This window comes from Ambystoma mexicanum, chromosome 8 (assembly GCF_040938575.1).
Source record: "Ambystoma mexicanum isolate Mex_15411 chromosome 8, UKY_AmexF1_1, whole genome shotgun sequence".
Classification (NCBI taxonomy): domain Eukaryota; kingdom Metazoa; phylum Chordata; class Amphibia; order Caudata; family Ambystomatidae; genus Ambystoma; species Ambystoma mexicanum.
In genome coordinates, this window is record NC_090929.1 from 668,967,513 (window position 1) to 669,039,601 (window position 72,089).

A 72,089-nucleotide genomic window follows, 5' to 3' on the forward strand; every position below is an offset into this window, starting at 1 on the left:
AGGCTATTTTATCCTGGCCTAGCCCCGCCTCAGTGAAACAGATACAATCCTTCCTGGGCTTGGCTAATTTTTATAGGAAATTCATACCTTCCTTTTCCGAGATTGTCCAACCAATAATTGCCTTACTGAAAAAAGATGTTCCCTTTCATTGGACCATGCCCCAAGAGAAAGCCTTCCAACAGTTACACAAGCTCCCATTCTTGCTTAGCCTGATGTTAATCGACCATTCATAGTGGAGACAGTTGCCTCCAATTACGCCATTTGAGCCGTTCTAAAACAGCAATTCGAGGATAGCTTGCAACATCCCATCGCCTACCCTTCTCGGACATTAACTCCTAGTGAAACCCATTACTCCGTCCTAGAGAAAGAGCTGCTAGCCATCCGTCAAGCCTTCACAGAGTGGCGTCATTTACTTCTAGGAGCCAAATTTCCAGTCCATGTCCACACGGATCATCGAAACCTACAAGTATTGCAAGCCCTGGAATGTAGGAATAGTCGCCAAGCTCGGTGGGCCTTCTTTTTTGCCCAATATCAGTTTCAGATTCACCATGTCCCTGGAACCCAAAATGTAATAGCTGATGCACTTTCTCGTCATCCAGACTATGAACCTCCGGAGGATCGGACGTATCCCAAGATGTTTCCTCATACCATATTTGTAGCTCAAGCAAACAACCTCCTGGGAGAGATTTGCGTGCAAACTCAGACTTCAGAACTTTGGAAAGGACTTTCAGAGAAGAATCAATGAGACTTAAGAATCAAGGACGGATACTTGTTCAAGGATACTAACCTTGTCATCCCCACACAGAAACTACAACAAAGGATAATAAATCTCTGCCTGTCATGATGCCTACCTCCAAGGAGCCAGGTTCGACCCAGCAACCCCAGAGGCAGGCATCATTTCCCCCAGGGAAGTGCCAGCGGGCCCAAGCTGGGGCCCTTTGGACACAGTCCTGGCGCCTTAGGCGCCAGGCTCATGTTGGACCCCTGTCCTGGCGCCTTAGGCGCCAGGCTCATAAAGCTAGACATGTGTTCAAGTGTTTTAAGGTGCACTTACCTGATGCAGACCATGCTGCTACATCCAGGCCCTCTTGAGGCCTGAATGGAACTACTTTACCTGTGGTACTACTTTCCTCTGGGTGTGGTCGGGGAAGGATACATACCTGATCGGTGGAAGGATACCTGGAACTTCTTCCAAAGCTATTTAAACCATGCCCGATCAGCAACTCACGCTTCGCGTTGTTCTGCTTCTCGCAGCTGGACGCTCACCGTGTCAGCTCCTGCATCTGGACTTCAGCCACGCCTGTCAGCATCCTGGGTCACCTGCTAAGAGAGAATTAGAGAGAAAGAAGACCTTACCTGCTAAAGCTGCATCACAGAGACTTCACACCGATGATCCTGAAAGGGAAGACATCATTTTAAAAGCATTTCGCTTCGATCGCTGCAGCGCTGCATTTCACTCACCTTTCCAGGGCATTTCCATCTTCAGCAGCGATCGTCCGGATCCGCAGCCACTTCCCAGAGCCTAGAGAGAAAAAGACAAGAACACAAGGTGAGAGAAGGAAGGGAATAGGAAAAGCTCAGTTTCCTTCTAAGACTTACATGTTGGGTCATTCCCATTACATTTTGGGTCCTGCCGCATCCTGGCATTCCGGACCCCGGCCCCTATGGGGAAAAAAGACAAAGACATTGAATGAGCGAATGCAAAGACATTACCCGAACGCTCATCCAGAACTTATTTGTCATTTACTGGAACTGCACGTTTCACTTCGGGTCGGCGCCATATCTCCGGCATTCCGAACCCCGGCCCCTAAGGGGAAAAAGACATAAGCGTTAGCGCTTGCTGCAATAAGACAAAGAACATTATTATTAAGCTTGAACTTTTGAACTTGCTACAGAACTCTTACAGCGCCTTACCTGAATAGTCAAGCTTATTTGAACTCCCATCAAACCTCAATCCAGTGAAGTAACTGGGTTTCAACGCGCCCCTGCATCAGAAGCAGGATGGAGAACTCATCCTTCCAGACCCTAACGTGAGACTTCACGGGGAATCAAGGAAGGGTATCGTGGAGGGTTGGAAGGGAGTGGGAGACTTGAGCATTGTTCCGTCAGTAGGTAATACTCCCTTTTCACGCACAGGGGAATATTCCTGCGAACCAGTGAGGCCATCTTCAGAGTCCTGCGCTTCATCAGCACTCAAAGCCAGACCAGCGCCTCCGTGGGAATCAGGTGAGCGTGACACTGCCATTATACTCTTCACTCTGGTCATCGTGGTATTTCCAACACCCTCCGTCTAATACAAAGACAATTTTGGTGGCCCAAGATGAAGACAGACGTACAACTGTACATTCAATCTTGTTCCGTCTGTAATCAGAACAAACATGATAACCAGAAGCCAGCAGGTCCCTTATTACAGCCAACTCCACCAACAAGATCTTGGGAAATCATAGCTACAGACTTCATTGTGGAATTGCCGCCTTCCAGAGGTTATACCACTATCATGGTCACCATTAACCTATTCACTCATATGGCTCACTTTACTCCTCTGTATAAATTATCATCCTCATCAGAACTTGCTGGTATTTTCCTGGAACACATCTTCCGACTGCATGGACTTCCTTCCAAGATCATATCGGACAGAGGACCACAGTATATCTCACAGTTTTGGAAACACCTCTGCAGGATATTAGGGATCCAACAAGCTCTTTCCTCGGGATATCATCCCCAAACCAATGGTATCACAGAACGAGTGAATCAAACCCTTGAACAATATCTTCGTCGCTTCTCTACCAAAGTCCAGGATGATTGGTCACTTTTAATACCAGTGGCCGAATTTGCCTACAATAAATCGGATCATTCGGCTGTTAAGACCAGCCCTTTTTTCTGCAGCCAAGGATTCCACCCTTCGGTCTTACCTTCTGTTCTTCCACACCCAACACCTGTTCCAACTCTCGATTCCTGGATCGAAACACTCATCAATGTACAGAAAGGCGCCAAGGAACATCTTGAGAGTGCGCGAATCCAAACCAAGCACTATGCAGATTCAAAGAGAAGACCAGGACCTTCTTACTCTATTGGGGATAAAGTATGGCCATCCTCGAAACTTCTGCCCCGACATCTCAGACCGAATAAGTTGGCTACCCGGTGTTATGGGCCCTTCTCTATAAAAGAAATCATCAATCCTGTGGCCTTTCGACTCCAACTTCCGGACTCCTGGAAGAAGATACATCCAGTTTTTCACAAATCTCTGTTGAAGCCATTCATCCAAACCACCCGGAATACTCTTAGACCTAGTCCTGTGATTGTCGATGACCAGCTGGAATATGAAGTTTCTCGTATTTGTGACTCCCGATATAGACGAGGCCGACTTCAATACCTGGTGGAATGGAAGGGCTATCCACCCAGTGAACATACCTGGGAACCAGTATCGAATTTAAACTCCACCAGGGAGAGGGCGCTAGAGAGCCACCCAAGATGGCCGCTTCCTGAGTGAGCTCTGTGCGGCTCTAATGAATCCTGCGACATCGCCGCTCCTGTGGTAGCCAGATAATCCCAATCCTCTGCTGTGTACATCCACCGTGTCCTGCTGATTAATTTGAGACAAATCTCATCTCTGACACTCGATCACAGCCCAAGATACAAACTTTTGAATCCGAGGCCTGCAGTCCGACAGACAACGTGTGAGAGGCCTCCTGGGGACTCGGGCCGTCAGACGAGGCGAGCACCTGGCAAAAACACAGTCATCCGGAGCGTGCACTGTGCCGCTCAAGAAGGCGGGTGGACGTGTGTGTTTTGGCACTCGAGAGACGCAGTGGTCTCCGTCCCCACAGCGGCCTGGTGCAGGACCAGCGGTGCGACAGCCCGGGGCACCGGGGCTCCGTAGCGGTCCAGGTAGGCGTGTACGGCCGGTGGCACGGCGGCTGGGTGGGCCCGCTCCGCTCCCCCCCGCCCCGGGCTAACCTCCTGCGGGCTCGGGTCCTGGCGCGGAGACGCCAAGGCATGGGAGCGGTCCCTCGCGAGGTCTCCAGACGAGACTTGCCCATCTCCCTCGAGCCCTTCCTGGCGGCATACAGTCGGCGAGGTCCCCCCGGGCAACAAAAGCACCTACGTCACTGCTACTGTACATTGGACTTCTCAAGACAACGATCGCCGTGGAGGTGGGGGGTTGAGGTAGCGGGCGCCGCGGCGTGTGCCGGGCAGGCAGCACGGCGGGAAGGCCCACGCTCCAGGCCACCTACCAACGGCTTGAGTCAGGACACGCAATTCTGCAAAATCACCCCCAGCGTCAATCGGACTCACCGCAACTCTAGCGAGACCCGACCGGGTCATCAAGCAACTGAAAAGTCGACTTACCCCAGCTACACGAAACCTGGGAACAATTGGGCAACAGACAACCTGAAATCGGCTTGCCTCGACCAGCAGCCTCACCTCATAGACGCACGGTTGGGAACTGAAAACATACTCAGGCACTCCATCCTTCGTCACACAAACTCAGCACCCACGCTTCTCCGATAACAGAAACGCGCACTGTTGCCCACTGGCGCTGCTGGAGAGGAGAAATACAACAAGTTCAGCCGGAGGCCCCCCCCCAGAGGCGCAGAAGCACAGAAGGTATTGCCTAATTCAAGTAAAGACACGAGGCTCCCCCTTATCCGCCAAGACCATAGGAAACCCAGGCTAGCCGCGGGACCTAAAAAGGCTGCGCCCTACCTGCTGTACACATCCTGCAACGTCCATTGAACGAACTGTATATGACCCTCGACAAAAGGAACTAAACGCCACCGTCGTCTGGGTCCAACCAGGTGCTGTCATTGATCAGAACAAACAGAACCTAGCTTTCTCCCACGAGCCTCTCCCAAAGCCATCATGGGGAAAACAGATAAGACTAAGAAGAAACTGAGTTTTGAAACTAGCTCCTTGAACAAACCCACGACCAACAGCAGACCTGAATCCCCTACGCCGGACGCAGCGCTAATGGAGGTACAGACCCCACAATCAGATATCAGAGAGATCCTGATGGACCTAAAAGCCAGCATTAGTGGCCTGGGAAGCAAGTTGGACACCTTGTCGACGAAGGTAGATCAACTCCAACACAGACTCGACAAGCAGGCAGATAGACTCGACACCGTCGAACAGCGCGTGTCCGACTTGGACGACGGGACGGCGGCACTGACCTCCTGAGTTTCCGCGCTCGAAACCCAGATGAAGGTAGTATGCGCTAAAAATGAAGATTTAGAGGGCCGCTCCCGAAGTAACAACATCAGGATCATCGGAGTAAGAGAGAAACAACTTCTGGGTAAAATGGAAGATCATGTCGAACAGATGTGCATAGCACTCTTCGGAAGAGAAATGCTGTCTCAACTTTTCGTGGTAGAAAGAGTGCACAGAATCCCGAACACTAGACCAGTGCCAGGCGCAAACCCTCGACCGATAATAGCCAAGCTATTAAACTACAAAGACCGGGATGCGATACTCAAGGCAGCCAGAGACAAAGGGAAGCTCCAGTACGACGGCGACCCCATTCAGCTCTTCCCAGACTTTTCCCAGGCAGTACAGTCGCAGAGGAGGTCGTACATAACAGTCAGGCGGCGCCTGCAGGATAACCATATCCTTTACTCTATGTTGTACCCAGCAAAACTCTGTATTCAACATGAAGGGAGGGCACATTTCTTCAATACCCCTGAGGAGGCCAGCGACTATTTGGACCGGGCCGGCTGCAGGCCCTGCGGGAACAATCCGAGACCTCGACGTGAGGATCGAGTGAGAAGAGACCCTCCGTAACCCAGGACTCTAACAATAGGTGGATGATGTCAGCACACCTCTGTTCTCATTCATGCTAATTACCACAGGAACAAAATCCTGTTGTCAAAGGGAGCCCGGTACCATCTTGGCGGGCTACTAGCGCCCCTAGCACAGCAATGTTTACAGTTCTGGTTCTAAAGGAGGGATTTTTGCGGGCCAGTTGGGGGTTGCCCACTCTAGGGAGGGAATCAGGTTCTACGCGTTCGCCTTACTCACCCCACTCTCATTTCACAGCAAGTATGATGCACTCCATTGATGCCCCAGAAGCCAAGCCCTTCAGTCACTTATGCAGTTCAAGATATCAGTCTCACCTTCACATCCTGACGAGTAAGAACCTACCTGGCCACCTGAATGGCAGTAACAACGTTTAAAATCGCCACCTGGAACATTCGGGGTGGTAATCAACCGGCGAAGAATAGGAGAATCTTCCAGTATCTCCGTAGACATAAGATCAACATCGCCATACTTCAAGAAACCCATCTCCTGCCAGCGTCGGAACTGCAGTGGGCCAAATCCTGGGGATGCCACAGGTACTTCTCTTGTATTCGTCCGTTGCCAGAGGGGTTGCAATCCTCATCGACAGGAAGTCAAACTTCAGTCTCGAGTCGCGGAAAGACACTGAGGGAAGGGCCCTGCTGGTAAGAGGGATAATCGCAGGGAAGGAAGTGGTGAATGTGAACTCCTACGCTCCAAACACTGATGGACCTGATAATTTCAACTGGGTGATGTCCCAACTTGGCAGGATCAACGCTGAAACCATCATATGGGCAGCTGACCTCAAAACGCCAGTCGACCCCAAACTCGACAAATCCCATAACACAACCGGGAAACTGTCTAGAGCCAGCATTCAAGTTCGAGAAATATGCCGAGCGTTTGATCTTTCCGACACCTGGCGACATCATAACCGCGATGCGAGAGACTTCACATTTTATTCTCCTGTTCACAACACTAGCTCCAGGATAGATTACATTATGGCATCCACCCACTGTCCGTTTTCATGGGGAACGAGTCAAATTCTACCTCGCACGTTCTCCGACCACTCAATGGTCACACTTGATGTCTCCCTGGCGCAACAGTTCCCGGACTAAACTGGAGATTCAAGCCTGGCTCGCTTTCAGACGCCGTCTTCGCAGATGAATTGCGTCAAGAAATAATAACCTTCATCGAGATAAATCAAGACTCTGTCGATTCAACTAGCACCGTCTGGGAAACACTGAAGTGCTTTGTATGTGGTATATGCCTTGGTAAAGAAAACAATATTTTAAAGCTGATCAGTAAAGAACTCTCCGACAGCGAACGTCGGTTGAAGGAACTAGAGACGAAAACCACCACAGCATCAAACCCTCAAATTCGGGCAGAGCTGAAAGAAGAGCTTCGGAAATTCAGGGAAACAGCCGAAAGGGAACTAAAATTCCTCGGCCGCGAGCATCAGATCCGACAATATGGAGAGGGACAGAAGCCAGGTGCACTGCTTGCCCGATTACTATCGATAGACCGCACCCCAACCCGCGTGGAATGCATTAAAGACGCACAAGGGCAGCTGGTACACTCGGAAGGAGACATCGCCAACGCATTCCGAGATTTCTATCAGAACCTGTACAGCTCCAGAGGTAACTCAGACCCTAACTCTTTACAAGAATATCTCAATGACACTGAGCTGTACTGGGTGGAGGCAGCCCTGCGAGAGCCATTGAACGCAGCAATAACACTGAGGAAATAATAAATGCAATAAAATCCCTCCCGAGCTCCAAGGCGCCGGGACCAGACGGTCTCACTGGAGAGTTTTACAAGGTCCACGCGGCCATCTTGGCTCCTCTCCTGCTACGAGTCTATGAAGAATCTATTGAGCGCGGTTGCCTTCCCTCCACACTACGTGAAGCCAACATAATAGTGTTACATAAAGCCGGCAAACCTGCTGATGAATGTGCGTCATACAGGCCGATTTCTTTGATCAACCTGGACAATAAAATCCTCCCAAAAATTCTTGCATCACGGCTTCTCCCCCTCATGCCAGCTCTAGCAATCGGAGATCAAGCAGGATTTATCCCTGGACGCAGCACCACCTATGGCATCAGACGGCTGTTCGGCGTCATAGAGGCCCTAGACCCGACACAGCAGGCAATAGCAGTGCTCCTCGACGCCGAGAAGGCATTTGACTCTGTGGAATGGCCTTTTATGATGGCAACGCTTAGACAAATGGGCTTTGGCAACTTCTTCATTAAGTTAGTGTCCCTGTTATATAACGACCCACGATCATATGTCGCACTTGGAAACACTAGGTCCTCGAGCATATCACTGGAACGCGGAACGAGACAGGGATGCCCACTTTCCGCTCTAATCTTCGCCCTTATTATGGAACCCTTGGCTTCGCGACTACGCGAATTCCAAATACATAGGGGTCTTAAACTAGGTCCACATAAATTAATTGTCTCCCTTTACGCTGATGACCTCATATTGTTTATCGGCAACCCCCAAGAGAACCTTAACCCAGTAATGCGCAAAGTAATAAGGTTCGGTCAAATGTCGGGTCTAAAAATTAACCACTCGAAATTTGTGGTTTTTCCCCTGACCCCTAACACAGTGGAATTTGTAGACGATCATGGTTTTAAATGGGAGAACTCGAGGGTGCGCTACCTGGGTATATATATGTCTCGCAATCACCACAAAATATATAAAGATAACTATGTCACTGCGCTCAATTCCATTCAAGACCGAATACATAGGTGGAAAACGCTCCCGCTAACGCTTTGGGGCAGGGCCTCTCTGACGAAGATGGTCATCCTTCCTAAGCTTCTGTATTTGTTCACAAATATTCCGCTACTCCTCCCCAAATCCTTTCTCCTGAAAGTTAAAACTGCAGTCTTGGAACTGCTATGGGCAGGCAAACCTGCGCGTGTAGCGTATAACACTCTAGTTCTACCAACGTCGAAGGGTGGTCTAGCGCTACCAGATATACAAAAATATTATTGGGCGGCCCAGGCGCTTTTTTTAAGCTACTGGTACATGTCCCACTTCGTTCGCCCACATGTGTAGGTGGAACAAGCTCTTGCCTCACCCGACTTGCTCAGTGCCGTTATCATAAGTCAAATCCCAGTCCCGTACAACACACTGGGCCTCATTACACGGATGGCGGAGAACCATGGCGCTTTTAGCGCCATGGTTCATGCCGGTAAAATACCGGCACCGCCTTGGCGGAAAGGGGAATTACCGCCCCATTCCAAGGTTGGCGGGGCGGTAATTCCCCCTTCCACCATTGCCCTTCCCCATTCCCATTTTTGCCCCATAGGGCTCTATGGGAATGGGGAAGGCGCTAATTACGGTACCGCAAATTGCGGTACCGTAATTAGCTCCCTGGGTCCCTTTGCGGGTTGGTTTTTAATGCCTGCAAAAAGCAGGCATTAAATCCCCCAACCCGCAAAAGGACCTCGTAGTAAGGCGGTAAGGATTTACCGGTACCGGTATTTTACCGGTACCGGTAAATCCTTACCGCCATCCGTGTAATGAGGCCCATTAAATACGGTCCTATCCACATACACAATCTGGAAAAAGATGGCTGTTAAATACGGCGTGACCGTAAGATATTTCCCTCTACTACCTATCAGATTCATTGCTGGCATCCCGCTCACGAATGAAAAAGTATTCTTAATATGGGCCGATAAGATCAATATCCACTCCTTCGGCGATCTATTCCCAGAGGGCACCTTCCTAACCCCACAAATGGTCAAGGACAGGGGCGGCAACACCTCCCTAGACACCTTCCTTTACTTTAGACTACGCCACAGCCTACATAGAATGTTTCCAACATTTCCTCAACAACCCCCTACATGCGATCTGTTACACAACACCATCCAGGCGCAGGGAGAAGGGAGGTTGGTTTCACTGCTCTACAAATCCCTTGTGGCGGACACCGCGTCAACTAATGCTAAAACACAGCAGAAATGGGAGTCAGCCATCCAGGAGTCAATAAACTCTGAAGACTGGTCCTGTATCCTACGCCAAACTCAAAGAGTTGCGGTGAATACACGATATAAACTAATACACTTCAACTTTGTGCACCAAACATACTATACCCCTGCAAAAACGCATCAGCATCACCCAGAAGCATCAGCCCAGTGTGAACGATGTGTGGTGGCACACGCAGATTTTTTTCACCTAGCCTGGGAATGTCCAGGAATTCGACGTTTCTGGGTTTCAGTTTTACAAATCACTGCTGACATTATAGAGGAACAGGTGACTCCGCTGCCATTGGCAGCCCTTCTTGGCCTCACAAAATACCTACAACCCACGTCCCGTAAACTAGCAGCCCTTCTTTTGGTGCTGGCCCGGAGACGAATCGCCATGGCATGGAGCAGAGGGCCCCTGCCCAAAATCGAAGACTGGAAAAAAGACATAACATATTGTCAAGATGTGGAGAGTGAATTTATAAGAACCCTACCATTACATGCTCGCCCCCCAGACATTATATTGCATATTTGCAAAACTGTACAGAATCATCTGATGCCGAGAGCACCTGATCTTGGCATAGAGCTTTGGAACTGAGGGCTATTACATACTCATGACTCCAATCTAATGGGCATTAAGCAAAGAATGTACTGATATTAGTTGCTGTGGATGATGGGGGGAGAGAGTGGCTATATAGACGAACCCGGGGGCGGGGAATGTTGTATGATTTTTTTTGTCCTGTCTCCTCCTTCTCCTTCCTCCTCCTCTCCCTTCCCTCCCCCTCCTTTCCTCCTCTTGTTGTCTTGACAATGCACCATGTTGGCGCAATTGTTTTTTGTTGGTATGAAAATCTCAAAAAGAAAGTTTAAAATTTTATTTTTTTTTAAATTAATTTAAACTCCCCCAGATTGCTCAGAAGGTTCCACTGAATACATCCAGGTAAACCCAGTGGAACTGGTTTTAGAACGGGGCATGCTGTCATGCTGTCATGATCCATCGATCATGCCACTTCTGGTCTTCCTGGTCCCTGGCACATCGGGGGTTACTCGCTGTAGTACACCCAAAATGGCCGTATACACGGAACGCGGTCTATCGACCTTTACGTCCTATGCAGCACGTTCTATAAATTAGCCACTCCCCTGCAGTTCTGCGCGTCTCTACGCTACCGATAGCTGTGGCCTGACGTGCTCCGTAGTGCGTTCTCCTGAACTGTGTTGCTTCCTGGTACCCGGACCTTCCTCCTTCTCCTTTCCTACTACCTTCCTTAATCCTGTCTCTTCCGCGTTCTGCGCAGACCGCCTCCGTGTGCTGCCTCCATTCCAAGCTTCCTGGAGTTTCCTAGATCCCGGACGAAGAAGCTGAACGAATCCTGGAATCCGAAGATGGCCGAGCAGGCTTGTACAAGACCCGAACTGCTCGAAAGAAAACCCCGACAAAGGACTCCGCAAAATAGAGAAAACAGGTGAGAAAAGGGGAAACTTGTGACATTCAGGCCATTGGACATAAACATCTCGAGTCTGCTTATTGACAGGAGAACGCTGTGCCTCAAATAGTAGTTGCTCCATGGTGAAATCTGTTTAGCAACCAACATCTTTGTTTTCATTTGTTGTCTGTGTGTTTATACTTCTTTTCCATCTGGGCCGTTAGGAGATGGGTTGTAAAAACATGTTCAATGTATACCACACATAGGGCCTCATTATGAGATGGGCAGAATGGGATTAACAGCACCGGTAATGGTGCTGGTGCCGTTAATCCCATTCCGCCCTATTACGAGGTTCCCTCCCGGGACCCACTCTGGGCGTCTGGTTTTACCAGACGTCCATACGGGTCCCGCGAGGGGACCAGGGAGCTAACGGCCCATTGTTAGCTCCCTCCCCATTCCCATTGAGCCCTATGGGGATTATTAATGGGCATGGCTGCCTCCAAAGTCGTAATGAGGCCCATACAGCAATTTTAATTCAAAAACATGTTATGAAGAAAACACCAGCCCAAAACACTTGTAGAAAACGAAAGTGTTTGTTAGATACCATTGTTGTCTTGATTTTCTGTGAAACCGTGGTCTTTTCTGTAACGACCACACCAGCAAGCTGATCCACCACCTCTGATCCATGTGCCTCCACTTCTAATTCCACACCCTGTGTACATTCCTTGAATAAAATATTGATTAAAAAAAAAAAAAGAAAAGTCAATTGTATTGGAAATTAAAATCTTTCATCGCACACATCGCTTACAAACATACCCTCGCAAACAGTGTACGTCATTTATTCAAAATATACATTTCAAATTTCACCCCGATTGATGGCAAGTGTACTTGATCAGAGATCACCTTGCAAATGATACTGATTGTAATGTTGCCCTCAAAGATTTTGCAATTTATTCTGCATTAGGGAGGAAGTGTAACGTTAGAACTGAAATCAGTAAAGTTTGAAACACTGCACGTTTATATGAATGCCACTGTCTATTATTATCCTATGTAGGATTTACTTTCTTTCATTCAAGGGAACTGTAAGTACACATACCTCATACTCTGGACCAGCTGCAAATGGCGATTTAATTGTAGTCGAAGTACCAGCATCCCCCTGTAACACAGTACCTGTTTTAGTACGGTTGAAAACAGTGAAACAGAACTGAGATAATGGGATGTAGACAACGGTACATATAAAGAGAAACCCATAAATGACACCTAGTGTAAACAACCGACTGGATAAATAAACGCTTTCATATTATTTGAAATTCCAAGCATAATACATTCTTGTGATTGAAAAGTGAAATAAAATTAGCTGATAGGCGCTTGAAGTTGTTGTTGACTCCTGAAAATAAATGGATGCAGAATCTTGCTCCTTCATTTTCAATGCATTGTCATGAAGTGGTTAAAGGGAAAATTAGATTTGCATTAGATATGTGGGAAAATCCAACTGTCGAGAATATAAACTTCTGCAAATCTGTAGGGCACACCATTGGTATACTGGACGAGTTGGTGGTTTTGTCACTTGCGAGGGTCTGTGCTTCCGTCATTATGCTTTCCTAAATAAATGTACATGTCAAGCAAATGATTACGAAAATATTATGCTTCTTGTGAAGGGCACTATGGCATTGTTTTCCATGGTCATAATTACTTCATTTGAGGCTGCCTTAAACCAGGGATAGATGTATAGTGAAATGTGGTATAGTTAAAATGTAATACAATCTGGTAAATATGCAAACTTTAGTAAGACACATTCACACCAAAATCACCAATGCGTTCATGGAGTTACCTGTTCAGTACCCCACCGGCTACAGCTAATCATCCGGGACTCACCTGAGGCAGCGTGTACATCAATAGAGTTGGAATTGCATTTGGAAGCAATTTACGAAACATTCTGGATCGACGCAGGCTGCAGATGTGGAATCGATTGGCCCTCAAGTCTCCCAAGACAGCCTGGGCTCTACTTTCAATCTCGTCCAGCGCAAAACCACAATATCGAACCCATCTTCCTATGAAATCAATATCCTTCGGGAATGTATGCAGGATTTTGCCCCGACTTTTGACATGGCTCCTAGAATGTCAACCCAAAACCATACAAGCAGGCATTCTTGAAAACTCTATAAGATCTGTATAAAAAAAAGTATAAATAATGACCAAAAAATTGTACTGCATGCACGATATTAATGGAATTATATCACAGTTTTCTATGCAATGTTTGTTTTGGTCAAAGATCCAGTTGCCTCTAAACATCCAGTTGATGGAGAGCAACTTTCTGCACCACCTCATGCTGAAATTAGCTTTAAAGAACACACCACGACAGAAATCTGTAATATCATGCGGGCCATGCACCCCACAAATTGCCCGGGCAAACTCCTACTGTCAAAGATCATACTTGAACATAAAGATATTTTTGCCCCTTTCCTCTGCTGGTTCGTAAATTCCTCTTTCTGTATGAGCCATATCCCCCCTTCTATAAAACATGTTGCTGTTACTCCATTGTTAAAAGAAGTTGGCTTGGATCTTAATGATGCCGCTAACCTCCGGCCGATTACCAATACTCTTTTCTTTCTAAAACTCGTGGATAAAGTAGCTACTCTACAACTACAGACATGTGTTGCAAAATTGTATTTTCCACAATAAACAGTCAGTGTTTCACAGTTTCAATGGCACTGAGAATGCCATATAGGATTTGCAGACATATATGCTATCGGTTCTGGAATCTAGCAAGTCGGGGCTGGTGATGTTATTAGACCTCTCTGCAGCTTTCGACTTGCAGGATCACGGGATCCTATTGCATCAGATGTCTACCGTGGGAGGTCTCTCAGAAGAGGCAACGACTTGGCTTAAGTCATTTCTTGAGGGATGCAGTTCCCGAGTGCATTGGGGCGACAGTGCCTCCGATGTCGAGATTACCATCTGTGGAGTTCCTCTGGGAGCTTGCCTTTCCCCTCTACTTTTTAATATTTACATTATTCCATTATGTAGCGATCTTGACAACTCAGATCTCTTTTTCTGCAACTATGCAGATGACTTTCAGCTGGTATTGGAGGTTAGTGGAGACCATAATAAAGACCAACAAACACTGGATCAGGCCTACCAAATGGTAAAAAGCTGGATGACAACCAACTGGCTCTGCCTTAATGCCACAAAGACAGAACTAATGCTGTACGACCCTAAACAGGTTAGAGAGAAACTGGATCCCCTGTACAGCAGTTTCCTGGTTGATGGCAATCAGATTCCAGTGGTACATAAGGTCAAAACTTTAGGCACTTATTTGGAGGCCAATGTAGAGAATAATGCTCATGTAGATGCAATCATAAAAAGTACTAATTATCACCTGAAAGTACTCCGCCAAGTGGCCTCTCTAGTTTCAGAGGAAAACCGTACTAAATTGGTCCGGGCTGTAATACTACCAAGAGTGGACTATTGCAATGCCCTCTTGGGAGGAGCCAAGACGGACGACCTTCAGAGACTTCAGAAGATTCAAAACTCTGCAGTACGCATTGTCTTCCAGATGAAGCGCCTTGAGCCCACATCAGCAGCCAGGAGGACTCTCCCCTGGTTGCCAGTCTCGGCCAGTATTCAATTAAAAGTTCTGACCATTTATCACAAATGTGTCTACGGTGACACACCTATATATCTTGAAAACAAGCTGAGATTATATATCCCTAGAAGATCACTTCGGTCAGCTAAAGATTGTCTCCTGCAAGTAGATCATTTTAAAAGAGCTGGCGAAAATGGTCACGCTTTTCATGTGCCGGCTGCACCTGCCTGGAATGTCCTGCCGGCTCCTCTACCTAACACAGCCAACCTCCTGGCTTTTCAAAAACAGCTGAAGACATTTCTGTTTATTTAGTCCTTGACCTGCCACCTGGCTTAGATAGGTGTGTTCTTTTCTTCTATGGCGCCTGGACGCCTTCGGGCTTTGTTGCCTTATAAATAAAATAACATAACATAACAAAGAAACAAAACCTGTCTAGCGTAGTCGAATATTCACTGAGCAAACTATCATACAGAATTGATTGATGTGACGCAAATCATAACGTTGTTACTCATCCGTTGAATGTACTTTCATGCATCAAAAGGAAACATGCCTATAGAATTGGTCAGAGAAAGATGCGATTCTGTTACAATTGACACTGATGAAATTTGCTATATGTAGAGATCAGAACACTTGAAACATTAGACAGTGGTAAAGTCATTGAGATGAATGAACATTACACTACTGGGTACATTAGGTCAAAATAGATAGAAATTTTGAGATCAGAAAGAGATGAATATAGTGAAGTTAATAGGTGACCTGCCTTTACCTTGACTAACAAACAATTAGATTCAGCAAGCAGGGGAGTTTGTAGCAGGAGAACAGGTAGCACAATCAAGAGTTGACTTCCAGTGCACACAGATGTTCACAGGTATCACGATCAAGAGTTGGCTTCCAGTGCTCCGAGATAATCTCCGGAAAAATATCAAGGGGTTTGTAAAGGATTAGAAAAAGTGGGTGTGTACGTGAATGTGTGACATGTTTCTGGCGGGGTCTGCTTCAGGGGAGCCTGGCGACACGGGGTCTGGGGAGGCCATGTGTACAATGGCCCCTGTGCGGAAGATACCTTTGAAGTGTGCATGGTGTTTGGCACCTTAGACGTTCCCACACTGCCAGCCCCCTTGGGAGCGCAGGGCCATAGGTGCGAACTGCCATTGATACTGGAGGGGGGATGGATGGGCATGAGGGTTGCAAATGAGGCCTGGAACACTGCGGAAGGGAGACACACTTATATGGATTGCACGGGCGGGGTCTGTGAGAAAGGGGAGCCTGGGGACACTGGGTCTGGGGAGGCCATGTGAACAATGGCCCCTTTGTGGAAGATACCTTTGAAGTGTACATGGTGTTTGGCACCTTGGCCGTTCCCAACCTGCCAGTGACCTTGGGTGGGCACGACCAAAGGTGCAACCTGCCATTGATAGTTGAGGGGGGATGGATGGGCATGATGCATGAAGAAAAGGCCCGGAACATTGCTGAAGGGAGACACACTTATGTGGATTGCATAGGTAGGGTCTGCGAGAGAGGGGACTGGAGACACTGGGTCTGGGGAGGCCATGTGAACAATGGCCCCTTTGTGGAAGATACCTTTGAAGTGTACATGGTGTTTGGCACCTTGGCCGTTCCCACCCTGCCAGCCCCCTTGGGAGGGCACGGCCAAAGCTGCAAACTGCCATTGATAGTGGAGGAGGGATGGATGGGCATTAGCCGTGCAGAAAAGGCCCGGAACACTGCTGAATGGAGACACACTTCTGTGGATTGCAGGGGCGGGGTCTGCAAGAGGGGAGCCTGGAGACACAGGGTCTGGGGAGGCCATATGTTCAATGGCCCCTGTGCAGAAGATACCTTTGAAGTGTACATGGTGTTTGGCACCTTGGCCGTTTATAATGGAGGGGGGATGGATTGTTGCAGAGGAGGTGAGCATAAAAGGGCACCAACCATTCTTTCACATCCCTCATAGACAAGTGAGCGTGTCCTTGATTCACTGAAAAATTGAAACAACTATTCATAAAAGCTCTTTTGTATTTTATTTTGTTGCTGATGTTGGTGGCACAAATATACTACACATTGTACACTTCGGGTGGGAAAATCCCCTGTACTGTCCGCTGTCACTGGGGAATGTGGCGCGAACGGCTTCAACTACACAGGAGGGTATTACTCGTCGAACTCGGTATCCAAGCCTCCCATGAAGCCATCATGTAAAGGAACGATAGGCCACCAGCCTGTACCACCTGTGGAAGAGAAACATACATACTGTATTTAAATTAACCTGATAAGAGTACAAACCTTACTTAAAAATGCATCCTGTATCCTATGGCATAGTTGCCCGCACAAATGTTATTTCATGGATCATTCAACTTGGGCTTTAAAGTGTAGACACATTGCAAAAGTGAACCCCCATGCAATCCATAACGTTTGGGGCACAGAGAAATATTGTTTCTTAGTTGAAATTGAAAGACACATAAAATGGTCACTATGATTTCCCCATAGGGCAAGAGATGTATTGAATTGCCAGACTACATTCATTTGGCAGTTATAGATCAAAGTTACGACAATATAGGAGACAAACAAGAAATGTCAGTGACCTTGGTGGTGAAAGTGACATCACATCTAGACAACACTTACTCGTTACTTGGATTGCGAGGGCGAACTGTTGCACGAAGTTCGTGCATAAGCACCATCATAATCCTCAAAACTGAAGTCATTCAGCTCAGTATCGTATAGCGAAGGTGTGTCTTCTTCCGATATATAGGCCTGGCGTCCAGAGTTTTCTCTGCAGCAGCAGTTCTCCTCCTCGGTTGGCATGACCTTGCATCGATTGCAGGTACACCAGGTGGAAACGTCTTCCATGTGACTAGGCTCTGGTTCAGGATCCAGTGATACGTCTTCCCAACTGTCATCCGATGCGCCATCATTTCCCCATCTTTCTCTATCAACTAATTCCGCCTCTGACTACTCGGCCCGTACTGGTAGGGCTGTATTGTTGCCATTATACAACAAAATTGGAATCAATAGTAATGCTAGTACAAGTATCTGTTCACGCGACCTCCGAGCAATGAAGATAGCTGAACAGAGCAGAAACGAGTTACAGGCTATACAAAAAAAACAGTGAAACGATTGAAAAAGCAACTCTGATGTTGTCTGATGAGAAGCGGTCTGTTTATACTTATAGAGGAAAGGGGCGTCCTGCCATTTCCATGGAGACACATCATTAGCTGGCGCACAGAGAACGTTGACATGAGACGTGCATTGCGTTGTGAAATGGGCCGTACGCGTCTAGTGGTGCTAGCTGCTGAAGCGGGTGATTTGATTTAGTGCCATGAGGGCAGTTGAACTTAGGGCGATGCGGCAACAGATAAGATTAGCACAAGATGGTTGCACCCCACTCGTTGATTTTGCATGTGTAATAGTGAGGAAAACTAAGGTAAGGTGCACAGGAAATGTCTTTACGATCGATCAGTTTGCTTAAAACCACATGCCCGAACGCTCGGGACAATAACATTTTTGAGCGCACTATCCCTTTCAGTTGTTTTTGAACGGCCAGTATGCAGATTGAGCCCTCAGATGGGGTGGAAGGGCATTCCAAAGTCTTGCTAACATGGTTGCGAAGCTAGAGCCTCCAGCTTTGGTGCGCATGAAGCGCGGGGTGATCATGCGATTACTGTAAGCTGCTCTGCATGGTGTGAGGAGTGAGTAATGCGAGGTGGACAACTGCTTGTAATTTTCTCACTACTTCACATTTTATTAATAAACAAAAATGCAAAGAAAACCTAACTTAGCCTACTCTACAAGTGAGTTCCCTACCTAGTGTAGGTTCTAAGGGAAAATCTCCTTGCATATACAAAACTGGCCCTCACACTAAATAACAAAACATTCAAAGTAAACCATAAATAACATAAATAATGACCATATAACCAATGACTTGGATGATTTCCACTCATCCTGGGTAGATCTCTCCCCCAGGAATGTCGAAAGTCAATCTCTTCAAAAGAAAAAGCCTTGAACCAGTTCTTGAAAGTTTCAAAGGAAAACAAAAGTTCACCCAAACAACAATCCACTGATAACAGTTCTTTCTCCGTTTGTTGAAAAGTTCCCTTTCCAAGTCCCACAAAGCCCACAATGGTAATCCTGGATAACCTCCTTCCAAGATAGACTCGGCCAAATTTCAATTGAAAATATTACTCCTGCTTCAACAATTGTCCATCTTTTTACAGCCTCTGTAGAGTATTTGATACAACTTGTTAGGAAGCTTCTTCTAAGGCGGTTGCTTTCCACCTGGCAACTCCCTTCTGCTGCCGGCACTGTGAAAGCAGGCTCCTTTGCTTCACAGTGTGCTACTACTTCAAGCACCATAAATATAATGTTCTCCGACAATGTTATTAACAACCACAGTTCAATTGGCTCTGCTTCGACTTGGTCCTTTAGGAAGTTATTAGGCAACTTAAATACAAGACTCTTCAACGTCCACAGGTAGGCAAGAAAAACTTCCTTCCCATGCCATAAGAAAGGGCCAGCCTCTTTGCCTGGAGAATTTCCCCTTTAAAGATTGTAAAGACGTGCGTTCCCTTTCACAAACACTGCGGTTGTGGGCAGCTTCCACTTCCAGATTATTTTCTTCCTGCTCATGCTACTTCAGGTACTCTTGGGCTCCTACACACCTCTGCAGCAAGGGTGTCTCTGATCTGGCCTCGACCACAGAGTCTCCTTCTCTCCTACTTTCCTCTGCTTGCTTCTGCATATGGGACTCAAATATCTGCACAACCTCTGCTCTGTAGTCACAGCTATTGGGTGCACCTAGGGAAACTGTAAACTTCTCCAAGTCTCTTCCAGTGCAGCCACAGTCTGGCAGGGTTTGTGAACACAGGTCCAACTCAGAACCTGCAGGTGATATCTGCTCTCCTCTCGTCCCGCCGTCCCTTAAGTGGTCACACTTCCTCGTGATCTGCAGGCCTTGTTCTTTTCTCCTTCTGCTACTTCTGCTGCCAGCCTTTCAGCTCCTGCTCCTTCCTAACGCTCCTTCCTGCTGCAGCCATTTATGCCTCTCAGGTGGGGCAATTAGCTTCAGGTGCAGGCCTTTAAGGTTAATTGCCTGACCCTGGCAAAGGCTGTTAGGCCTGCTTGCCTGAGCTCTACTGCGGCATGCCTCCTCTGCTCTTCTTCGTCACAGTCCCAAAGGGATTCTGAGACACGTAGTTTAGTTTAAAGAAAGTCGGTTTTTCCATTTCTTTAATACTTTTAAGGGGAGTTCTACTTATCATTTTAGAAGAGGGATTGTGAGTTTTTATTTTTACCAGCGACAGGTGATGCAAAGAAAGCAACCCTCTCACCATTTCCTGTAGTGTACCCTTGATATTGAGGGCGAGATTTATTTTCCGGGATACATAAGACCTGTTCTGTTGATATAATAGGTTGAAAAGTTACAACCTTGGAGCTTCCCATTTCAGTCTTACTAGGAGATTGGGATATATTAAAGTGGCAATAATCCAAAGCCTCCTCTGACCTAGTGGCAAAAGTATCCCTCTCAGAGGATAAATACTGTGCCTCATCCTACAGAATCTCCCCACTAACCTGGGCCTTGTCTCCACCCAGTTGATCCTCCCAAACACCACCCCCAGGATTGGGATAAGAAAGCATCTGCCCTCACCCTGTCACCTGGGAGGAGACTTTAGGCAGGGTGTTAGTGGGGGGTCCACATTGGTCTTGAGCAGGAATGTCTGGTGATTCTGCATGAGAGGTAAGGTGGGGCAGTATTTGTTAGGCAGCAGTGGGTAATGGAGAGGATTTTAAAGTTGATTCTCTTTGTAACCGGGAGCCACTGGGCAGCTTTTCTGTGAGCAGTTATAAGGTCTCTTTTAGTTGGGTTCAGAGCTGAACACATAGTGTTATTCTGTGTAGTCTGGAGTTTATTGGGGTTGCGCTCAGAGGTGCCTGCAAGGAGGGAGTTGCAATAGTCTAGTCACAAGCCGATAACAGCTCTTGCAATGGTTAGTCGGTCTTGTATGGTGAGGAATAATTTGGCTGTGTTGAAGAGCTTGGTGGTGTGAGCCACTGATCATGTGATGGCATTGACTTGGCAGGTCTTGCTGAGCTTGGATTCCAGGTAGACGCCTAGAGTTTTGACATGTGGGGGACTGGGATAGTGACTGTGACAATGGTGAAGGCTTGGAAGGCTGGGTCGAGATTGCCCAGTCGTGAAGAGGGGCCCACCAGGAGTAATTTTGGTTTTGTCTGTGTTGGGGCGTAGTTGATGGGAGGCAATCCAGGCCTGAATGATGTAGATTCTATTGATAGAGATAGTGTCATGTATACGGTCCCCTGTGATTGGGATGAATATCTGTGTGTCACTGGCATAGTTGGAGAAAGATATGCTGAGGGCGTCCAGGTGGTCGAAGAGGGGCTTGGTATAAATGTTACACAATGTGGGGGAGATGCAGGAACATTGTGGGACGCTAAATGGTACGATGCGTGTGGATGGTAGCTGCATTCCCTCCGTAGACTCGAGCAGTTCTATTTGCCAGAAATTAGGCGACCCAATAAGACTAAAGTGTTCAGAAAAAATGTGCATGTTGAGCATTGGTCATCTTTGTGGTGCAGTTGTATTGCCCTTTCTCTATTTATTTTAGGTCATTCCAAAAAATATGATGCACACTATGACAAGGTAGTCCCATTCTATGTATGTGGCGAATCTAGTGTGGTGGCCTAGTTGAACACTGACAGTTAATATTGAGTGCATGCTAGTTTGAGGAACCGGATTTGCATCTATGCTCCTAACTGAAATGGCTATTTAAATGTTCTGAAAAATGACTAAATTAAGCACTCAACCAACCGGATAGGCTAGTTTTCCTGAGCATAATTTTGAGCAGTGTATAAATGGGTTTTTCAGTGAAGAGTGGGTTGGTATCTGCTCTGGAATGTGTTTATCTGGGCCTGTGCTTGTATGCGTATTGGGAAGTATGAGAGCGTGTGTAAATATGTATGGGTGGGGTATTGTGTACATGGAGTGAATTGCTGCTCAATATAGGAATGGCAGTATATATGCCCAGGCAGTCCCATGTTAGGGCCAGGTATTCAGTGCTCTAGAATTCCATGTTAAATGCAGGATCGCTGATGTGGCCATCTGTGCACATTTGGGGCTCATTCTACTGACAACTTTTATCACTAGAAGCCAAAGGCACCTTAGGAAGGGGCATTTGGAAGGCGTGGTAAATGCATCTGTTTCCCAGAGTAGCTTGCCCCTGGCCTTAGAGAGGCGTAGCCTTCTGAAAGTCACTAGAATTCAAATAACGTAATCTGACATGACTGGCGGTTTGAAAGAAGAGCATTCGCAGAGGTTAGAACTCAGCTGGGCACATACAAACAGCAGTCATCCTCCTGTGAAGGTGTTCACAGGCATACCACCCAGAGAACAGGGCATATGTGGGCGCTCGATGGTTAAGGGAATGCTGCAGGAATACTCCTGCAGCTCCCATTAAACTTCACACCCATCACCACCCCTAAAGCAAATATAACCCCTTTGTCAAACTTACTACCATTACATTTTTTTAAATTATATAGTGGAGGGGAATTTCTTTGTGATGAGCATTCTGCACTGAAACATGTGTGCTAAGTATTCTGCAATGAAATCACTGGGCACCTCTCACACAGTGCACCAGAACCTGGCACATAGCGTCTGCTGTAGACTATTTGTAAAATTACTTGACAGCTTTGAAGCTGTTCTTAATGTTTTTTTACCCTATCATTATGAATTCAACGTTTTCTACGTTTCAAGCTAAGGTCTGTCAGAAACCTACTTAGGTGAAGCCATGCACTATTCAATGGCCAATAGCTCCGTAAGGCCATGCCAGTTGCAGTTTACGACTTTACAAATACCAAATAACGTAAGGCAAGTATTATCATAACATATCCCATGGCCAACTATCAGTATCATATGCTAGTTACTGCCATGATTTGCCCATGTACTCACTACATATAGACTACATTAACATTACATGACTCCTGGCACATAGCAGATAATACCATCATAATCGGGGGTACTCCTGTCACCTGCCTTTCTGTCATCAAATTCTCTGGTACTCCAGCTATATGCCACATGTAGCAATCACATGCCAAGGTACTCACACCAGGCAGTCTCATCATATATCAAAGTACTCCCTGCATCTCGTTTAATACTATGTTATTCCCATGTACTCCCAACATATGCATCTATTCACTCTCACGCAACCACCCATGTATTCACACACAGACACAAATAGTCACTCTCAGGTTTCCAGGTAGATTTAGAGAGTAGTTACAATTTCATTTGGCTTTTCACTTACATTACATACACTATCATTTTATGCCCTATAGTTGTTATTTACGTTTTCCAGTATTTGGGCCTTAACGTGGGCAAAACAGAGTGCTGGTGTTATCCCAAACCAAAATGGTGGAAAGGACCTGGACTCCTGATTGGGTGAAGGTGGATCAAAGTGTCAGGCAGAACATTCTAAATTGCCTTTCATTAAGAATTGTCTTTTGAGTAGGTCCTGTTTGTTTTGAGTCCTCGGTTTTAGGCCTGAAGTGTTATCTGAGAAGAATCTTACTTCTGTGAAAAGCTGAAAGAAGATAAAGACTGTGGGCCTCATCACGAGTTTGGCGGTAACCCTTTAATCCGGTGGTCGCGCTATTACCGCTGGATTTAAGGGTCTGCCAAATCAGGCTTCGGCGGATTTTTCCCCAGTTCTGAGCTGGCTGGAAATCCGCCCAGAATTCGTGCTATTACCGCCGGCGGGAAATCCAGGAAATCCACCAGCGGTAAGAGCATGAAAATTCCTCATTGAGCCCAATGGGGAATGTGGCATTCCCGAATGGGCTCAGTGGGGAATGGGCAATTCCATTACCGCCAAACCCGTGATCCGGTGCTAATAGCGCCGGGGGGTTTGGCGGTAGGGCTAATACTGCCAGCAGTAATACCGCCGGCATTACCGCCCAACTCGTGATGAGGCCCTGAATCTTGAAGCAGGAGGATCCAAGTTCATATATTTAATCCGAGATAAGCTACGAGGCTTTGTTTTCAAATATAACAGTTCATTTTAAAATTGTACTTAAATAGATTCTAATTAGGCAAATTAGTGTAATTACTTTGGTACTGAAAGTTTCTGAACAAATCTGTTTATACTTCATATTTACCTCCCTGCAGGCTTAGGTGTTCCGAGTAAGTACACTAGAGGGGCAGCCCATAATGGCGGAACCAGAGGCTGAGGTAAGCGGTGTGTCACATGAGGGGGAAGCCGCCTAACTAAATTGCACCATACTCTAACTTATGTATGTGGTGAACATTATGGAGAAAAATGGTGGTCTATGCAGAAGTAAACCTATGATTCATCCTAGTGATGTAATCTAACATCCCCTGGGGGTTGAAAACAAGACAATGTACTTTGTATTGTATAGGCAAGTTCTATTACAAACAACCAGTTATATACGGTGCGATTTATTTTTGATGCACTCAGTATGTTAAAAAAACAACAAAAACAGAAATGCAGTGTTCTGATATAAAAACCAAAGAATTTTTCAAGGTAATATTAGAGCATCAGTCTCAAACAAGAAAGAAAAATTACTTATAACATCATCGTTTGCATGGTAAGGTTCTTTTACTAGCAACAACAGGGTAACACTTGTTTTGGTTACAAATACAGTTTGACAAATTATTCAGCAAAATATTTTCCCGATTGGGAAACTCTGTAGCACCAAATTGAGCAGGACAGAGAGGTGAGTGTTAGTAAGGTTGTGTACATTTACATATAGGAGGGCAACAGTTTGCCTCACAGTATTAATGGTGAAACCTCTATAGTTGTACACTATTGTGCAGATCTATAAGTGACCAATCCTCAGTCGGTCTACGTCAGGAAATGAAAAAATTCCCAGAGATGTAGGTTGGGTCTACAGTGATGTTTCTGGACCCTTGGACGTTTCGGCTTCCAGTGTGGGTGCTTTCATCTGGGCCAAAAGAGGATTGTATCTCCCTGAAGCATGGATCCGGACAGGGAGTAAGTGAGAAGATGTGGACAGGGGGAGGGAAACGTGCAGCAGTCCCGTCTCGAAGGCCGTGGTGATTAAGCGGCTGCAAGGCGGTGGGGTCCGGAGATCCTAAGGAGGGTCCCCACCTGAAACTGTGTGGACTGGACACCTTCCAGTCTGGGCCAGGACAAATGGAGGCCCAAATGGAACCCTGGGCAGGCAGGGGGCTGTAAAGCTGGGGCCCAACACAGATAAGTTGGGGGGCCGCAGTTTCAGAGGGGAGCCCTTGTAGCAGTGGGCAGTCAGAATTTCTTATGCGTTCCGGACAGCAATCCGAGTTGCATGCACACTTGTAGTTCAATAGGGGAACTCCAACCTTTCTCTACGCTAGATGCGTAGGTTTCTGCTTTATCTTTCTAACGTGAACAGAGTTAGACTTCGTGAGGAGGGATCGTTTATTTTCGGCTCTCGTCGCATTCCGAGGTGAAGACGGGGGCTGCGCGTCATGTTTCTGTGAGGCTCGCAGCAGAGAGGCTTCCCGGAAGCAGTCCGGGTGAGGTATCATGGGGCCACTCGGCTTCAGTGGCACAGTGATCGAGGCAGCAGAGAGAGGCAGTTCAGTTTTGTTCCAAGGCTATTTTCAGATGGTAAGCTGCGCAGCGTCTGTAGTGTGGTGGTGGATGGCTGATGTGTAATGCTGCATCTGAGGCGCGCGGACTGGAACAGCGGTAAGTAAGGAAGTCAGTTTTCATTTTATGGCTAAGTTCTTGTGGTGAGCTGTGCAGCGTCTTTTGCGCTAAAACAGCACATTTAAAGTATTTACTTTTTTGTATACTGACTTTCATGGTGGACAGTTTTATAATATGTCATAGCATTTGCCAACCTACTGGGGAAAAGGTTATTAAAGATTCCTTCAGCAGAAGAAATTAAATAGGAATCAATGGGCCTTATTACGGGTCCGGCGGTAACCGTGCCGGTGATACCGACGGGATGCTGCTGGGCTGGACCTGTAAATATTTACCAGCGCCTGACTTCTCAGTAACACCGGGGGATTACAATCCCGGTGGCTGAGAAGTCAGGCGCTGGTAAAATGTGGTTCCCCGTTCCTGTAGAGTACCAAAGGACTCTATGGGAGTGGGGACCACGGAAGCACTGTGCTGGTGCTTCCGTGAAACTCTGTGGGCGGGTGCCGTCCCGCCCGGCAGGTTAAACCTGCCGGACCGGACGGCACCTGCCCGGCAGAATTGTAGTGTGCCGGTCCGGAAACAACAGTGCCTGTAAGCTTGTTTCCGGACCAGCACATTTATAATGAGGCCCAATATCTCATTTAAGTCGTGTGTAATTTAGATTTGAGGAGGATAGAAGAGCAAGTTAGTGTTACTCAGTAAGTTCTTAGTTTAGTACATAAAGGACTTCCAGTTCATAAAGACATAGGATTCATTTCCTCAGATAATCCTTTTGAAGAGCAACCAGGAAGCTAATTCACATTCTACAGAAAAGATTGAGAAGCATCTTGAAATAATTAACTAAGGTTTAGCTGAGTTTGAGAGTCTAGAAGCTACAGGACTCTCAAGAAAGACTTGATAAAGAATGAAGCAGAACAGATTTCCCCAATGTTCACTGCAAACCTAAAGAGTAACTCAAAGTTTAATTGTGGAATGTTCACATCTGTATAATTTCCTCTTGGCTTTCAGCAGAGGAATCTCAGGTACAGTGCTTTACTGAGGGTTGAGAGAGGGAGGAGATATAGTTAGATAGGCACACTCATCTTTTGTCTTTTCTCTCCCTTGCAGATATCTGTGTAAAGGAGGAAGATCCAGTATCTATTTTTTTATTTTGTCCCATTCCCCTTTCCCACTTGTGACCGCAATCAGTTGGAAGCAAGACACTTTTGTGGGGCTGCAGGGTTCAGCAGCTTCTGAGTAACTCTCAGGGCAGGACCTGACACACACAAGCACATACACATACTCACACATTTGCCAATGAAGAATAATTAAACCAAAGATTATCTAGTTGAAAGAGAAGATGGGAAATGGGCTATACGGCTCAGTTCGAAAGATCTGAAGGGATGGAGAAGCTTAGACAGAGAAGGGCAGATCATTCCAGACCTTAGACACAAGAAGAGAAAAAGAACAGAACTGAGAGGCTGCACAATGGGGTTTGGGAACAGTGAGAAGAAATTGGAACTGAGAGCGGACAGTGTGAGAAGAGAGTAGAATAAAAGTAAAGATGATAGTTAAGGAGGAGCAAGATCATGAAGGGATTTGAAACCAATACAGAGAAAGTGGAAGCATTACAGTGGGTCAAATGGCAGAGAAATAGAAGAGAAAGGAATATTGGGGATTGCACGGATAGTTGGAAGAGGAGACGAATAGCAGAATTAAAGATAGATCCCAGGTGAGTAAAATGAGAATGCAGGAGACCGACTAAGAGATAATAACAGTAGTCAAGTCGGGAGAAAATGAAGGAAACTACAAAGAGTTTAGTTGCATGGAATGAGAGAAATTGAGACGCACGACAGAGAATAAACAAATGAAAGAGACAGTTGCGTGCAGTATTCGAGATGAATAAGAAAAAGGAGAGAGATGAGTCAAAAATAACCCCAAGACTGCGAGTGGAAGGGGAGAAGGGAAGCGAGGTAGGGGGAAAGAGAAGGCTAGTGGGAGGAGAGAGGGGAGGGGCTGAAGAAGGAAAGAAGAGAATTTCAGCCTTAGAAGGATTAAGGTAGAGAAAGTGCAGAGACATCCAGGATGGTATGGTAGTAAGGCACGAAGAGCCAGAGCTGTGGAGAGAGCAAGGATTCGATGTAAAGGCAAGAAAGATCTGTACTTCGTCTGCATGAAAATGGTGAGAAATGTTGGAAGAGCCAACAACAGATGAAAGAGGGATAGTGTAGCGTGAGAAAAGTAAAGATGCAAGAACCGAACCATGGAACCCCATAAAGAAGTAGTTGGCAAGAAGAGGGGTGACCAGCCTAAAAACCAAGCAAGAGCGGCCAGAGAGACAGAAGCAGAACCATTGGAGTACCAGGCCAGAGAAGCCAAGAGATGCAAGAGAGGATAGAAGAGCAGGGTGATCCACAGTGTCAAATGCAGATGAGAGAGCTAAAAGTATGAGAATGGGAGACTGTTTATGACCAGTGGTGGAGCTAGGGTACGAGTAAGGGGGGCGGCCAACCCTTTTGGCACAATCCTCCATGTCCAGGTGCCGCCTCTCTGTCGCCTGTTTGGCCGAGCTACTGTCCAAGTAAAGCAATGCCCTATTATCCATTGCTAAGTCAGGAAAGTACACTGTTTAGGACTTTTTTTAAAATGTGCAAGTGACAAACAATGACACCTGATCAACTGTTACCGGTTCGTGTGATTTTCTACTTTCTCAACAATGTTCCTGTAGTTTTCAGTTAGTGCAATTTTCATTTTGTGAAGGTGGAGAGTGTTTATGTGAGCAGCGACAACAGGCACTGCTGTAATCGGCAGTGGGTTGTTGCTTGGCAACAAAGAGTTGCCCTGCCTAACCGTACGCCCATCTCGTGCTCCCCTCCCATTTGGTCACCTGTGGGTTGAAACAGTTTGTCAGTGATAAAACCTTTATTCGACAATTTTGTCTTTAGGTATATACAAACAAACAATATATCCAAAATTACTCATTAATATTTTAAAATGTAAAATGTAAAACAGTAGTTTTCCCGACAATAAAACTATTTCAGATTAAATTATTGGTCAGCCTATGGCTATACACACCTGGCACCTTTTTATACAAGCTAAATGGATTTATCTAGCGACTCTATAAACTACATCAAAATGATCGGACTCTTTACAGTACATCATTGCTTCATTGAAGGTACTTATACCAGTTCTTCGAAGGAGCGATTTCAAGTATTTGCCGCTCAGATGTTTAGTAAAGTCAGATAAAGACAGACGTCATCACGAGTTTAGCGGCAACCCTTAAATCCGGCGGTCGCGCTATTACCGCTGGATTTAAGGGTCCGCCAAATCAGGGCTTCAGCGGATTTCTCCCCAGCTCTGAGGTGGGGGGAAATCCGCAGAGAATTCGCGCTATTACCGCCGGCGGGAAATCTGCCGGCGGTAAGAGCGCGAAAATTCCCCATTGAGCCCAATGGGGAATGGGGCATTCCCGAATGGGCTCAGTGGGGAATGGGGAATTCCATTACCGCCAAACCCGTCATCCGGCACTAATAGCGCCGGGGTTTTGGTGGTAGGGCGTTACCGCCCAACTCGTGATGAGGCCCTAGTGGACCAGGGTTTTGGTAATAAGTCCGCAAACTGCACAATTGTCAATGCTAGTTTTTTTCCATTTACAGGTGAATTCTGCCACTTGTAGGAGGTTCAGCCTGAATTTGATGTACAAAGCTCGTGTGTATTGTGGAGCGATATAATCTAAGTAATCCTCCTAGCTAGAATCACTTTAGCTCACCATATATAGTGATCCTAAATGTCTGCTGCCATATTCCTTCTCCGGCCTCAATCTAAGCAGGGTTGATGCTGCTAATTTGACTTTAGATTTACTTTGGTTATCATTAAGATACAAATTTACCCAGAGAACATCAAATTCAAGCAGAGTCAACCATTTTTTAACATGGCCAAACCATGGGAGTGTTATTCCCACATCTAGTGCCAATAACTGTTTCATACTTTCTGTATAGTTGTACAAACTTGGGTTTCTCCCAATCTTATGCAGTGAAACACTGGTCTCAATCCCAGCTCATCTTCAATTCTTTTGCAATTTGCATTCAATGTGTAAAGGGAGCAATTTATTTAGAAAGCTATTTTCCACCCTGAGCGAGACTTCTGACATACTTAATCCCCCAGATTTCAGCTACATACATGCCAAAGTTTTTGCCTGTAGCTGGTACATTCTGAGGGAGGGGCTGAGGGCCCCACATCCATTGTTATAATAAAATGTAGCTATCGCCCCACAGTTCCTTTCAAGAGTCACGCAAGCCTTGTCAAGTTGAGCTGACCAAGATCTGCTATCTGTGAATCTGGTTTGCAAATAATCACAGAAGCTGACCTGTTCAAGCTTGCAGCCCTCCACAGACATTCAAGGTGCGATATCTTGAATGTGTGGGTTTGAAGAGTATGGGCCTCATTACATGGATGGCGGAGAACCATGGCGCTATTAGCGCCATGGTTCATGCCGGTAAAATACCGACACCGCCTTGGCGGAAAGGGGAATTACCGCCCCATTCCAAGGTTGGCGGGGCGGTAATTCCCCCTTCCACCATTGCCCTTCCCCATTCCCATTTTTGCCCCATAGGGCTCAATGGGAATGGGGAAGGCGCTAATTACGGTACCGCAAATTGCGGTACCGTAATTAGCTCCCTGGGTCCCTTTGCGGGTTGGTTTTTAACGCCTGCAAAAAGCAGGCGTTAAATCCCCCAACCCGCAAAGGGCCCTCGTAGTAAGGCGGTAAGGATTGACCGGTACCGGTATTTTAATACCGGAGTAATTAGCTCCTTCCCCATTCCCATTGAGCCCTATGGGGCAAAAATGGGAATGGGGAAGGGCCATGGAGAAAGGGGGAATTACCGCCCTGCCAACCTTGGAATGGGGTGGTAATTCCCCTTTTCTCCATGGTGGTACCGGTATGGTACCGGTGGCAACCATGGTGCTTATAGCACCATGGTTTACCGCATAACGTGTAATGAGGCCCTATCTCTTCCCCCTTTTTTCCTATATCACCACGATTTCTGCATTCTGCCATGGCCTTGGTACCATGCCAACATCGATTATTGCACGAAAAAGTCTCCATAGAATAGGGGCCCAAATTGTAGGCTCGTTCTTATACAAATCAACAAGAATTTTATCTGGCCCTAGGGCCTTCCCTTTTTCGGGATCTAATGGCCAATTCAACTTCTAGTAAAGTGAAACAGAAGCTGAACATCCCGGCAATTATCTCCATTACCGGCAAGTTTAATGTGGTGTTTCCATCTTTATTAGGCTGTGCAGCAGTTCCTTTCTGGAGCGCCTTTGCGGAGAAAACAACACGTTCATAGCTAGTCTAAAAGCTAGTTTTAAAGTGTATGTGCCTCATTACGAGGTCGGCGGTAACCCACCAGTGCCACCGGCGGGTTGCCGCCAGCCCCGAAACTCTGAATTGGCCACCTGACCTCCTGGTGCCACCAGGACATTACAAGTCCTGACAGAGGGGGAAGCCAGGCGGCACATTTGCTAACTCCCCATTCCTGTGGAGTCCCATAGGACTCCATGCTAGTAGGGAGTCGGTACTGGTGCTTCCGTGAAGACTCTGCCTACCGGAGCCGATGCGTCTGGCAGGGTCAGACCTGCCAGGCACTATGCCCCCTGCAGGCAGACTAGTAGTACCCTTGTATCCAGACTACAAAACTCGTAATGAGGCCCTATGTGTGCATGCAATGCATGCGTATTTTGAATGTATTTTGGATTTTGAATGGGGGCGCGCTTATAGTATTTATGTGCGTGTGTCTGTGTGTATACGTTTGGTGGGGAGGGTAGCACCATCCCCAAGAGCCAGAGATGCCACGTAGCAGACATGATTTTGCATGCAGATTTGCATCTATCCTAGTGCAACGCCCTAGACCTTCAACCCCATTATGAACACGCTTTTCAAAGTTTGCACTATCTTTCTTTAAACTCAATTCATGTAAAAGCTGCACCTATTTTCAAACAATCCCAATGCCGTTCTATACATTCTTACAGGGGGCATGGCAGTTGCATTACACTACATTTAGTGCCAACAAGGTTTTCATGGGGAAACCCTCTTCCACTGTATGCTGTGCTCTTGCTTATCCAGTAACATTTGAACAGGGAATCTTAAAGGGCATCTGCAGTTTATGTACGATTCAGTGCAAGTTATTTTGATTGCTAATGAGCAGTTTCTTATTTGTTAATATTTTTTGTTTGAAAATATTTTCTGTTATATGAAACGTGTTACTTGTCATCTGGTGCATATTACTATAGCTTAAATCTGTGATGCTTGAAGCTTCTAAAGTATCCTTCAGAATAACTTTCACAGGGTGCCAACTGACCTTATGAAGTAGAACTGGGATATCACACTTGTAATGGAGAGCGATTCTTCAGATGTATATGTGGCTCCTGGGCCTGGTTACTGGATTAGGAGAAAAAGTGACAGCATTGCTGTTTGGGCTACTCAGCCCAAGCCTGGTGTGAAGCACGTCATGCACACAGTACTGAAACGGCTATGCTGGATTTGCAGACTAAAATGTTGGGTATTATCGACAAAGGTAAGACAGGTATGCTAATCCTACTTGACCTTAGTGCAGCCTTTGACCTGCTAGACCATCAGTTACTGCAGCAGGCTCTGGAGAAAATTGCTAATTGGCTGGTTAACGTCCATCCTGGTGGATAGAATATTCGGAGTACGTTGGGGGGATACATTCTCACAAAAATCCAACATCTTCTGTGGTGTCCCCCACGGAGCTAGCCTTTCACCACTCCTTTTTAATCTTTACCTACGCCTCCTCTGTGAGGCATTGGACAATATTAATGCTTTTTTCACCAACTATGCTGACGACACTCAGCTAGTGGTGGAATTAAGCAGGAATATGTAAAAGACAACAAAACCATTAACGACCTCTATAACATCATTGAACTGTGGATGGATCAAAACTTGAGTTGATGGTCTTTGGCTCCAACCAAGCTAGGGTGAAATTACCACCTGAATATAATTCATTCCTGATAAAAGACTCCCTCATCAAAGTAGTGGGCAGGGTCAAAACCTTGGGCATGACCTTAGAAGCTTCCCTGAGCTCAGATGCTCAAGCCTCTTATGTCAGTAAAAACTGTTCATATTACTTGAGGCTATTGAAAGCTATTAGAGAAAAGTGAGATCAGATCACATCAGTGATGCCAGAAGGGAGCTACACTGGCTTAGGGTTGAAGACCGTATCATGTTTAAGTCCTTGACACTCACCCATAAGTGTCTGTACGGAAAGGCCCCAGCTTACCTTAAGTCTAAAATTGTTGGCTACACGCCTACCCGTACATTAAGATCTGAGGCTCAAGGGCTCATTGTAGTGAACCCATATAAACAAGCTAACGGTCTAGGCAGAGCCTTCCCCAACCGGGCTGCTGTCAGCTGGACTAAACTGCTGCTGAGTCTGAGATTAGAACCCAATCACCTCAAATTCAAAAAGACATTGAAAACGTTCCTGTTCTAATAAAAATAAGACTCTAGCGTAGTAACTGTCCATCTTTGTCTTGGCTTGCCAAGTGTCCCGTCCTTTACGTAAGTCAGCTAGTTCCTGATTTTCTTTCTGTCTCTTTGTGGCGCCCTGATGCCTGCGGGCTTCCGGCGCCTAATAAACAAATAAATAAATAAAATAATGGCGCATAGGCTATTACATGCCTGTAAGAGGAGGCGGAAATAAAAAAGCATGAGACCTGGAAACTGCGTCAGTGTGTGCTATCCAGTAAAGGCTCCCACACCACTTATTGCGCTGCAGCTGCGGTATAACCCCACCAGGGCCCGCATCACATTGCAGTACGCACACTCCGGCAGCGATACGCCGGACCCCTGCCCGAGCGGATCGCAACCACTGGCTGAATGAGGAACAATAGCACAGGTTAGCGCCCGCACCCGCCAAAACACCCAGACTCCACCGGCTGACGCACATGAGAAGTATTAACCTCACGAAGCAAATGAGTGTCCGTTTGAAGTGCCGTGTGGGCACTCAGACCCAAGCAATTGAGGCTCAGTAGAGAGGCCAGTGACTTGTCAGTGTAGCCCATGCTGGACAGACCAACACACAGGCGAGCTGGGAACTGTGCCCATAAAAGAATAAATATATATCAAGCACACAGAGAAACAAACATGGAGAGGGATAGAAAGGATATTGCTAAATGTCAAGGAATGGAAGACAGAAAACATGAGTTACAGACAGTGGGCCTCATTAGGAGGCTGCCGCCGGTATTCATTTTTTTCCAGCGGGCGCCGGAAAAAAATCTTCCCAATTCCCACTTGAGCCTCTTAGGGCCCAATGGGAATGGGGAAGCCAGATGCACAGGCACTGTTTATAATGGTGCCTGTGCTTCCGACATGCTGTGCTCGCGGGTGCCTTTCATTCCGCCAGGTCAGACCTGGTGGATTGAAAGGCACCCGCAAGCACAACTCTGGGTTTGCCTGTCTGGATACAACGGTACCAGAAAGCATACCGGTACCGTTATATATTGCTAAGGATATTGCTAAATATCAAGGAATGGAAGACAGAAAACATGAGTTACAGACAGTGGGCCTCATTAGGAGGCTGCTGCCGGTATTCATTTTTTTCCAGCGGGCGCCGGAAAAAAATCTTCCCCATTCCCACTTGAGCCTCAGAGGGCCCAATGGGAATGGGGAAGCCAGATGCACAGGCACCGTTTATAATGGTGCCTGTGCTTCCGACATGCTGTGCTCGCAGGTGCCTTTCATTCTGCCAGGTCAGACCTGGTGGATTGAAAGGCACCCGCGAGCACAACTCTGAGTTTGCCGGTCTGGATACAACGGTACCAGCAAGCATACCGGTACCGTTATATCCAGACCGGCAAGCTCGTAATGAGGCCCATTAAAATGGATTATGTCACCTGCAAAAGACAGAGCACATAGGCCAGCATGAGGACACCCAGAAGGGGAAGGGGCTAGCCCCAGCCACAGCCACATGGCTGGACCCATCCCAAGGCACGTTCATGTAGCCATTTGAACCCTCAGCGCCAGAAGTAGCCCTGAGATGGGAGCTGTGGCTTCAACAATTTGAACTACATCTGAAATGAAGGAAAATCATAGCAGACGAAAGCAAGAGAGTATTTCTCATGTGAAGCCATGGGACTCTAGCGCTGCAACTGTTTAACTCGCTACGAAACTATGGGCCAGATCCAGACTACGAAGCAGCAAAGGCAGCACTGAATAACAAATTCAAACCACAGCTCAACCCAAACTGTGAATGGTTCCAGATGAGCCTAGCCTGACCAAGAAAGAAAGAGAAGATCGATGGCTTCCATGCCAGACTCAGAGAATGGCAGTCGGGTGTGAGTTCCCGGATGAATAATTCTTAGTCAGACAGCAGGTAATACACGGTCTGTCCTCGGAAAAACTCTGACGAGCAGTACTCTCAGAGAGGAATCTAGCCCTAGACTGCTTCCTAGACATGGGCCGCCAAAGAGAATGAATGGACGTGTAGGTATCCGCAATGGAGGAAGCATTGAGTCGTCTTCCAGTGAATGCCAAAAAGCCCAAAGCTGTGGTTGCCGCTGTTGACACAAGGGGCCGAAGTAGAGGTCGGTGAAACCTGATGCCAAAACGACCAGCCATGTACAAGTGGTGTGGTGGGACCTGGCAGACAGGGGAAGCATGCCCAGCTCATGTGGTGATGTGCCGGAAATGCCACCGGCTTAACCACTTTGCCACGGTTTATCTGAGCTCCACACCACAGAAGAACCAAGACAGGCAGATGACAAAATGCCAGCTGAAAAGAAATAAAGGGACGGCTTGAGCAGTAGCAAAAGAACAAAGCAACAGTTAAAGTGAAGGCGATGAACAATTGGAAGTAGAATCCTCATCGGAACGGCCAACGAGGCACTTTCGCAAAAGGACAGAGAAGGTACACATGATCTCTGCCAAAATCCCAAAGAGAGGAAAGAAGAAGGCAAAACACGAGGCCCAGCCAACATGCATGATCTTAGCAGATGGAGCACCAACACGTATGGTAATAGACACAGGAGCGTTGGTCAAAGTCATGCTGGCATCCAAATTCGAGAAGCTCACTGCTTGCCCCCGACTACAACAGAAAACAGTATGACTGTTTGCAAATGGGAGCAAGAAACCTGTCAGTAAAGGGTTAATTCAAGTCTCACCTAAAAACATGTTGCACCATATATATGTGGTGGACGCTGGCACTGAGACCTTGCCTACCTGAAAAATGGCAGAACAACTGAAGATAATACAATTTGCATTCAGTATCCAGACTCTCAAAATTGAACAACTACTGTAAAAACACTCAAAGCTATTCCAGCGGATCGGTTGTTTCAAGATCAAAACAGTGACCCTACACATCGAGCCAACCGGATAACCAAAGGGGTGCAACACTGACAGGTAGCTTTCCATGCGAGGAGAACTGTTGAAGCCAAGTTGAATAAGCTCGAAGATCTCCACATCTTCGAAAAGACATCTGGCCCCACCCAGTGGGTATCTCCAATGGTGGTTACAACAAAGCCTAAACAACTTCAAGCAGCGAGGATCTGCTTTGACATGAGGATACCCAACGTGGCAATAGGATGGGAAAGGCACATCACCCCAACTGCCGAAGAGCTAATAGTGGATCTGATGGGAGCCAAGGTATTCAGCAATCTGGGCCTGCGTTCTGGGTCTCACCAAATAAAGCTGGCTAAGGAATTCTGCTACATAACGACATTCTCATCCCACTTGGGGCTACAGAGATACTGCTGATGGAATTTTGGTATCTCCCCGGCCGTAGAGGTATTCCAAAATGAAATCCGTAAAGTCTTTCAAGATTTGCCAGGAGCCACAAATGTCAGTGATGCCATACGTATACTATATGGCCAATCCTCACAAGTGCCTGAATGTGGTACTCCAGCACCACGAAGAGTCAGGTCTGATGCTCCATACAGAAAAATTTGAATTTGGAAAGGAAGAACTAGTATTCTTTGGGTACATCTTCAATGCCAACAGAGTGTCCCCAGATCCAGCGAAAATAGCAGATGTCAAGGGCGCTGAACCCCCACCTCCGCGTCTGAGATAAGAAGCTTCCTAGAAATGGTGACATACTGTGCCCGTTTCATCCTGGATCTCATGACAGTAGCAGCACCCCTGTGAAACCGGATGCATAACGGAGTACCCTGGGTATGGTGCCCAGAACAGAAAGCGGCTTTTCAGAAGATAAAGGACTCACTATTAACAGTGACCATCATGGCATTCTTCAACGTGTCCAAGAGAATGGAACTACAAGTAGACACCTGACCAGTATGACTGGGAGCTGTGCTAACGCAAAAAGATAACGAAGGTGCAACTCGCCCAATTGCATTTGCCAGCCGAGCACTTACGAAAACAGAACAGAACCCACATCTAGAAGGAGGTGCTGGCCATACTCTGGGGCTGTTGACACTTCCACGTCTCCCTTGTGGGGCATCCGCTAAAGGTATACACAGACCACAAGCCACTGGGGCTGATATTCAAAGGATCGCCCACATCCTGCCACTGTCACTCCTACGCAGACCTACTCCTCTTTTGAATGTCTTGTCTGCCGACTCTCTCTCTCTCCTAGCCATTCCCTTACCGTGGCTACTATCTATCGGCCACCTGGTCAAATTTCATCCTTCCTCTCTGAGTGGGCTGACCTCTCCTCCTCACTCCTGTCCTCAACCACCCAACTCCTCTTTCTCGGTGACTTCAACATCCACCTCGATGCCTCCTGTCCCCCCACTGGTCTCTTTCGCGAACTCTGCAACTCTCTCTCACTCTCTATCCTCCCGTCTGGGCCTACTCACTCTGCAGGGCACACTCTTGATGCTCTGATCTCTTCTGACCTTCCCCTCTCCCTCCCTCTCTCCACTCCTCTCTCCTGGAGTGATCACTTTCTCCTATCCTCCCACCTCTCCCTCCCTACCCCACAGGCAAAGCCACCCTCGTCATTGCCACCCACCTTCTCGGTCATCCGACCCATGAAGCGCGTGTCAGTTGAGGCTTTCGCTGCTACCTTCTCGCCCCCTCCTCCCCCCTCGGCTGACTCCCACCCTGACACAGCCCTCTCCATCCTCTATTCCTCTATATCTGATACTCTCGATATCCTTGCCCCCGTCATGAGAATCCGCCTGAAGCCCAAAGCCAAATGTAACTCCTGGTATGACTCGGATCTCGTCACCCTAAAACGCAAGTGCAGGGTGGCAGAGAGGAAATGGCGTGCTTCATGCTCATCCTCTGACAAACTGGCCTGCCGCCTGCTCCAAAGGCAATACCGGCTCTCCGTTCTCACCAAGAAGAGAGCCCTTATCCAAGCCCGCATCTCTGAGGCATCTAACAACTCGGCCGAACTCTTTAAAATCTGCAAGGAGCTGGCCAACCCTGCTGCAGTCTCTACCTCTCCTGTCCCCTCCCAGGCCCTCTGCACCGCACTGGCCTCGCACTTCATCTCAAAAACTCAGGACATCCTGTCCTCGCTCTCCTCCTCTCTCCTCCCTCCCTCTCTTCCCGGCTCTTCCTCTTGCTCTCTTGCAGCCTCCCCTCCGCCCTCCTTCTCTGCTTTTCCACCTTTTTCTGCTGATGAGGTTTCCAGACAAGTCCGATCTATGAAAGCCTCGTCTAAACAGGTTCACCCCTGTTCCTCCAAAACCATCAAGGACCACATCGACTCCCTGGCTCCTGCCTTGGCTGCCTTTTGCAACCACTCATTCGCCTCTGGAGTCTTCCCATCCCCCCTCAAGCACTCCCTTGTGCACCCCCTCCTCAAGAAACCCTCCTCCGACCCCTCCTGCCCGGCCAACTATCGCCCAATCTCCATCACTCCCTTCCTGGGCAAGCTCCTGGAGAAACTGGCCATCTCCCAGCTTAACCTCCATGCTGAATCTGTTGGTAATCTTCATGACCATCAATCCGGCTTCAGAGCGGCCCGAAGCACGGAAACTGCTCTCCTGAACATCCGTGAGGACCTGCTCCTGAACCTCGATTCCAACACTCCCTGTGTTCTCATTCTGCTCGATCTCTCCTCTGCCTTTGACACTGTCAACCATGCCATCCTGCTCAACCGTCTCCGTGATAACCTGGGTATCACTGGTCAGGCTCTGGCATGGCTGTCCTCTTTCCTTTCCGGTCGACCCTCCCAGGTCCAAATGGGCTCCTTCCTCTCTGACATCTTTTTCTCCACCTGTGGTGTCCCCCAGGGATCCAACCTCTCTCCCTGGCTTTTCAACCAGTATCTGGCACTCCTTGCCCACCGCATCGCCGCTCTCTGCCCCTACTTCCAGTGCTATGCGGACGATACCCAGCTCATTTTCAGGCTACCCTCGGCCTCCTCCTCTCCTTCCCTCATCTCCGACTGTCTGTCTGCTATCCAGGAATGGTGTGCCGCCAATGACCTCTGCCTTAACGCCAGTAAGACTGAGATTCTACTCATCGGCACACCCACTCCCTCCTTCCCTGCAGCTCTCTGGCCGGCCTCCCTTGGCCCCCTTCCTGCCCCTACCTGCAAGGCTAAAAACCTTGGGGTCATCTTCGACTCCACACTCTCCTTCTCTCCTCATATATCTGACGTCTCTAAGAAGTCACACTACCAGCTGCACCTCCTCAGAGGTATTCTTCCCTTCCTCTCCTTCCCCCAGAAGCTCACTGTCTCCCGAGCCCTGGTTCTCTCAAGGCTGGACTACTGTAACAGCCTCTATCTTAATCTGCCTGCCTCCACTCTCCGCCCTCTGCAACTTATCCAGAACAGAACTGCGAGACTTGTCCTTGGCCTCAAGCCCAGGGACCGTATCTCTCCAGGACTGAAATCTCTTCACTGGCTCCCAGTGGCTGCGAGGATTAAGTTCAAAACCCTCTGCATTGTCCACAAGGCCTTCTGGGGCCTGGGGCCTAAATACCTTCAACTCTCTCTTCCTAAATATCTTCCTTCACGAGCCCTTCGCTCATCCTTCTCCAACTCCCTCATGGTCAGCCGCTTCTCGAAGCAACGAGCTGGGGGTAGATCTCTCTCCGCAGCAGGGGCCTCCCTCTGGAACAGCCTTCCTGCCTCCCTGAAACTTGAGGAGAACCATCTCCGGTTCCGGAAGCACCTCAAAACCTTCCTCTTCGCTTCTGCCTTCTCTCTCCCTCTCCCCTGCTAAACCTGCTTAACTCCCCACTGAATTCTGCACTAAACCTGCGTCTGAGCCACTCTCAGCGACCTCGGTCCAGGTCCCAGCCACTCTCCACTTGCACTGCCTCCCTGGCTCCCCCTGCACTGTGGGACTGTCACTGCATCCCTACAGCCCCCTTCCCAGCACTTGCTCTGCACTTACCTCGCACTTGCCACCAGCTGGCCCTTTTATTTATTATTTATTATTTATTTATTTTTACGCTACTTACCTTGTACCGCACTTCCCCCCCACCTCCTCCCCCTGCACTTTCTCCTTTTCCCCTTACCTCTGCACTTGCGCGATCTGAATGACACCTGGCCTAGTAGGATCGTTTGTCTGTCTTCCCCTTGTTTCCCTCCCTCCCTGCCTCGTCGCGCCTTGAAACACTTGTGTATAGGCGCGTTACAAATATCATATCATATCATATCATATCCTCACATGCCCCAGCCAGGCTAGAATTCTGGATTTTGCAACTACACCATTCGACATAGAAGTATTGTTCGAAGCCGCAGTGGACAACCCAGCAGACTACCTGTCACGCTCTTGCACCCGACATTGGTTCAAGTGAAGGAGATGGAAGCATGTTGGTACAATGCTACATATCACCCCCAAGAAGGTGCTGAAAGTTCTATGCAACATGCTAGCCTTTGGTTCCCCTTCCGTGTCCTTCCTTTCTCTGCCTCGGTTTGATAACAGCAGAGGATATGAGTAACTTGGAAGAAGAACTCGGCGCGCCGCTACTACTTTAGCTAATGCTCTGTGAGTTTGCATTCTAGCATTGTAAACTCCACGCTCTATGCTCTTGCATTTTCTATAACCTTCTTTCTTTAATCTATCACATAAAACCAAACAGAATCCCTGCCTCCACTCTGTCTCGCGTACAGATGCTTACCTGCACACCAGGACCCTGTCTGCTCTGGTAGGTTAGAGCTTGGTTCTAACAGATACTCAATCTTCCCCGGTTTATGCTTTTTGACATTTGTTTTCTCCCAATTCAGCTGTGCATTCTCTCTCCTTCGCGTCAAGCAGACCACATTTCTGGAAACGCTGTTCTCGCCATAGTAGTAGGTGGGGTGCAATACGCAAACTTACCGTATCCTTCTGTATCGTTCTGTTTCCTTCTTTCATTATTGACTTCATTTTCTCATAACACACACGCCGCCCCTGGACTCACCGGTCCAGAGTTCCGGCACTCGCTTCTGAAGCTCCCGGTATGCTTTCATACCTCATTGTGCATTCCTTACACAGACCCAATCACACTTACTTACCTTTACTTCTGTCTTTCTTCATTAGCACAGAGGATCCTCCAACTCACTGTAGGACAGCGGTCCCCGCTGCCGCAGGCACTGTACACCTCAGCATCCTGAGCAGAAGCAATCTTCTCCACACAAACGGCTGAGGTTCGCATAGACTTGAAAAGGACCAAACAGTTTCCTGACCATCAGGGTTTTTCTTCCTCTAAGGGTTTTCCCTGGAAGCCTTACCCATCCCTGGTCTGTTTGCGTACGGGACCAAAGGGGAGGGAGCAGGGATCCTAGGGAAATTCTCCCATTCCTCGAGCTGTTGCGTCTGATACAGGTTAGTGCTGGCAACTGTTTATCTAGAAGTCGATTGTTCAAGCATAATTGTTTTACACTAACTCTCACAGCACCCCAGGCTAGTCACACTTTCAGAATGCAAAGCCGCCAAAGAAACAGATGAACATGTCTGCCAAGTCGTAGCCTGCACAAAGCCAAAAGCTGTGAGGAGGCTACAAGACACGGTTGACACAACAAACTAAGACACCTGTCTACAACTAGCCAAAAGTGCAATAATGTCGGGGGAATGGAAACACTTCCTAACTGCATTAACACATTGCACCACAGCGGCTCAGGCAATGCTCCAAGGGCTGTTCGGCATCATAAATGAACTGTCGATATCTCCAGAAGGCCTCATCTTAAAAGGGCACCAAACTTTCCATTGCGTGTTTTAAATGAATAATATTGTGATAAATAGATGCTAAATCATGAAAATGGATTATTTTTGTGTTTTAAATGTTGCATATAATTTGTGTTGATAAAAAAAAGTTGCGATATACAATTAAATTTAAAAAAAGGGGGGCACCAGCCAATCTTGAGCACAGAGCGCTTCCCTTGGCACATGAAGGACACCAAGGCATCATAAAGACGCAAGCATTCCTCAAGTTTCAGGAGTGGATGCCTAATATCCAAAAGAAGTAATGGATCTAGTAATGTTGTGCACCGACTGGCAGTCCACACAGCAGCAGAGTCCACCAGAACATTACGAACCCTGCTCGCAGTCAAAAGAGGTGGCAGCATTGACCTTTGCACCATCGCAAATGAGGCTTACCTCCTAGCGGTAGTAGATGAAAATAGCAGATATTAGGAAATGGACCAGTGAAGTCAACAGATGTACTGCCAGTAATCACAGACCTAGAAAGGATGTTGAGTACATGTTCTACTCTGACAAGTAAAAAGCGACAACGACCACCATTCATAGGGGATGAGATCCAAGGGTTTTTTGACAACCTGAATGGCTACACAACAGGATAACCCCATGTTGGACACACACCAACAAGAATGTCGAATAATTTATGGCATCCATCAATAAAGTAGTGAGAATTGCAAAGGATCAGCGAATCCCATGGTTGCCATAGATATACAGGTTTCTCCGATCATGTTGGTAAACTCTGCACTCTTCCATGCCATTCAGCCCAGCTGCTCTGATGTTCGGAGTGCCAGTACAAGTAGGCCTACCCCTCCATGAAAGCTGGGATGTCCCTGAAGTAGGCATTGAGCGGGTTGAGCCGCAGGGGCAAGCCCACAACGCGAAAGAGAGCACAGCAAGGAGAACCCAACACCATGACATGACCATCAGAGATTCAGTACTAGTCAAGACAAGGTCCTCACAAAAAATTAAATTACACTGTCATATGAGTGCCAGCTGTGAGACAGACAGGCATGATATCAAGAGATGACACAGACAAGTGAAACACAGTTTGAAAAACCTTATTCTCAATGGTCAGGATGCTAGAACACCTAACTTGCCCTAGCTCTAAGGTGGAAATTTCCCTATCGGAAACCAAAACCAAAAGAAAGTCTACGTCTGTCCGTCCAAAGAAATATACTGTCTGTGTCAAAACCTATCTTTGTCCTGAAGTCTATAAGAAGGGTGAATGTGGTTAGGCCTACTCAATAGTGTTCAAAACAAAGTTTATGTGACAATCGAAGTCTTCTGTATCTCCCTTCCCCAAGTTTAAAGCACTCAGGATCATACATTTCTAAGGGTTTCTCGATACTCACTTGGCAAAAAGTTAACTACCTTTTCTCCTTGTAAGTTCGCTAGGCTTCTCCGGGTTACCTTTCCTTGAAGCCAAAAGCCTTCTGGTTCACATTTCCTTGATGGGTTTTTCAGACTTCCCTCGCCCAGACTCAGACCCCTTCTAATTCTAATTTCACAGTGTCTTCTTTAAAAAAAAGTTCAACTCATAGAGCACAAACGTTTAGTTCTGCAAGACAGGTCAATTTAGCTTGTTTGCTTTCGGGGTTCCCTTCCCCAGCCAACCTGGATCACTCTTCCGCCTGGTGGCCACACCAATGCTTTTCATACACTCTTGGTGGGGTCTCTGTGGCCAACCTGGATCACTCTCCCACCTAGTGGCCATCCCAATGCTTTTCAGACACTCTTTTCCTTGATTAGTCTCTTTTCCATAGGCTTGGGTGACTTTGTTCCCACTTCATTTTTTGCTCGCAGCTCCCCTTCTTGAGGATCTCTATTTTGTTCACACTTCTGAAATTCTCACAGCTCCCCTGCTTTCAGGAGCTTCTTTCCTCCATACAGTCTTTCGACAATGTGCAATTATACATACAACAACTCTGCAACTATGTTTCACTGCATTGTTCTCTTCAGTGTTTGTCAGTTTTGCCCAACGCGTCTCCCGTCTTAGGTGTCCAGGCTGCTTTGTTGTATCTCATTCACTTTGTAAGAACACACTGGCCCTCTGCTGCGATCGACTCACCGGTTGTGCTTTTTCCAGATTTAGTATCAGTGTCTTTACCGTCTGAGGTCAGCATCTCACCACCTGCCCCTCAGTCGCTCTTTGGCTCCTGTCCTGCCCCAGGGGAATGAGCATTCACCATGACAAACTTCAAGGGAAATCAGAATTTCTCCCGGCTCATGGACCCTTTTAACCTCCAGGAGATTCAGTACTTTAGCCATGCCGGTTCAGAGTATTTCTTTATGCAGACCCTCAGTGTCTCAGCTTTCTGACATCTCCCAGCTAGTCCAGGGCAGCCAAGGCTCCTCAGCTCTCCTCCCAACTCGCTCTCCTCTCTGAAAGAGTATACCCTTTTTATATTCTCATGAGTGGTTAACAGGCTGCAGGTGAGGCTGCTTGCCTGACCTTGCCTGGCCTTGTTAACAGGACATGTCCATTGAGTATGAGGGTATGCTGGTGTTTGCATCTTCTTCGTCCCAGTACCATAGTGGTGTTTCACATAGGAAGTCTGAATTCTTCCTGACTCCTTCTTCTTCCTCACAGTACGGAAGTTATATTTGGGGGATGAAGATTGCATGTCTTAATATATCCTCTGAACACTGAGGAGGAGTTAGATAGGGTACTGTCAGAAAAAGGGGGATATCGTCTATCAGTTCTAGGGGTGTCCTTATGACAGAAAGATGGTATTACTGTTCGGTTTCCTTTCCCCTTCTCAAGGTTAGTGTTTGGGGGAAAATCCCGGGGTAGTGTAGAACCTGTATGGCAATATCCAATGACAGCAGAGGGGATATAGTTTAGATCTGATCTAGGAAAGGGGGATACCATTTCTCATCCTCAGGCATCCCACCCCGTTCTTCAAGGACCCTCCATCCCTGTAGTACCACTTCGCAGACTCACTCCCGGGGTCAGAATCTGGCAGTCTTCCCCTTCTCTTTGTTACATGGGGGGGTCTTAAGCGAGTTAAATGTGAGAATGCCCTCATTTTTCTCACATACCCTTCCCCTATGAATAGCGCTACCTGCAGAAGGGTTAGGGTATTGCTTTTCATATGATTCTTTCCTGGGTGAAATAGGGAGATCTTCCTTTTGACTTAGAGGACAAAACCTGGTGAGGTGACCAACCTTTCTACAAGGATAGCATGGATGGTTTAAAGTGGAAAGAATCTGCCCCTCTTAGGTTTTTTGGGGAGTTTTTACTTTCTTGGAGTGGTTGTGTGGGTGTACAAAATATCTGCATATGGTATTTCTGAGTCTGGTTGATTTTTCTGCCTTAATTGCTGTTCAAATGTTAAAACAGGGCCCTCCCGTTCATTGATTGGACTGTTTTTTAAGTTTTTTTAAAAGTTGGTTTTATTGGCATTTTCGAATTTAACAGACAAACAATCCCCCCAACTCCCCCCATTCTCCCTTCTCTCCCCCTCACTTTCCAGACCTGCTTCTAGAAACTAAGTGTAGCCTTCTCACTTGTCCATCAGTCCGCTGATCTTTTTTTACAGAATATCCAGTATTCTCAGGTATTTGGGGCACCATTGCATAAAATAGTCTGCCCACAGGTACTCTAGTATCATTCCCCACTCCTGGTGGAATTTGTCCTTGTCGCCTTGTATTCTGTAGGTGATCCATTCCATCCCGATTGTACCCCATACTTTACGAAGCCATTCTACAGTCGTGGGGGGCTCTTTCTGTTTCTATCTCCTCACTATGACTGTCCAAGCGTCTATAAGCAAGATCATGTATGCCTTGCGCTGAGGTTTTCACGGGATCTGGAATTCTGGGTCAAAGAAGCCGCACATCCATTCTTTTGGAGAGTAAACTGGGGGGCCCTGTACCATTTTCTGGATTTGGGTTTTGATGTCCTTCCAGAAACCTTGTAGTTTCGGGCAGTCCTACCATACGTGCCTCCAGTCGCCCCTCCCTGAGCAGCCCCTCCAGCATTCCTGGGACACTCCTGGGTACATAGCATGCAGTCTCTCTGGGGTGTAGTGCCATTGCACCATCATCTTGTACCATGCTTCCCTGGTCTGGAAGGATTTTGTTAGTTTTGGGATTTGTGCCCAGAGTGCTTCCCAGTGGTGCGTAGGTACCTCCTCCCCTACAGAGTTTTGCCACTTTACCATTTAAGGCCACGCCTTAGCGGGTTCTTCTCCCTGCAATAACCCATATAGTGATGATACCAAGCATTTGTCCCCCGAGTTTGTAATTATACAATTTTCGAATGGGGTCAGGGCCCTCAACCCTACCTGATAAACCTCTGGTTGCTTCAGCCAATGTCTCAGTTGATAGTATTCAAATCTATCAGTTTCACACAAGCCCAGTGCTCCTTTGCAATCTACAAATGATCTAAGTTCCCCCCTCTCGTACATGTCCCCCACCTTTATGCAGCCCACTGTCTTCCACTTTGTAATTGCCCCTTGAATCAGACACAGGGAGAACTGTGGATTTCCAAACATCAGACTGAAGGGGGATAGGGTCGTTGATAAGCGACCTTGCTTAAGTAGTCTGTCCCATATGTCACAGACCGTTGAGATAATGTGACTCAACCCTACGTTCTTAGGTCTATCTCTCCTATCCAGCCAAAGCATTTCCCCCAAGGGGAACCCTGCCAATGCCTGCTCCAGTCTAGCCATGGCTTAGACATGTCTTTGGTAAGCCACTCCCTTATGACTCTCAGCTGGGCTGCAGCGTAGTATCTCTCAAAGTTCAGGAGGTCAAAGCCCCCCCTCGTTTTAGGTGCCATAAAAGTCTCTACAGCTACCCAGCGTCTTTTCTTTTGCCAAATACATTGAATTAACAGTCTCTTCAGGGATTTGAAAAAGGATGGTGGGATTTTAATTGGGAGGGTCTGAAAGAGATATAAGACTCTGAGGAAAACTACCATGTTTATTGAGGCATTCCCCGATCCAGGAGATCTGTAGTTGGGGCCACCTGTTCAAGTCTGCTTTAAGTTTTGACAGTATCCCAGGAAAGATGACCTCATACATAGTCGATATCGAGTTGGTTAGGTTCACCCCCAGATCGGCTATTTTATCTGTTGTCAATTTGAATGGGGAGATTCTCTGTAGTGACAACAGATGGTCTTGTTTTAGGCCTAGGTTTAATATTTCAGATTTTGTGCCATTTATTTTCAACCCTAAGACTTTACCTACTGCTGAGAGCTCCTTTAGGAGCACTGCTAATGAGGAACTTGGTTGCGTCAAAGTCATCAGCATATCGTCAGCGAAGGCTGCGATTTTGTGTTCCTCGCCCCCAAAGCATATACCATGTATTACCTGATTATGCCTGATAGCCTGTATGAATGGTTCTAGGTATATTGCCTAAAGAAGCGGGGACAGCGGGCAACCTTGTCTCGTGTCCTGCTATATTTGTATTTGTGCAGATAAACACGATTTAATGGAGAGTCTCATAGTGGAACTTTTATAGACAACTTTTACCATTTGCAAAAACTGCGAACCCGCCCCCATTTGTTCTTGTACCTCAAACCAGAATGGCCATTCGACATGGTCGAATGCTTTCTCAGCGTCTGGTGCCCAATCAGGACCACCTGCACCTTGCTACACTCAGCTTTTTCTATTAGGTGGGACACCCGTCTTGTGTTGGCCCATGTGTGTCTACCTTGCATGAACTACGATTGATCAAAGCCTATCAGTTATGGTAGTAGGGGGGACAATCTGGCCGCCAGGACTCCCGTGTAGATCTTGGCATCATGTTTTAAGAGCGCAATGGGGCGGTAGGAGCAACAGAGCCTAGGGTCCTTGTCAGGCATGGGATGCACTATCACTTTGGCTTCTGTCATGGATGGGGTCAATGCACCTCTCTCTAAAAAGGAATTAAAAAGGTTAGCCAATTTTCAAGCTCATAGGTCTCAGACCTTTTGTAGAAGCATGCTGAGAACCCATCTGGACCTGGAGTTTTGTTTCTTGGGAGACCCTTAATCACCTCCTCCACCTCTTGACGTGTGAATGGCTCTTCCAATCTAGCCCCTTTGGCGGAGGAGATTTTGCGAGTGTTGACACGTCTGAAATACCGTTGCACTACAGTTCGAGTAGGATTGTCGGATTTGTATAAGGATCCATAAAAGGATTTGAAGGATTTTATAATCCTCTATGTCTCTGTTATTACTGTCCCATCTGGCTGCTTCAGTGATGTGATAGTGTGGGATGCCACTGCCCTCCCCAATTGTCTTGCCAGGAGTCTATGTGCCATGTTTGCCTGTATATAATAACGCTGTTTGGTACATAGTAACACTCTTTCTGCCATTTGAGATCTGATTAGTTCCAGTTGCGCTCTGAGCTCTGTTAGTTTCTTATAGTTGGTCCTGCACTTATTTTCCGTCAGTGTTTGTGTGGCCGACGCTATCTGAGCTTCCAAATCTCGGTCTATGGCCTTCCAGCGGTTCCCCTTCTAAGATTGTATTGTTATAATTTCGCCCCAAATCACCACTTTAAGTGCCTCCCAGATCCCTTCCTGTGACGTTTCCCCTATCTCATTCTGCTCAAAGACCTCTTCTATCCTCTCCCTCAGCTTTCCCACTATCCCCTCATCTGTCAAAATCTCTTTCGGGAATTACCATGCCCACAGACCCCTATGAGGTTCCCACCTGCGTATCACTAACATAATGGGTGCATGGTCAGACAGCGAGATTACACCTAGTTCCATGTCCACTATTTCCCCCAAGAGAGACGTTGAGACCCAGAAATAGTCGACCCTACAGAGTGCCTGGTGTACATGGGAGAAGCATGTGAATCCGCTCTCCTCCCACTTCACTTCTCGCCACACATCTTTGAGAGCTAAGTTATCAAAGGCTTCCTGTAGGTGTTTGGGTGGAGATGTACACCTCTGCATTCTCTTTGCGCTTCTATCCTTAGAGGGGTCCCATGGCAAGTTGAAATCACCTTTTAAGATGATCTCCCCCTTGCAAATTTTTCTAGTTTTAGAATTGTCTCCCTGAGAAATGTGGCCTGGTTGGCGTTGGGGGCATATATCGCCTCCAATGTCATTCATTTATTCCCTACCTGCACCCGCAAGAATAAGTATCTCTCTCCCTTATATTCCAATGTGGCTAAGACTTGCGCATTGAGGTGGTTTTTGAGGCCTATTAATACTCTTCCTGTTCTCCCCTGGGCATTCGCTTTGTGAATTAGTGTGAAGTGTCTAAATCTGAGCAGTGGTCTATCCGCTTTCTTTATATGGGTATTTTGGAGCATGATCATGTCTACCTGGCATCTGTTGAGCATCCTCTCTACCTTTTTGCACTTAACAAGTGAATTTAGCCCTTGCACATTTCATGAAGTGATTCTAAGCGACATTGTTCAATGAGTGGACCCTACCATTGCTCAGCATCCACACTGGGATGGCCCATTCAAGGAACGTGCTCTGCAGGTCTGGTGCCCCCCCACCCCATTCCCCACTATGTCCTTGAACTCCCCCCCATGTAATGCCTTAGCCCCCTCAAACTCCCTCATCTCTGAACCCCAAACTCCCCCCTCCCATCTTCCCCTCCGACCACCTCCCTCCCCCTTCCCAAGAACTGCCCCAGATACTACCCTGGGGTCTTGGACCTGATGCAACCCTGGGAAATTCCCCTGTAAGGGTGAACTACACCACTTGTCTGATTCCATGGTCACCTTCTACTCTTTCCCCGTCCGGGCAAGTTATGTCTTCTCCTCCCCGTGTCCTGTCTTTCCCCTCCTCTTAGTTTGGGCTGTCAGGGCATGTTCTGCCTCTGTGTTTCTTTCCCTTTGGCTTGCGGCCCTCTCAAAGTCACATCTCTGCCTCCTCTTCTGCCTCTGCTATCATACTATTCCCAAGGTCTGTTAGCTTTGTCGGAGGAAGTGGACTTAGGTTTCTGCAGGCGGTGTATCTCTTCATCTTCTAGATTCATTATTGCTAGGCCATCTTCGTACGTGGTGACTCTTTGTTGTCGGCCTTCCCATGGAAAGATTAGGCTGTAGGGGAATGTCCACTTGTATGCAATATTCTTTGCCATTAGAATTTTTGTTAGCGGTTGCATTGCCTTTCTCTTTTGCAGGGTTGTGAATACTAAATCCTGGTATAGATGAATCTGGGAGCTGTTGATTGTAATACTTTGCTGGGCTCTGGCCGCTCGCAGAATGTCCTCTTTCATTGTGTAGGATGTTCCGGCCACTAGTACATCTCGCGGTCGCGTATCAGGCTCCCTTCTCCTGGGCCCAACTCTATGTACTCAATCAATCTTTACTTCCTCTGGTTGGGTTCCAGTCAGAAGGTGCAGGAAGCACTGCTGAATGCTGCCCCTCAGGTCTGCATCTGGTATCTCCTCATTCAAACCTTTTTCCCATATATTTGACCTTCGGGAGAGGTTTTCCAGGTCCTCAGCCTGTAGTTCCAAATTGTGAGCGGCCCTAGATACTTGCTCCAGAAGTTCGCTATTCGATTTAACCTCTTCAGCCACTTCTAAAAGGCCCCGCTCTGTAACATCAACTCAATTCCCCAGATCGGGAACCTCTTTCCTCATCTCCTGCAGCAAGTTATGTAGGTCATCCTTCATACTATTTGGTCCTGGAATGAGCTCTTCAGTCTGTCTACTATGCCTCTGACACAATCTTGTAAATCCTCCTTATTGAGAGCCATAGTTTGCATGCATTCTCCTTCAGTACCCTCCAATGGGTTGTTCCCTGGGGATTGTGACCTGACCCTCTCCCTGTTGCTGCTTCCAGCAGCGCTCCAGTTCCAGCTGGTCCCCTTGCTGCTCAGATTGCCCCTTAGGTCTGGACAAGGTGTTCTTCACCTTGGCCCCTTGCATTTGTAGCGCGATTCCCCCGATCCTCTCTACCCCCCAACGATGTTCCTCCGGTGTCACTGGTCTTTCCTCCTTTGGTATATCTCCTTCTCACCGAGTGGGTGTTTTGCTGAGTGTGACTGACTCTGTTCCCGTTGTCAGCAAAGGAAGATTCCCAAGGGGCCCTCTACCACCTTTGACTCTGCGTGGCTTGCTATAAATATGGGCTCCAAGCAGGGGGCCAAGCTGTGCTTCGCTATTGGGTGTCAGAAGGGGGGGAGCCAGTGCAGACCAGGTTGCCTTCTATGTTTAGTGTTGACTGCTCTTGCAAGTGGGGGAGTAGGGTTGCGCAGGGCTGAAAACTTGGGCCTCTTCAATGGATTCAATTCCTCTGATACCCACTTCCTGATGGCTCCTCCTCAGTCCCCATCCACAATTGCAGTTACCCTCCTTGTGCTGCGGAGGGGGGAGGGGCGATACTGCTCCTTGGCTCTTGGTTTTCCTCCTTCTGTACGTGGGCCCATTCACCTCCCGCACTCTTTCTCTGCGCCTGCCTGCTCTCCTATTGAGTATGGATCACGGCTGCTCCCGAACGGAGGCAGCCGCATATGTTCTGCTATGCAGGGAGAGGGGGCGGGGGCTTCTGATGTCCTCGGCGGCAGCTTTGAACTGTGTGTGCCTGGGAACCTCGCATGGCACTGTTGGGATTTCCAGCGGCTCCCTCCTCGCACAGCCACTTACTTGTTTATCCGCATGTAGTGAATGGGGTTGTCACTCGAGGCCGGTGTGTTATGGGGCTCCCCGCCGATTCCGCATCGCCACCCTGCAGGGTCCTTTCTCTGGGGAGGTTGTGTTTGTGCCTCTAGTGCAGGAGTCTTTGAGGCACTGAGACGCTCCTCTCTCCTCTGCGACTCCAGACTCTGCTCACCTTGTATTCCCTACAGGTCCCTCTTCTGGTCCGCTCCGTTTCTTGCTTGGTGACTGCATGGGGGGGGGCATTCCTGTCTCCCTCGGCCAGTCTCACGTTGAGGCAGGTGCTGGACCCGTCCTTCGAGTCCCCTCCCTGATCCTCACCGCCTATTTGATGTTTATGGAGGGAGGGACCTTCTCTCTCTACCATTCTCTCGGGTACGCCTTGTGGCAGGCCTTGAGTCTATCGACTGCGTCCCATCTCCGGTTCGCCCTGCCTGTTACTTGATCTTGTCTGCTGGTATCTTTCAGGAGCATCTCTGAATGGGTGCAGGGATTCTCAGTGGGATTTTTTTTCTCCCAATGATGAGGGTCACGGTAGTAGTAGGGGGTTTCTTTTCATGCTCGGGGAGGGCACAACTTCGTGCACAGTGGTATTTATGAATTTTAGGCTTAGGCCTGCTTCTCTCAGCCCGGATGGACGAGTGCGAGACATGTCCTCACCTCGCGGTGGCCATCTTGGAATGGACTGTTTTTTAAGAGGTCTTCCTATCTGGTATATGAATTTCCTCCTTGTTCTGAAGAGGAATGTCCTGCAGTAGATCTATACTCCTTTTCAAAGAGGTTAGGGTCACCTGTTCTGGACTTTTCCTGGTTTCTGCAATGGAGGAGACTGAAATACAGTCCAAGGCATCCTGCATGCCCTTTAAGCTGTTTTTCTCTGTTTGAGGCATGGGGGTTTCTTCTTGACCTATTTTGCTGCTATAGTTGTGGGATAGTAGGTTTTCTAAAGTGGGAAACTCTGCTTTAGTGTTTCTGGATTTATTTGTGCGATCTGTGTAATTCACTAATCAAATCAGGGTACTTCTGTTCCCAATACCAGTGGAATTGGCAAGTTGGGGACTACAGCCACTGCCAGCTGAAATTCTTTACCCAGAATGGAGATTGAGATTTCAACCTGTTGGTAGGTTTCCACATGACCATGTATACAGCCTACCTCCTTTCTATTTTTCTTGCTCCATTTCTGGGGAAGCAACTCAGCTCGTAAGGCATATCTCTTGCACTATCTAACTGAGCCCACAGAATGTTTCCTTCCAAAATAGCAGGAATTTCATAAGCAGTATTCTCCCCTGTACATAAAAATATTTCTGATGGTGTCTTATTTACCCTTTCACATGGGTCTCCCTTTGAGGAAATGTCTACAATATTAGATGAGTGAGATTCCTTTCCCACTGCTTCAACACTTTCTTTCGCCTCCCTCCGATGATCCATCGGAATGAGTAAGAAGAATTATCCTCCACACTTGGACGATGTTTTTTCAGATGCCCATAACTTGTACAAGAATAACATTGTTTGTAGGGATCAAGAAGGGGGTTAATGTTCAAAGATTACCCTTTCTCTTTGTGTTGTTCATCAAAAGGGATATCTTCCTATTTCCGGGTTGTGGTGATTAGGTGAAGATGGATAGAAAAATGTTCTTTAAGTTTAGATGTTGACTTACCGGGGTCCTCTGACCTATTTTTACCAATCTTCTCCTGTGGGATTTCTCTCACAAACCCTTCACTATCCGAATGTCGCAAGGCTTTGTATCCTAATCCTCCTACCAAATGGCCCTGCTCAATTTCCTTTGGGTCATCTGAAAAATTCAGAAGGATAAGTTTCAATTCACCTCCTCGAGAGAAGACAAGAGAGATTCTTAGTTCTTTCTCATTGGGATTTATAACATACATGCCTAAGCCTGGTGGGAAATGGACTTGTAGCCCAAAACAGAGTATTATTTGATCTCTACCAAGTACCCGGCAATCATATGGGCAAAAAAAATCAAAATCACTTCCATCTACATTTTTCCTAATGGAAGAATAGGATGAGGACAAAACCCCCTTAAATGCAGTCCTAAAGATTGACCCTTTGTAGTGACAGGGTCAACATTTTCTTCTGAGTCCCACCTTTGATTATTCAACCATTCAGGAAATAAATGTTGCTCCTCCTCCGTCTTCTGGTCCCTTTCCATCTCTCTAAGATCTTGTACCAACAGAGTCGTCAGGGACCCTTATGGTTTCCCAAAACATTTGAGTTCCCTCATGAATTCTTTCCTCCTGGATTCTAGGGATCACAGCCCTTTGCAGCACCCCTTGCACAATCTTATGGCCTTGAATAATTCTAAACGGATTCTTTCCATGATTTATTACTAGTATTTTTACATCCCCTCAGAAGTTTGGATCTATAACTCCATCAAAAATGTTGATCCCAAATTCACAGGCTAATCCTAACTTAGGTGCTATTCTAATGTAAGTATCTGGAAGTGGAATCAACAGTAAATCTGTGGAGATTAATTTTCTTTCTCCTGGAGGGATTACTTCATCCCTACTACTGCAACTGTCAAACCCAATAGACCCTGTAGTAGCTACTGAGAGTTCTGAGGCTCTAAAACGTAACCTTTCATATTTTAGGGTCCCCTAACCTGTTTCAGGTTGAGCTGTATCCCACTACTGACACCATATGTGAGACAGGCATGGTATCAAGAGATGACAAAGACAAATGAACCACAGTTTGAAAACCTTAATTCCCAATGGTCAGGATGCTAGAATGCCTAACTTGCCATCCCTCTAAGGTGGGAATGTTCCCTATTGAAAAGAAAAACTAAGAGAAAGTTGAAGTATGTCAGTCCAAAGAAATATACTGTCTGTGTCAAAACCCATGTTTGTCCTCACTTCTATAAGAAAACAGGGTGTGTGGGGTTTTGCCTACTCAATAGTGTTAAAAAAAATAGTTAATATGGCAATGGAGCTCTTCTGTATCTCCCTTCCCCAAGTCTAAGGCACTCATGAACATAAAGTTCTGAGGGTTTCTCGATATTCACTGGTCAAAAGGTTTGCAGTAACTTTTCTCCTTGTAAGTTCGTTAGGCTTCTCTGGGTTCCCATTACTTGAACCCAAAAGCCTTCTGGTTCACATTTCCTTAATGGGTCTTTTAGGCTTCCCTCACCCAGACTCAGACCCCTTCTAATTTCACAGTGGCTTCTTTAACACAAATTTAGTTTTCGTATCAGTGTCTTTACAGTCTGAGGTCAGGGTCTCACCAGCTGCCCCTCAGACACTCCTGGGCCCTATCCTGGCCCAGGAGAATGAGCATTCACTACGACAAACTTCAAGGGGAATCAGCATACCTCCTAGCTACCTTTCATAGACCATTTGAACCTGCTGGAGATACGGTACTTTAGCCACGCTGCTCAAGAGTATTTCTTTATCCAGACCCTCAGCGTCTTGGCATGTTGATGTCTCCCATCTGGCACAGGGCAGCCACGGCCCCTTAGCTCTCCTAAGTTTGCACTCTTCTCTGAAAGAGTATGCCATTTTCTATATTCTGCTGGGTGGTTAACAGGCTGCAGGTGAGGCTGCTTGATTTCCCTTGTCTGGCTTTATTACCGGGGCATGTCCATTGAGTATGGGGGTATGCTGGTGTTTGCATCTTCTTCGTCCCAGTACCATAGTGGTGCTTCATATAGGAAGTCTGAATTCTTCCTGACACCCCCTTTTTTGTCACAGTACTGGAGTGATATTTGGGGGGGGGGGGGGTGAAGACTGCATGTCTTAATATATCCTCTGAAGACTATGGAGGGGCTAGAGAGGGTACTGTCAGAGAAAGGGGGATATTGTGTCTCAGTTATAGGGGTGTCCTTATGACAGAAAGATGGTTTTACTGTTAGGTTTTTTTCCCCTTCTCAAGGTTAGTGTTTGAGGGAAAGTCCTGAGGTAGTGTAGGACCTGAATGACAATATCCTATGACAGCAGAGGGGAGAGAGGATGGATCGGAACTACGAAAGTGGGGATACCGTGTCTCGCCCTCAGGCATCCCGCCCCTGTTCTTCAAAGACCCTCCATCCCATAGTACCCCTTCACAGACTCACTCCTGGGGTCAGAATCTGACAGTCTTGCCCTTCTATTTGTTACCTGGGGGTGGAGGGGGTAATAAGTGGGTTGAATGTGAGAACGCCCTCAGATTTCCCACACAGCCATGGTCAGTAGTAGAGACCAATCACTCCTTACATCACCACTCATATAGAACACAGAGATACTATGACACCATTCGGTATAACTGTTCTCATACCAACATCCGCCGCACACTCCACATCATCCTAAGTAAACACTGCTGGTTACACACACCCCAGCTAGGCGTTCTCCTCAGGCCTAACCCAGCCACATCCGGTCTGGATATATCCTGCCAGAACGAACACATACTCCTGATCTCTCAACCACCACATCTACCGCTAAGAAGCAGCTATTACACGAATACCCACCAGCTGCACACATACCCGGTGCTCACACGCACCTTTTGTCTCGCTGTACTCTCTCTACTGATCTGAACTTCGGTTCCCAAGGGCGTTCAACCTACCAGCGCCTTCATGGTATATAAGGCGCTATATAAATGCAAAATAACAATAACAATAACAATGAGATTATCACTGCAACAAAAAACACTGAATCAGTGACATGCAACTCATCATGCTTCAGGAAAATACCCCTCAACATCTGGAGAGAAGAAACAGTACCAGCACCAACTCAGCCTCAGCAGCCTCCAGAGGTAATCAAGCAAAGAGCTGAACAAGAGTCACCAGTGGAGAACATCCCAGGACAATCGAGAAAAGCAACATCCAGCCAAGCAAGCCCAAATCAGAAAGAACACCAAAGTGTGGCCAGCGAAGTAGAAGCAATGTCACAAGGAAACAAGACAACTCAAGAAACCACTACTCCAGGCCAACTGAGTTGGTCCCGATATACCCTTCGAGAACATCCAAAACCCTTGACCATGCTGAGAGGCTATGTCCTTCATGGAGTATTCCAGCGAGCCAAAACCTAGAGACTAAATGAACTTTTTGGTTCAAACTGGAGAGGGGTGTGATGTTGTGACCCTGAGGCTCTTGTGAAGCATGTCATGGCACATAGGCCATTAAGTGCCTGTAAGAGGAGAAGAAAATCAAGAAGCTTGTAATCAGCGCTAAGCAGCTTTGCTTTTACCAACATATTCATTGCCCTGTGTGCAAAGTGCTGATAATTAAAACGTTGTGATTGACTGTAGGTGTTATGCACATATGCCTTTATAGATATGGACTAAATGAAAATTCCATCCAGTGAGGCAAAGCAAGTGAAGCATCAAGGTTTCAGCTGATGAAATCAGCATGCATGCTACAGTCTGCTTCTGGTACATGTTTGAAATAAATAAAGGTACATAAGACCAATTGGGCAGCATAACATTAAACTCAGCCAGCATTTATGGCTAACCTGCACAGAGGTCAATATCATTTAAAATAACCATGTTGCCTCACCTTGTACTTGTCAGATAGTGCTACAGAAAGTCAAGCCTCTGTCAAATGATTCGAAAGAGGATATATTCAAGCTCTACGGGGTCCACCCCTTGGCATGGGTATCATTTTGCTGAATGGATCTGAAGTATTAAATCAAACATGCAAGTGCAGAGCACACATCATAAATCTCCCTGCTGCTATCAACCTTTTCCTTCCTCCCTGCACTCCTGGGGCAATGCTGGAACACATCGACAGACACCGCTCCTTCAAACAGCACATAGCAAGGAAGATACAAACGGCTTGGTACCAACTTTCTCTCTTGCTGGAAATCCAGCTCTTCATACCAGAAAACAACTTCAGATCTGTTGTCCAAACCTTGGTCCTCTCCGACTTGGCAGGTGGATATGCCTTTTTGGAAAGCCTTCCAGGGACTTCGCTGGCACCCGTGAGATGTGTCCTCCATGCTGCAGTACGACTCATCAAAAGACTTCACAAATTCAACCACATCACCAGGACCCTCAACGACTTGCGCTGGTCCCACTGCGAGCCTGTATCATCTTTAAATCTCACTGCATCATCTACAAGTCTGTCGATCTGAAGTTCCCAACTACCTCAGTGAGAAACTCAGCCTTTCCAGAGGCCTGCAAAACGCCAGAATTAATAGATATGTTGTGAGAAACCTGAGGGTGTTCTCACGGGTAATCCCCAGGGATCCAGTGCTCAGGTGGCCAGGGAAGGGCCATCTCCCTTGGATGCGAACCCTGGGGGCGGCCTAGCGAGGGAGGATCATCTGACGAAGGGGTGTTCGGGGACTGTGTGGAGGGCATCCGAAGAAGAGATATGGTATCCCCCATTTCTTTCCCCAATCCATTCTACCCACCCTCGTTGTTTACGGGATATTGTCACCCGAGTCCCATCCTACCCCTCGACCTTCCCTCATGAAAAGGGAAGATAAAATATCATGGATGGCTAGGGAGAACAAACCAATTTACAACTCTTGACCCAAACAGTGTCTTTCCTTCTTCAGGACCCATTGTTGGTGGTCCGAGTAAGAGGAGGAAAAGAGTCAAGTATATCAGATCAGGTGAGAAGAAAGACCAACTTGTACAAACTGGAACAATCTTGGGCTGATTCCGGTGCTCCTCAAAGTATTAAGATATAGAAAGAGTAGAGCTGCAAGACTACGGTCTATTACCCTTAGACTGCAAAGGGAAACAGAACTAAACAACTAACTGATTAGACCTGAAGGTGTTTCGCGCTCCACTAATAACTGGATTGTAAGTCTAATGTTCTATGGACCAGTGCGCCCTTTGGTAACTTAACCAGGCTTTGTTTCAAAGTTTTGTGTTCAAAGAATATTTTTTATTATACGAACTGTTACGTCACAGTTTAACAAGTTTTCCCAATTTGGTATGGTTAGATTAATGCATTTTCTATTTCATGTTTCAAGTGGTTATACAAATTTGAGAGCAAAACGTAAACATGAAGTACAAACAGTACAAAGTTCCTGATACACATGAAACACAATTTGTTGTAGCTCCTGTTACTTCACAGAAAGATTTAGTTACACTTGATGGTTTTGGATTCAGTAACTCCTGTTACTTCACAAATAGATTCAGGTACACTTATTTATTGGAAGCTCAACTCCAGATGCACAGTAATGATAATTGTAGGGTTGGATGCTCTAGGTCACTGTTGCTTCACAGTTCGAAATTGAATAGGTTTTGAGTCTTAAATATTCAGAGGTAATTGATTGGAGTCTAAGCCCTCTTTGCTCTCAAATTTGTATAACCACTTGAAACATACAAAATAGAAAATGCATTAATCTAACCATACCAAATTGGGAAAACTTGTTAAACTGTGACGTAACAGTTCGTATAATAAAAAATATTCTTTGAACACAAAACTTTGAAACAAAGCCTGGTTAGGTTACCAAAGGGCGCACTGGTCCATAGAACATTAGACTTACGATCCAGTCATTAGTTGAGCGCGAAACACCTTCAGGTCTAATCAGTTAGTTGTTTAGAGAAGAAAGACCAAGTACAACAGAGACAGGACCATGATATCCATTCATCTGTTACCCATCTAGACCACAGGGAATACTATCAAGAGCCATGCCTGTATACTAAAACAGCAGAGAAATGCAATACCCTGCCACAAGGGGAAGCTATCTTATTAAATAAAAACAAGGCTAGAAGATGTTCCTATCTCCGGTGTCAATCTCCTAATAGTATTCTCGTAAATAGAACTTAACCATCAATCTGGTCATCAATCCCATTTCACTTTACAGGCCTCTCCCTCAACGTCCATGGGGTATCTCCAATCTCACCTCAACTCCCCCTCCCCATTTGCAAGAAAGACTGAGACGAGAAAGAGGCAACTAAGATCAGTAAAGATTACCCATAGGAATAACATGGGGAAAGTAAGGGCAACCTACCCCAGGAAGAACTCGAGCTGTCCCACTAATAGAGTCAGGCAGGGTCAGGCAGTTAATAATGCCCATTTACACCTGACTCCACTTGACTGGGATTTTCATTATAAAAGATGTTGTTTAGCACAGATGGATGAGCGAGCTGGAGAAGCACTTTGGACCAGAGAAGCCATGAAGCTGGGAGCTGCAGGAAGGGCGATCTATAGGAGAATGGCATGCTGCAGCGCTGGCCCGATGTGTGAGGAGGGCTGCAGCGTGACTGGGGAGTCGTGTCTCCTGAGACCCGGAGCAAGGCAGTTGGGATCCTGCTGGCAGAGTCCTTGCAAGTGCTCATTCCCTTGTGCCATTTGCCAGGACAAGGGTGACTGAAGTGCAGATGGTAAGACCCTGACCTCGACCTAAAGCATCCCAGAGAGACCGTTCCCCAGCGCTACGCTACCCAGTGAGTTTTGCATGACAGAGAGAGAAACACGTGACCGTGCGGGTGGCTGGAGCAAGAAAGGGAGAAAAAGCAAGATTGATAAGACGGCACGAAGGAGAAAGAAAGAAAGAAAGAAAGAAAGAAAGAAAGAAAGAAAGAAAGAAAGAAAGAAAGAAAGAAAGAAAGAAAGAAAGAAAACGGAGCAGCACAGAAATAAAAGGGCAGAAAGTAAACAGATTTAAAAGTGGCCAAGCAGCCCGGATGTAAAGGTAAAAGCAGACAGAAGCAAAGTAAAAGGAACGTGTGAGGGTGCACAAGAAAGTCAAGAGAGGGCAAGCGGCTCGAAAGAAAAGCAAGGAAAAGGTGCGAGTGAGCATGGAGAAGGAAAGTAACAGTATTAAAGGTGCAAGGACGCATGGCAAAGTAAATGAAGTGTAAGTGGGCACAGCCAAAGACAGAAGTGAACGAAGTAGAAGGGTAAAACAAGCACACTAAAGTAGGAAGGTGCAAGAGACACAGAAGGAGCATAGAGTGAAGAAGAACAGTGCAAGTGAGCACACCAAAGTGAAAGGAATTAAAGCACATGCAAGTATGCACAATAAACACCTGAAGATAAAAGGCACCAAGGAAAGCGCAAGTGAGAAATAAAGGGAGTGGCAAAGGGTGAGAGTGGTCGTGCTGAGGAAAAGCAAAGAACCTGGCTTTTTCGAAAGTCTCTGATTCTACCCCATGAGAAGAGTGTATGTAAGAAAAGCTGTAAATAAGAAAAAGGCATATCCTGACCAGCTTACTTTGCGTTTGGAATTAGAGGGGCCTAAACTTGGGGAAAGACACCCTGAGAAACCTAAAAAGGAACTGTGATATATTTGGTTTTCTGTAGAAAGTTTGAAGAGGTCTGTGCTTGGGGAAGGGCACCCTTAGAGGCCGACTTAAAAAAACGAAAGTGCACACTTATGTATATTATTGTTTGTGTTGAAAGCTGAAAGAGGACTGTGATTGGGGAAGGGAACCTGAACCTTGAGGGGCCTACTTAAGAAATCAAAGTACATCCTCATACAATTGTCTTTGTATTTGAAAGCTGGAAGGGGCCTGAGGTTGGCGAAGGGTACCCTGAGAGGCCCAGCTAAGTTGAAGACTTACTGGTTCGCTTTATAGTGTTGAAAACACTGGAATGCGGGGAAGGGCACCCTGAGAAGTTTAAAAAGAGAACTGTGATACATTTTATTGGATGGTGCTTGAACCTTGAATACATCGAAGCTTGGGGAAGGGAACCCCAAGGAACTCAAAAGACACAGAAGGTGTTGGAATTCACTGCAAGAACCCTGAGGCAAAGGTCTTCCATGCAACTCTGTTTCATTGAACACATTCTGATAAACTTAAAACTACGCCTGGCAAGAAAGCCACCAGAAACCAACCTTGGTTTCCCTATTTTTCTGTTGAACCACTACTTGTCACTTTTTGACAAAAGATCCCCTAACACATTTTTGTATGAGGGCTAACAGGGACATAGACATAGACAGACTTTTTATTTGGACTTCCAAACACTGATGGCCCTTAGAAGCATAATTCCAGGGAAATATCCCTTTAGAACAATGGCTACTTAGGTATTACGCCAACCCTGAAACTTTAAATAAAGGTTTTGAAATCATACTTTCTGAGTCTGTGTCTCTGTGCAGACTTGCACTCTGTCAGTGTAGGAAGGAAAGAGCCAGAAAACGGACCTTTCATCCAATCCAACATTCCAAGGTGCCTAGGAGGGAGATTTCGTCAGAGAAATCGGGAGACATAAAGTTTCCCATAGGAATGAATTGGGGCTAGAATTATTTTAGGTGGGAGAATGTGAAAACAGCAATATTTTCCACTGAAAAATCGGGAGTCTCCAGCCTAAATCGGGAGGGTTGGCATGTATGGACCTTCTCCATATATGCCCCAAAACTCTGGAACCTCCTCTGCATCAACACCAAACTCGTCCCCTAGCATCTACGTACCTCTGCTTCCCTCACTGTGTCCTTCTACCTATGATTTGCAGCTAGGTTTGCTGCAACAAGTACCATAATAACAATAATAATATTAACATTAATCATAATGCTTCTGAACAACCAAGTAATGCTGATTAACTCTCATGCGAATTTTCCTGACGGGGACTTATTTAACCTTGCCACAGCACAATGCGTTGTTTTACTTGTAGTCGCATGCTTCTTTTTTGGAAACAAAATTGTTTACATTTATTTTTCTGGATGTTGTAGCTCTGACATCACCAGAAGGCCACTTCAGGGCATACAGGGGAGAGGTGGATCAATTTGCAGGGAATAACTGAGGGTAGTTTAATTGTGTTAGTGTGAGTGGAACAGGTGGATTTCCACATGCTCTTGCACTATATTTGTTCTGGCTTCATTTGGAGCTGTGAGGGAGTGTTTTTTTAGAGCCTGCAGTCATTGAAATGCAGGGATTTTCTCCAAAAGCGCTTGTACCTAGGCAGATTAGTGGCAAATACAGTCTCAGGGGATGACTGTAGGTCTGATGTGCTCTGTGTAGTGAGCTTGTGTGTTAAAAATCTACACATTCATACATTCCTCTGTGTCTCCATCAATCTATCCCATTCATTCCATCCAGGTCACAGAATGATTCTGGAGCATCATAGTGCATTGTTTGTGTCTTCAATTACCCCTTTCGCCTGGCATGTCCTCGAATCTCAAAATAAAACCAGAGAGTGCTGCCTCGTGAGCTAAATTCTTCAATAAACAACTTGCTATCTCATGATTTCTTGAAATCATAGGTGCTGAAATGTATATTCAACTGTAAATTTCAACTCCAATGAAAAACATATCTAGCTAGGTTTGACCTTAAATCGTGTATAAAGGTGTTGTTCCCTGTGGCACCAAAAGCTGTCTCCGCAACTGATGATGACATGCAGTGAGGAGATAGTCTGAGACACGTAGTAGGGCTGTTTCTGTAGAGTGAGATGGCCCGGATCCAGATTGAAATGGAGATAGAATATAATACTGATTTAGGAATGCAGAGATTGTAGACGGCTCTTTCTAACAGAAGCAGAAGAAGAGAGAGTAGTTGGAAATTAAATTGGGTTGAAAGGTCTAAGGAAGTTTTTTAAAGATGGGAATAATTGAACCATGCTTGAAGGGGATAGGGAAAGTGGAAGAACAAAGAGAAAGATGAAACCAGGAAGTCAGATATGGGAGAAACAATGGATAGACAGAGTAACAGTGAGAAGGGAAGGGGATCAAGAGGCGAGACAATGTGGTGAGAATGTTTGAGTAGTAAGTGGTATCACAATTAGATAATGGTGAAAAAAGGAAGAGACAATGGGCCTCATTACGAATTGGGCAATTTTCCGGCGGTAATTCCGCCCAACTAAATTACTATTACCGCCACTTGGTCCAGAAGAATTACTGCCAGATTACAAGTAGCGGTGCTGGTGACAATCCCCATTATGAGTCCATAAGACTCTATGGGGCTTTTTTGGTGGAATTACCACAGCAGTATTTCCGCCATGGTAATTCCACTGATTTTGCCAATTTTACAGTGGAGAGTTGTAGGATTCACCTCCAGCATGTTGTATGGCAGGGCGGAACCCTTGACAGCAATTCCATTACCGCCAATTGTTTCCCACTGCACCATACTTGTAATGAGGAAAGAGGAAGGGGAATTTGGACATGGTGAGAAGAAGTAGTCAGCAAAGTCAGGCGACAAAAGAAGGGATGGCAGAGAAGGGGCAGCATGGTGAGGAGAAATTATACGATTTAAGATCTGAAAAGAAATCGTGGATGAGGAGAGAAATCTAACCTAAGGTTAGAGAAGTAACATTTCTTAGCAGAGAGTAGAATGGTCATAAGAAGAGTGAAGGGTCGTAAGTGTTGATTGATCAGTGGAAGGTTGAGACTTTTTACATCTCCTTTTCCTTTCTGAAGAGATGAGCGCAGTGTCAGGTATCGGCAGTACTCTGCAACTGTCGGACACAGGGGTCGCCGTACTTCAAATAAGCAGTTTCCTATCAAGGTTTGTGATTCTTACAGACTACATGGATGTGGCCCTTTAAGATACCTGATCCCGGGTGCTTGGAAGTTGGCATGGAAACTGTGGCATCCTGCCACTACTTCCTGGTCCTGTTTCGCTCGCTAACTGACGTTGCATTCTGTCACATGATTAGCTTACTTAAGCCACTCCCTGCTGTTCTTCGGTGCTTCTGAATCTTGTATTCCAGTGGCACTGTTTTGGATTCCTTGCTTCCTGTTCCCTTGCTCCTTCTCCCTGCTCCTGCTTCCTATGCCCAGGATTGTCTCACCGCTTTTGACCCAGACTGTTCATCGGTTTATGACAGCCCTGTTTGCCTTGTCTCACCTGGTATTCGACTTCGGACTGCCTCACGACCTGCTCTGTAATCTTCCTGGTACTTCGTCGCCCGCTCCTGCTGAATGACTCGGACCGCTCATGGAACTGCTTCTGTCTACGCCCATAGTACTTCGCCGCCCGCTTCTGCTGATCAACCCGGACCTCCTACGGAATCTCTTCTGTCTACGCTCACTGCTTCAGGAACCTTTTCATCTTCTACGGAACGTTGCTCTTTTGGGACTTGTGTTTACCTTTTGGAACTTGTTACAGTACACAGACTAGAGGCTGCCTAAGTGTACTTGCAGGTGTCCTCGTGCAGTCGGGTTAGGGTTTGTAACTTTTGTGGACACTCTACAGTCTCCAGGATCTACTCCCTACTCAGCACAAACTCCGATTTGGTATCCCTGTTTGAGAAGTTCCTGGATTTCTCCTATCTGTGTACTAATCCCTGTTGGTTTTGGCTGTAATAAACTGCAGTTTGAACTTGCTGTCTGTCTGAACCTGCGTCCCGTGCACGGATAGAAAATACTTTCTATTTAAAAAAATAAACATTAGCACCTGCATAGCATGCTATATGGGTGCAAATGCGATATGCCCCTTGGTGGATGGGTCCACCCCGTGGGGCTGCCACCTCGGGGCATATTGCCTCATTAGCACCCTGGGTGGGGGAGCCAGCCAATCAGGTGGCTAGAAACGTGGGCTGACACTATTAGGGAAAGCCAGCACTCTATACCGCCTGATGGCCAGCTTCCCCGCCCGCCATCTTCCCCTCACCCAACCCGCTTCTTTTTCAAATCCCCCAAATCCCACTTACCTTTTCACTGCAGCGCCCCATCCCGCTGCCGCAGCTGCTCCTGTCTCCGCTCTGGCCGCTATGGAAATGGACAAGGGTCTCCATACAGAACCCCGAGTTCCTCATCCATGGTGGCCATGTTGGTAGAGTATTTTCTCTCCGTGCACGGAAAGAAAATAATTTCAATAAAAAAAACATACATTTGCACCCACGTTGCATACTACATGGGTGCTAATGGCGATATCACCCTCAGTGCCTGGGCCCACACTGTGCGTAATGGCCCGCCACTCTTGTTAAGGGACCCTCGCTTTGCTCAACCCTTAACTTGGGCGGCGGGCCGTTACCCAAAGGGTGGGACCGCCACCTTGGGGCATATCGCCTCATTAGCACCCAGGGCGAGGGAGCCAGCGAATCAGGTGGCTAGGATCGTGGGCTGACACTCCCCTGCCCGCCATAATCCCCTCACCCAACCCCGCTTTTTTTAAAAATCCCTCCCCCCAATCCTACTTAACTTTTTGCTGAAGTGGCAGGTCCTGCTGCCGCAGCTGCTGCCGTCCTTGCTCAGGCTGCCATGGAAATGCACAAGGGGCGTAATACGGAGCCTGAGTTCCTAATCCATGGCGGCCATGTTGGTAGAGTATTCTTTCTCCGTGAACGGGACGCCACGAGGCATCCCGTGCACGGAAAGAAAATACTTTCCATTTTATATTTTAAAAACCATTAGCTCCCACATAGCATGCTTCGCGCAGGTTCTTAACTTGGGCGGTGAGCCGTTACCCACAGGGTGGGCCCGCCACCTCGGGGCATATCGCCTCAACATGAAGCAACATTATTGCCAGTGAAACCATAAATGGGGCTTTTTTGAAGAGCATACACTGACAACTAACCAACTCATAAGAATTGATAGTTTTGAAATATTTAGAAGCTGGCAATGTTGACAGTTAAGGCACTATGAGAATGAAATAGTTGTCCAGCATCACGATTTTGGTAAAATGGTGACTTTTGGATTTCAGTCTGCAGCCTCACCTCATAACCACATTGTTTCCCAATTCATGTCATACAGCAAGGTGCAATTATTTGTGAATGTTTGCCTTTCAAGAACTACATTTTTGTAACCTTTGTTTTTACATCCAATTGTGCTTTCTATATACTAATTGTACCAATCAATGTTGATGCCAAACGATATACCTGAACCTTATCTTCCATGCCCGATTAATCCAAACCAGTCTGCTTTTTTCTTTTTATACTTATTAATATTTTCGAGAATAGTAAAATCTTTTCATAACCATTCAATCAAACAATAAACAAGGGCCAATAAAAATGCAGTTATATTTATAATCTATAACAATATGACAATCTATAAAGGAAAATACCATTGCAGTCATGTAACTCATACATTAATTCCTGTTGCTGCCTATGTTTGAGTGGAAAAACTAGCCATCTAGAGGATTTATCCCCTTCTTTCAAAGAACTTTTGAGCAGAGATCAAGAAACATTCCTCTGCATATCCTGAGGTAACCTCTTTTAGTGCAACTCCCTGCTTGCATAACCCATTTTTCACTATAGCGGACACTCTGCTCTTATGTTGGAATCTTAAATCTGTAATCTGCGATAAAAGGTCATATACATGTTGCTTAAAACGTTTACGCTTGTGGGACCACAAATCTATGGTCTGGCCCTGTATAACTAATTTACAGCCCTGTATAACTAACTTACATGTATCCCATGGAGTACTTTGGTCACCTTCACAACCTCCAAAATCGGTTACTGCTGTATTTAATGAGTCAGTTATATTCATGCAGTTTAATATGAGTCAATGTAATCTCCAACTTGGTGATTTGGGTGGTGTGCATGCCAATGATAGCATCATGGCTAATATAGAACTTGATTCAATTATTGACAGTGTGGTACGTGTGATTAATGTGAGAAACCTGAAGGTGTCTCCCTAGCAGAGTCCCCAGGGATCTCTTTCTCAGGTGGCCACGGCACGGCCATCGCCCTTGAATCCAAACCCTGGGGGTGGACAAGTGTGGGAGGATCACCTGGGAGAGGGGTCCTCTGGGAATGGGGGTGTGACATCCAATGGCGAGACGCAGTATTTCCCCCCTTTTGACACTTCCTCCACATTTATAGGTTATTCTAAATCCTGTCCTGGTACCGACCCCCCCCTAATTCCAACAAGTACCAACTGATAAAGTAGGTGTGGGCGAACCAGGAGAAAGAAATTGCAATTACCAGCTTGTGTATTACAACTGCTGGATATCACCCTGTCTCAGATATACCCCTACCCGACATTCCTACAGTTGAAATAGACTATTGTCAAACCAGTTCCATTATGCCCCCATACCTTTCTCTAAAACCACACCAACACATTTATTTACCATCACACACTCACCTACACACTGGCTTTCTCTACAACCACTGAGACGAGCGAGCTGAAGATGCTGGAAGGTGTTGAGAAGGCAGAGGAAAGCCTTTCTGGGGGCTGTAAGGAAAGCCTGACTGGGGGCTGAGACCCGGACTTAAGTAATAAGTGACCCTAGGAGGTCTAGTGTGATTTTCTTATGAGCTGTGGCAAGTGTGAATGCGCAGAGGGATGGGATGCTGAAAGAAAGCTAGGGGAAGGGAACCTTGCTTTGTGATGAGATGATATAATCGTGAACTATTTAGAATGGCTATGTGAACCCAACAGAGGTTTTCCAGGAGTAAGTCTAAGGGAAGTGAGTCCTGCATTGTGATGAAGCAAAGTGAACTGTGTATCTGGCCGTAGTGAACCCGACTGAGGGAGGTTAATATTAAGAAAGGATCGCAGCCCAGTTGAGGGGGATCCAGGGGTGAAGAGTCATCACCCAACGTAAAAGATTACGGAAAGGAACTTTTCACACATCAGACCCTCAGAGGCAAGAGACTTTGCATGAAGGAGACTTGGCCACAGAAGGTCCCGATATCGGTGAAAAGAACTGTAACATTGGGCCTCATTACACGGTAGGCGGTAAGGGTTTACCGGTACCGGTATTTTACTGGTACCGGTAAACCCTTACCGCCTTACTACGAGGTCCCTTTGCGGGTTGGTGGAATTTAACGCCTGTTTTTTGCAGGCATTAAAAACCAACCCGCAAAGGGACCATGGAGCTAATTATGGTACCGCAATTTGCGGTGCCGTAATTAGCACCTTCCCCATTCCCATTATGCCCTATGGGGCAAAAATGGGAATGGGGAAGGGCAATGGTGGAAGGGGGAATTACCGCCCCGCCAACCTTGGAATGGGGCGGTAATTCCTCTTTCCACCAAGGCGGTGCCGGTATTTTACCGGCATGAACCATGGCGCTAATAGCGACATGGTTCTCCGCCTACTGTGTAATGAGGCCCATTGTGCTGGAGAAGCCCAGGTGTGGGTTGTGCTCAGGAGTCCCGTCTTGTCCCATGCTAAAAACATGGGGAAGGGAGACCCCAGCTATACTATTCTGACTTAACATTTTGTGAGCACTTCTTTCTTTTCCGGTGAACATTACCCCACACTATTTTGTAACTTAGCTGTAAGGATTGGCAGTGTATATTTTTAGTATAGGCCCTTTTTATTTGACAAGACGCCCCTAGGACTGCCTTATTATTCTTTGATGGTCGTAGCTTGCTCCCATCTTAGATTTAGGTTTAGATTAAATGTTAAAGGTTAAATGTATTTGTACCGTGCACCGTCACCAACAGAGTTGCTCGCCAGGTGCTCTGGCAAATCTGCAAACAAGAAGTCGGGGTGGGTTAGCAGGGTGAAGAGAGAGTAGGATAGTGAGAGGATTGGTGTTCTGTTGGCAGCTTCATCTCGGTATACACTGTGTGCTGAGCTTTGGTGCGAGTATCGGAGCGATGTCAGACCTTGTGTGCTGTTGGTGTGGCTTATGTGTTGTTGTGGTGTGGTGAAGTGCATGCGGCTTGCAGTGCGAGAGGTGGTTGTGTGACTTTTTGAGTGATTTAAGTATGCAGAAGTTTGAGCTTTTTTGTTAGTGGGTTGTATGTTTTGCAGGTAATCTTCACATTATGGCTGAATGCCTACATTTCGGGAATCCAGCATGGTGCAGCGACAGCTAGGTTTGAGAGTCCTGCCTAGTGGAGTGGAAGCCCACGCCTAGCAGAACAATTGAGTAAAGTACCATACGCAGCTGGATTTGAGAAACAATTGAATAATTCAGTACAATCCTAAAACATCTAATATTTGAGAGTCCTGCACAATGGGAGAGAGGACAACGCCTGACAAAACAATTGAAGTTTTAGCGTGGCACACTCCCTGTTGTATTCTAATGAACTATGTATAGTGTTGGTAGACGTGCATCTGCTCGGCTCCCGCAGCCGCACTAACATCCTGATATAAAAAAGCCTGTCTTCGGGGGTAATAAGAGCTGGAAATACTCCGATACGATAGCGAACACCCTTGGGTATTCCTGGAGCGAAGATCGAAGAGAACCGCGGTCGGATTCCCCGGAGACGACCGTGTGAAGTTTTCTAGCGACAGCAGCCTGCCCGCCTTCAAAATGGCCATGGGCGCACGCAGCTGAACGTCCTGTGCACACCCAGCGAGGCCGCGTCGAGACGGTGGCCGAACCGCAACGGACTGATCAATCACAGCGGGAGAAAGGTGTGGACCCGGGGAGGCCCCGATCGGCAGACACGCTCCTGCAGGACAGCACAGACAAGAAGGTAGCGGGAGAGCCTGCCGAAGAGTGGAGCCTAGGCCTCCCGCACCGGCTCTCGCCCCTCGGGGGACTGGCCGGAGCACCATCACTGGCCGGGAAGTCAAGAAGGCCTGCAAGGGGAGAGAAGACCGTACACCCCGGTGAGCCCTGCCCTCCGAGCGGGGCGACCCTGTGAGGCGACCCCAGTATCATACGCGTGGACCCGCGGGCCGGTGTGAGAGCGAAGAACACGCCTTGCCCCGGAAGGCACACTACTGCCGGGCGACGGGCGGTTCCGTCGGCCCTGGAGGGTGGACATATCCCCGGAGCACAGCAGCTACGAAGGGAGCGATCTGCCGACAAGGTAAATGAGACAAGGGGCACATCTGGCAGTGTGGTGCTCAGGCGGGGCTGACTAGACGGGCGCCCACATTGGCCCATATAGCATACACGGTGGACCGGGCGCTATGGGGAAAGATAGGCCGAGGAAGCTTCACGCCCAAAGCAAAATGGATCAATACACCATTCCTCCTCCCCAACCCACTGAACTCTCAGACGACATGGAGAAGGACCAAGGAATATCGCTCAAAGACATCATGGCCGCCATTACCGACTCCCGCACGTCCATGGAGCAGAAAATGGACGGAATTAGCATGGATGTCTCCCTCCTCAGGCACGACCTCCAAAAACTGACGGCACGCACTGGGGAAGCTGAGCAGCGCATTTCTAATACGGAGGACAGAATGAACACCGTGCAACAACAACTTCATAACACAATGTCCAAACTGAAGGTGTGCTGGAAGACAGAATTGAAGAGGGAGAGGGCAGGTCCAGGCGCAATAATGTACGCATCCTGGGTATACCCGAAAAGGCAGAGGGCCCCTGCATGGAACTCTTCCTAGAACAATGGCTCTCTGACCTATACGAGCCCGATGCCTTTTCCAAGTTCTTTTCCATAGAAAGGGCACATAGGGTGCCCACAGGCAGGCCACCGCCTGGAGACCCTCCAAGAACTGTGATAGCACGATTCTTAAATTACAGAGACAGCGACGCCCTGCTGCAACATGCGCGCGCCAAAGGAGCGGTCACGTGCAATGGCTCCAAAATCGCCTTTTTTCCGGATTACACGAGGGAAGTGCAAAGGGCAAGGCAATCCTTTGACTCCCTGAAACGACAGCTACACACGATGGGCGTGAAATACGGCCTGCTCTTCCCTGCAGAACTCAAGATTTACCATAAAGGCACAACAGTCCATTTTAGTGACCCTAAGGAGGCTTGGCGTTGGGCCGAGCAAAACATAGAGGGAGACTGGTCTGCCCCCCGCGAAAATAGGGGGAGAAACTGAAGACCTCTGCCAGACCAGCGGCGAGAACCCCACTGACCACCACCGCAGGACCCACTGGAAGACCTACGGGGGGTGATAACCCCCTCAACACGGCCGTCAATCCTGTGTCCATACAGAGATTCGCAAGTCAGACCATAGATCTTCTCACAGTACACGCACACACACAATGATAGGCAGCACATATCCACCTGTAGCGGCCGCGGTACGCCCTAGGCCCTACGATAGGAAAAGAGCCCCCCCCACCCCCCCTAGAGTGCAACAAATCCCAGGTGTAATTCACACGTGGACTGCCCTTGGGGATCACCTTTAGAGGAGTACTACCCCCACCCCCTCCCCCCCACCCCCCGGGCTCTCCATAGAGAGGGACCACTTTTGTTTGATATTAAGTTCGGTGCATGTTAGGTGTCCAGTTGACACCATAGAGTTTTTGTTTGGGCGACCGATGCTTCTAGTTGGGAGGAGTATGGGGTGGGGGTTTTTGGGTTTTTCAGGCACAGCTTCATCAGGGACCGATCAAGCTAATGGAGGAACATGGCCAGGAAGGTCGCCAGTACACCACTGGCATGTTTCCAACAGGCGCATAACGCTACCGGTGACAAGCAGGGCAGCCACCGATACACACTCACATGGCAGAGTATCGTAATAAGGTCGACACTCTCAGAACACTAAGGCTCATGTCGTGGAACGTCAATGGCCTAGGCAATTAAATTAAGCGCCGCCTGCTGCGCCAATTTTTGAACAGACGGGGGGCTGACATAGTGTTCCTGTCCGAGACACATCTTGCAGGCACAGAATGCACCCTATTTAAGCGTACAAATTATAAGCTGATATTTCACTCAAACTTTACGATGGGCTCAAGAGGCATTATGATCCTGATACACAAAAACCTGCCCCTCCACCTCTACACAGTGACCCATGATACAGGAGGTAGATACATATATGTGACGGGCGACCTATGGGGGCAGTCCATTGCACTGATAGTCATCTATGCACCACCGACCCTTCTAGAATCACTGCTCACTGACATTACCCCGTTAATTGCTAATGACACCTCTGACTGCCTGATACTTGGCGGTGACTTCAATGAAGTCATGAATGTCACCCTGGATAGATCCTATATACGAAATAGGAACCCCAAAGTCCCCACTAGGCTTGCTACGTTCGCCAACGCACTCAGCCTGTGCAATGTGTGGAGGGAACTGCACCCAGATGCTAAAGCGTACTCTTTCCACTCAGGGGCCCATGCCTCGCTCTCTAGACTGGACTACTTCTTCACTCCCGCAACTGACCTACACAGGGCACAGGAAATAAACATACTACCTAGAGGCATCTCTAATCACTCTCCGCTAGAAATGCCACTTATAACGTCCCGGAGGGTCCCACCGCCATGTTGGCGCCTGAACAGTTACTATCTGGGAGACCCAGAGCTGATAGATAAACTACAGGAGACCACCACCTCATACTTTGAGTTAAACACACAGACTGCAACAAACCCTGAAATGCTATGGGAAGCCTATAAAACAGTGCTGAGGGGCGAACTAATATCATGG